Source organism: Scleropages formosus, chromosome 20 (assembly GCF_900964775.1).
Source record: "Scleropages formosus chromosome 20, fSclFor1.1, whole genome shotgun sequence".
Classification (NCBI taxonomy): Eukaryota; Metazoa; Chordata; class Actinopteri; order Osteoglossiformes; family Osteoglossidae; genus Scleropages; species Scleropages formosus.
The window spans coordinates 10381393-10452165 of NC_041825.1; the positions used below are offsets into that span (position 1 = coordinate 10381393).

At 39.9% G+C, this 70773-nt stretch overlaps 5 protein-coding genes and 1 long non-coding RNA gene across 10 annotated transcripts in view; 1 reads left to right on the top strand and 5 right to left on the bottom strand.

Moving 5' to 3' along the window:
• Positions 1-10563: 10563 nt before the first annotated feature.
• Positions 10564-17942, bottom strand: LOC108926161 (UPF0472 protein C16orf72 homolog). 2 transcript variants are annotated; one of them, XM_018738714.2, is made up of 4 exons: positions 17458-17939; positions 16480-16563; positions 13681-13956; positions 10564-11638 (listed from the first exon to the last, which is right to left on the bottom strand). In XM_018738714.2, the coding sequence occupies exons 1-4, from the start codon at positions 17651-17653 to the stop codon at positions 11394-11396; spliced, it is 801 nt and encodes a 266-aa protein (XP_018594230.1). In that variant the 5' UTR covers positions 17654-17939; the 3' UTR covers positions 10564-11393. The 2 variants fall into 2 exon arrangements, with proteins under 2 accessions (XP_018594230.1, XP_018594239.1); XM_018738723.2 differs by lacking the exon at positions 16480-16563 and having other exon boundaries at positions 17458-17942.
• A 2253-nt stretch (positions 17943-20195) lies between these two features.
• Positions 20196-24095, bottom strand: LOC108926694 (lipopolysaccharide-induced tumor necrosis factor-alpha factor homolog). 3 transcript variants are annotated; one of them, XM_018739585.2, is made up of 5 exons: positions 24026-24095; positions 21422-21565; positions 21082-21174; positions 20681-20837; positions 20196-20593 (listed from the first exon to the last, which is right to left on the bottom strand). In XM_018739585.2, the coding sequence occupies exons 2-5, from the start codon at positions 21480-21482 to the stop codon at positions 20503-20505; spliced, it is 402 nt and encodes a 133-aa protein (XP_018595101.1). In that variant the 5' UTR covers positions 21483-21565; positions 24026-24095; the 3' UTR covers positions 20196-20502. The 3 variants fall into 3 exon arrangements, with proteins under 3 accessions (XP_018595101.1, XP_018595085.1, XP_018595093.1); XM_018739569.2 differs by having other exon boundaries at positions 20196-20598; XM_018739577.2 differs by lacking the exon at positions 24026-24095 and adding an exon at positions 22050-22135 and having other exon boundaries at positions 20196-20598.
• Positions 24096-26722: 2627 nt separating this feature from the next.
• On the bottom strand, positions 26723-31979 carry LOC108926785 (protein disulfide-isomerase). The gene is made up of 11 exons (XM_018739726.2): positions 31755-31979; positions 30287-30493; positions 30062-30195; positions 29029-29166; positions 28559-28666; positions 28328-28453; positions 27827-28024; positions 27615-27735; positions 27277-27458; positions 26993-27082; positions 26723-26791 (listed from the first exon to the last, which is right to left on the bottom strand). The coding sequence occupies exons 1-11, from the start codon at positions 31954-31956 to the stop codon at positions 26723-26725; spliced, it is 1575 nt and encodes a 524-aa protein (XP_018595242.2). The 5' UTR covers positions 31957-31979.
• A 17343-nt stretch (positions 31980-49322) lies between these two features.
• On the bottom strand, positions 49323-51089 carry LOC108926790 (uncharacterized). The gene is made up of 3 exons (XR_003797178.1): positions 51062-51089; positions 50211-50245; positions 49323-49376 (listed from the first exon to the last, which is right to left on the bottom strand). It is a non-coding gene; the product is annotated as an uncharacterized LOC108926790 (long non-coding RNA).
• Positions 51090-58379: 7290 nt separating this feature from the next.
• Positions 58380-63688, bottom strand: pdia2 (protein disulfide isomerase family A, member 2). The gene is made up of 11 exons (XM_018739636.2): positions 63452-63688; positions 62506-62712; positions 61766-61899; positions 61382-61519; positions 61126-61242; positions 60895-61020; positions 60433-60627; positions 60007-60127; positions 59436-59617; positions 59172-59309; positions 58380-58549 (listed from the first exon to the last, which is right to left on the bottom strand). Exons 1-11 carry the CDS (start codon positions 63684-63686, stop codon positions 58484-58486), a joined length of 1659 nt encoding a protein of 552 aa, XP_018595152.2. The 5' UTR covers positions 63687-63688; the 3' UTR covers positions 58380-58483.
• A 3320-nt stretch (positions 63689-67008) lies between these two features.
• The window catches only part of LOC108926295 (H(+)/Cl(-) exchange transporter 7-like), a 13684-nt gene continuing 9919 nt past the window's right edge, over positions 67009-70773 (top strand). The window contains exons 1-4 of one of the 2 annotated variants that reach the window (XM_018738900.1): positions 67009-67274; positions 68952-69026; positions 70153-70215; positions 70539-70604. In XM_018738900.1, the coding sequence (XP_018594416.1) occupies positions 67158-67274; positions 68952-69026; positions 70153-70215; positions 70539-70604 (321 nt within the window). In that variant the 5' untranslated portion in view covers positions 67009-67157. The remainder of the gene's footprint in view (positions 67275-68951; positions 69027-70152; positions 70216-70538; positions 70605-70773) is intronic. The other variant, XM_018738907.1, reaches the window with a different exon arrangement.

Here is a 70773-nt window from a genome sequence, read left to right on the forward strand (position 1 = left end):
CAAGGACTTCAAAATACGCAAGCTAAATATAATCTTATTCCTACAGAGTCATAAGTGAAAGGGGTCATGACTGACTGATTCTAGTCAATTGGGCCAGATAGTAAATCCATACAATGGAATTGTTAAAAAATTAAACATACAGTATATTGTGAGATTAAATTTCAGTCTGTAATGTCTGTAGTCTCTATAATATTTTAGTAGTAGATGTTTAGCTTGAGCGGGGACGTGGTGGTGCAGTGGGTTGGACCGGATCCTGCTCTCCAGTGGGTCTGGGGTTTGAGTCCTGCTTGGGGTGCCTTGCGGTGGACTGGTGTCCCGTCCTGGGTCTGTCCCCTCCCCCTCTGCCTTACGCCTTGTGTTGCCGGGTGGGCTCTGGTTCCCTGCGCCCCTGCATGGGACAAGCAGTTCAGAGAATGTGTGTGTGTGTGTGTGTGTGTGTGTGTGTGTGTGTTTAGCTTGAAATCTGAGTACATGGTGAACGTAAATTGATGGGAATGAAGCAAGTAGCTATAATTGATATAAATCCAACAGGTCACAGAAAGAATCACAGAATTCTTTACTCCGGTGGCTGTTACTTACTGGCCAAAAAACAAGCTAAAATAACACAGAGACAACCGTAAGACGATCAAAAGACATGCTCATTACCCTGGTATACTGAAAAAATTTTTGGGAATTCTTTATATAGCAGCATATTTTTCTGTAAAACAGATTTCTGGTTGTTCCCTTTGTGATACAGTAGATGGATACAGCCAGTGTTTACAGCCATCAAAGATGCAGTTTCTTTCTATTCTTATTAATGTGTGAGAAACAATACGAAGAATCCACCACTGCATCTAAATATATCAAGGTCAATATGCAAAAGCTAGATTGGCATCTCAAAGAAACTAAGGAGACAGGGTTTAAAGGAAGAGAATCTTTTAATTAAAGCGCTGGAAATACTCAGTCACACCAATTTATTTTCTATATAAAGAAAAAGTTGATTTTTTTTAATAGAGATAGAGAACATTGATACATTTCTTAGACTCATTATTTTAACACATCCTTATCTAACATAATTGGCTTGTATGTTTCTGAGCTGGGCTATATTTACAGAGCTATATTCAGCATCAGTTATAGAGGCCTTTTTCTGCCTCACTGTAGTTTATGGAAATGAGACAGCCTTGATCCTAATCCTGTTAAAGAGACTGCACTGTAGGGAGTGGGCTTCTGCCTTACAGAACCACTGAGGCCGTGCGGAAAAGAGGCCGTTTTTGACGATTTTGTTTTTCTAGCCTAGGCACAAATGAAGAAAAGCCCAGTCCTCGTGACTTTCTCCTTTACAGAATCATTTGGGCAGTTAAGAACATACAGCGCTTTAGAGGACACCAGTTCACTAGCCCAGGTACAAGACTTTAGAGAGCCAAGTGTTTCTTATAGCCATTCTTACCTGACTTTGTTGTTTTGGAGTCATCCATATTTTTTTGCTGCAATTTTAAACATCCTGTGTGGTGGAGTAATTGAGGTGAAGTATCCTGCCCCCCCAGGACTAGAATAAGAAATGTTCTCAAGAATTAAACTATCTATATCCATATTTAGGCAAGCAGTAAAGTGTCGGGATTTTAACGAGTGAAATTTTCATGCAGCACTTCACAGCTGTAAGATGATGGATCGAGAGAGTCAAGGGGAGAGCGCAAACCGTAACATTTCAGTCTATTTTACTTATTCCAGGCTGAGTTAAATATATTGTTAATAAATCGTTGTACTGCATAAAGCATGTTTTCACAAGGATAAGCATTTATTTCTCAAAACGGGATTTTGAAATATTTTCGAGAAATTATTTTGCTGTACGGAGGGGTTGCGGTGGCGCAGTGGGTTTGACTGGGTCCTGCTCTCTGGTGGGTCTGGGGTTTGAGTCCCATTTGGGGTGCCTTGTGATGGACTGGCATCCCATCCTGGGTGTGTCCCCTCCCCCTTCTGGCCTTGCGTCCTGTGTTGCCAGGTTAGGCTCTGGCTCCCCGCAATCCCACATGGGACAAGCAGTTTCAGACAGTGTGTGTATTTTTGCTGTGTGGGGTGCAGTGGGTTTGGCCAGGGCCTGCTGGGTGGCAGGTCTGGGGTTCGAGTCCTGCTTGGGGTGCCTTGCGGTGGACTGGTGTCCCAGCTGGGGTGTGGCCCTGTGTTGCTGGATTAGGTATTGGTTTTTCCGAGACCCCGCTCAGGACATGCAGTTGCACATATTGTGTGTATTTTTTTTCTGTCTCCTGCTCCGTAGTTCAGATCCTTTATAAGATGCGCCTTTGAATCCTCAATCCTTGTAGATGTTAAGTAAGGAAGTAAGTAAGGAGTAAATTGGTGAACCTCATTAAATGCTCTCAAAAACAATTGCCTTCAGTTTTTTTGTTTCTGGAGATGACAGAGTTGTCCTTGATAACCCATGGTGATCCGGCCCTGGTGTCTAGAGCATGTATAGGCCTCTGGCCAGGGCTGGAGCAGCAAAGCATGAAATGGGGGGTGGCAGTCAGCGCTCCAGCAAGTCATCTGTTTTTATCAGCGACATCTGGGCCTCTGCTTGATGGCTCCCATGTCCATTCTTGAGAATGGCACATACATTCATTGCCAGCTACTTTCTCAGGCTGAACAATCCATTGCTGTTTGTTGACATCACTTTGACATTTATTTGTGTTGCTGCACTAATTGGTGTCCCTTTATCACTTCCTAGTAATAATTTATACATATATATAACTGCACTTAAGAATCACGCATCTGCATGTAAATCTCTCTTTCTGCTAATGTAATGAAAACATTGTATTTTCTATGAGATGTAAGTCGCTTTGGAAAAAAGCATCTGCTAAATGAGTAAATGTAAATGTAAATGTCTTTGGACTGTGAGAGGAAACTAGAGCAGCCTGAGGTGAACAAGAAGAGAACACGCAAATTACATTTAGACTGATCCGAAGATGATACCGTCTAGATATAGTCGGGCTCACTTCCACTCACAGCTTGGATTCTGGAACCACTCTTCTCGACCAGGGTGGACTCTCCACTATTCTGGTGTTTCTGTGCTAGTCACGGTTTGTCCATAATGAACACCATGTTCATGCATAAGGGTGTCCATCAGTGCACTTGGCACCAGGACACCCTAGGTCAGAGGTCGATGATCAACTTTGTAGTCGTTTCTTCTGACCTTCGGCCATATGTCTTGGACGCTCGGGTGAAGAGAGGGGCTGAGCTGTCAACTGATCACCACCTGGTGGTGAGTTCGATTCGATGGCGGGGAAAAAGCTGGACAGACCTGGCAGGCCCAAACGCATAGTGAGGGTCTGTTGGGAACATTCGGCGGAGGCCCCTGTCAGAGAGGTCTTCAACTCCCACCTCCGACAGAGCTTCAACCAGGTCCCGAGGGAGGTGGGGGACATTGAGTCTGAATGGACTATGTTCCACGCCTCCATTATCGGGGCGGCGGTTCGGAGCTGCGGCCATAAGGTCTCCGGCGCCTGTCGCGGCGGCAATCTCCGAACACGGTGGTGGACACCGGAGGTAAGGGATGCCGTCAAGCTGAAGAAGGAGTTCTATCGGGCCTGGCTGGCTCATGGGACTCCTGAAGCAGCTGACGGGTACCGACGGGCCAAACGGAGCGCGGCTCTGGCAGTCGCCGTGGCAAAAGCTCGGGCTTGGGAGGAGTTCGGTGAGGCCATGGAGGAAGACTTTCGGTCGGCCTCAAAGAGATTCTGGCAAACCGTCCGGCGACTCAGAGGGGGGAAGCGGTGTTCCACGAACACTGTTTACAGTGGAAGTGGTGCGCTGCTGACCTCAGCTGAGGATGTCCTCGGGCGGTGGAAGGAGTACTTTGAGGATCTCCTCAATCCCTCCGACACGCCTTCCGTAGAGGAAGCTGATGCTGGGGACTTGGAGGGGGACTCGTCCATTACCTTGGCTGAAGTTGCTGAGGTAGTCAAAAAACTCCTCGGTGGCAAGGCTCCGGGGGGTGGATGAGATCCGCCCCGAGTTTCTCAAGTCTCTGGATGTTGTGGGGCTGTCTTGGCTGACATGCCTCTGCAGCATCGCGTGGAGTTCGGGAACGGTGCCTCTGGACTGGCAGACCGGGGTGGTGGTCCCTCTTTTTAAGAAGGGGGACCGGAGATTGTGTTCCAACTACAGGGGGATCACACTCCTTAGCCTCCCTGGGAAAGTCTATAGTCGAACCTCGGATTCAGGAGGAGCAATGCGGTTTTCGCCCTGGCCGTGGAACACTGGACCAGCTCTATACCCTCACTAGGGTGCTGGAGGGTTCGTGGGAGTTTGCCCAACCAGTCCATATGTGTTTTGTGGACCTGGAGAAGGCATTCGACCGTGTCCCTCGTGGCATCCTGTGGGGGGTACTTCGGGATTATGGGGTTTGGGGCTCATTGCTATGGGCTGTTCGTTCCCTGTATGACCGGAGCAGGAGCTTGGTTCGCATTGCCGGCAGTAAGTCAGACCTGTTCCCGGTGCATGTTGGACTCCGCCAGGGCTGCCCTTTGTCACCGATTCTGTTCATTATTTTTATGGGCAGAATTTCTAGGCGCAGTCAGGGAACGGAGGGTGTCTGTTTTGGTGGCCGCGAGATCTCGTCTCTGCTTTTTGCGGACGATGTGGTCCTGTTGGCTTCATCAAGTCAAGACTTGCAGCGTGCACTGGGGAGGTTTGCAGCCGAGTGCGAAGCGGCGGGGATGAGAATCAGCACCTCCAAATCCGAGGCCATGGTTCTCAGTCGGAAAAAGGTGGATTGCCCCCTCCGGGTTAGGGGGGAGTTGCTCCCTCAAGTGGAGGAGTTTAAGTATCTCGGGGTCTTGTTCACGAGTGAGGGAAAAATGGAGCGGCAGGTTGACGGACGGATCGGTGCGGCGTCCGCAGTAATGCGGTCATTGTACCGGTCTGTTGTGGTAAAGAAGGAGCTGAGTCGTAAGGCGAAGCTCTCAATTTACCGGTCGATTTACGTTCCTACCCTCACCTATGGTCATGAACTCTGGATCATGACCGAAAGAATGAGATCGCGGATACAAGCGACAGAAATGAGTTTCCTCCGCAGAGTGGCTGGGCGCACCCTTATGGATAGGGTGAGGAGCTCAGTCACCCGGGAGGAGCTCGGAGTACAGCCGCTGCTCCTCCGCATCGAGAGGAGTCAATTGAGGTGGCTCGGGCATCTGTTCCGGATGCCTCCTGGACGCCTCCCTGGGGAGGTGTTCCGGGCTTGTCCCACTGGGAGGAGGCCTCGGGGCAGACCCAGGACACGTTGGAGAGACTACGTCTCCTGGCTGGCCTGGGAACGCCTTGGGGTTTCCCCAGAGGAACTGGAGGAGGTGTGCGGGGAGAGGGAAGTCTGGAGGACTCTGCTCGGACTGCTGCCCCTGCGACCCGGCCCCAGATAGCGGAGGAAGATGGATGGATGGATGGATGGATGGATGGATGGATGGATGATCCGAAAATGAATCTACGCCCCAATAGCCCAGGTGCTGTGAGCAGGCATCACTACCTGGTGCACCACTCTGCTTCCTCAAAAGAAAGTGATTCAATCAGTAATCCAGAACATCTTGTCCAGTTCAGGTTTTAGTGACAGGAAGCCAAAGCAGAGTACCTCGCAGAGATGAACACGCGAGAAGGGCAGACAGTGGATGAAGCACCAGTCCATTACAGTATTTCCTTATTCTTACTTTTTACTTCCGTAAGATGGAAGCACAGTGGAGCAGTTGGTAATGCTAATGCGTCAGGGTTTTGGGCTATGGTTTTGATTGTCAGTTCAAATTTGGCTTAGTCTGTGGGTTTTCACATCCATTTCCTCCCACTGTCCGAAGGCATGGGTTTCGGGTGATCTGGGCAGTCTTGCCCTCAGTCTGTTTATGTGTGTGTGTTTGCCCTGCAATGGACTAGTGTCCCATTCACGGTGGGAGGTACTCTGCCTTAGGCCCTCTACTTTGGGAATAGGCTCCAGACCACCACAACCCTCCAGTAATAGCTGAAAAGATGGATTGATCAGTTGCCATTATGCACTTATGCGCAATGTATTTGTATTCCCAAGGAACACAGCTGTCCTCCAACATAAAAAATTGGTTAATCTCAGAACTCATTGTGTGAGAAACCAGTGCATCAGTACTCCAGTCAGGCTCAAGGTCGTAAGTGACAACCAAGAAGCAGTCTATAGAGAAAAAAAGAAAACAAAAAACGAAAAACTAAAGTTACCTCATATTCACAGAGCAGAGAATGTTTGAAAATAATAAAACAAATAATTTTGGAAGTGAAACAAAAAAGTGACTCATTTTACACTGATAATAGCCCACTCTCAAAGCATCAACTTAAAAAACTGAGTTCTATATGCCCTGCCTACCTGTTACTATGGAAACAGCAATGGAAATGTCACAGGAATGACTGCAATACTTTGAACTTCTGGATGCTAAGATGAATGTATCTATTAGTTATGGCCTCAAAGTGAAACCATTCAGCAATACTGTGGTCTAATGAGACTGTTGCCTTACTGGAGCATCTGTTGTCTACATCAGTATTGCTGGCATGCAGTACCGAGTACCATATTTAGCTTGCTTCACTGTGTTCTGCCATTGTGCTCCTCTCTTAAAATAGAAAATCTGCTTTAAAAGTAAAGTGGTGACATGAAAAGCAGCATGAGTGATTGGCAAAAACTGCAAAGATGGTTAAATAAATAAATAAATAAATAAATAAATAAATAAAGAAAATGTGGATAGGCTTGTATGGGTATGTAAAATTGTAATAGAATGCAATGGTAAAGAGTACAGGGTAGGCAGAATGCAACATTTCTTAACAAGAACAATATTTCTTACATTTAAAAAATAAAGTTACGTTTTTTTGAGATACATTCATCAATATTTCATTTTATTACCTATATAGAGCCTGTACAGACGCCCCCCCCCCCCCCAGCCACCCACCCACCCACACCAGATGCTGTGATTGTGCACATGGAGTTCTACTGACATCTGGTGGTAAGAATTGGAAGTGCAGGCAGGAACGACATTAAATCACTTGCTTTATGTGATCGCAGCTTCAGTTGCATTTAGCTGTTCGTGAGCGCTACTGAAGGTGTTGCCATGGTGATGTCAAAACGAAGAGAATCCGAAAAATATACAGCGGGAGGTTGATCATGTGTAGATCTGCAATTCCGACGCATGAAAACACGCAGAGATGGATGCTACAAAAACGCAATGTGCTCATTGCTCACAGAAGTCGCTTAATTCCTTTCATGAAGCGCCGCATAATTCAAAGTGCTGCACCAAGAGGGCTGAATTACCCTTATTTCTTCATGTAAAAAATAAAAACTTCACAGGCAAAGAACGTCACTCTAAAATTAATGAAAATATTAAACTAAAAGGCATATTTTACTTTTTGCGCGTGGAAATGAAACACCGACATATTATCTAGTATTTGTGGCTTATCTATGTTATGTTTTAATTTATTCATCATTAAAAACCACTTGTCCATTGTTTTCATTTTAAAATTTGAAATATAGTTTTGATCCCCCAGTTGAAACCTTTTCTCAGATTGGGAAACTCAGTACTAAAAATAATTTTAAAAAGTGGCATCCTTTTAAAGTGTCTTAGTATCTTTTACCCTGTTTATATGATTTTGTGCTTCATGAAAGCTGTGGTTTTATCCCGTTCTTGAACAGCTTTTGTTTTAAATTGCTGTGGTTCGCCTTAGAATATTCTGCTTTCATCTTTTTGAATTAAAAACATTAGTACTAAAAAGTTAATTTTCTGCAGCAGCTGTTCAGCATAGTAATGTGTTTTATCTAGTTTTAAAATGTTCCCTTTTACTTAAACAGAGTTTTTGAACTCGAGGGATGCTATTACAGCAGCCATCCGAAGCGACAACAGCATTTGAGAACTAAACAACAGTGCTGAAAAGAACTGAAAAAAGAAAGTTTCTTGCTCATTTTTAAAGACATAATGTTCAATAGTTAAGGGGGTGCGGTGGCGCAGTGGGTTGGGCCGCAGTCCTGCTGTCCGGTGGGTCTGGGGTTCGAGTCCCGCTTGGGGTGCCTTGCGACGGACTGGTGTCCCGTCCCGGGTGTGTCCCCTCCCCCTCCGGCCTTACGCCCTGTGTTGCCGGGTAGGCTCCGGTTCCCCGTGACCCCGTATGGGACAAGCGGTTCTGAAAATGTGTGTGTGTTCAATAGTTTAACTTTGTTTTTGCTGAGGTCAATAAAAGCCCGAAAGACATGGGCACAGTCACACGTTAATACTAATTAAATTAAATCAAAACAACTTTTAAAGCATGAATGCTCTCACCAAAAGTATTAACTGATTGATGATTTCTATTTCCTGCACTTTTTATGATTGTTTCCCTCACTAAACTGTTGGGTGTCAGTGTGTAAAATAACCTGAGAGCTTCACAGCAACTGTTTTGGGACTGAAGTCCTGCCACTGGCTGAAATAATGAGAGCAAAGGCAATTGGTGTCCCTTTCTCAGCTCTTTTCCACCAAGCGAGAAAAAACTGCCATTTAACAAGAAAAATGCCATTGTACTGAATCATAAGCCTGTTGTATGAAAAAAAAAAAAAAAAGGAATATATTGCCATAAGCCATTGTTGCAGTTTTCATTGTACAGGACCTGTTATAATGAGGGCTGAGTGTTCTGTGCAAACAGTGACGTTGTATTATTGTTAAAGGTGCCATGTTTGTCCGGCTACAACAGTGACGACATTCAGTCTTTTTAAAGAACCACCCAGTTGAACCTTACAGGTAAAAATAAATAGAAAAGAAAATATTAAGCTCACAATAATACTGTTATGATGTGAAGCATTGCAGGTGAGCACTTCATCTGCAGAAAGGAATCAACATTTTTATGGTTTCATAAAGTTGATGTTTACCTCGACAGCATCCAAAACTTTATGGTCACGAATGATCCTGTAATAAAATATTTCAGAACTTTCTTCAAGTTGTCCCAAATTCATTGTCTTCACTGAGAAAGGAGTATGCTGTTAGTTGCATTGCATAGTTACCTTGTTATAACTTATAACGACAAATTAAACAGATATTTACATTTATTTTTAATATTTTAACCTTTAAATTGGATTAATACAATGACTTGATCAACAGGTCAAGAGTGTTTAGCTATCTTTTACTATATTATGGACCCCTCAAAGCACAGGATTATTACAATTTAAGACAATTTGAAACACTTAAAAATCAAGAAGGTTTTATTCATGACTGTCAACTATTTTCCTTAGCAGAGAAATACTACTTTTTTAAACTTTGCTGTACTACGTAATGCAATGTTCCACTGCCTATACTAAAAATTTTCCAGTTACAGCTCAAATACAAACAGGGCAGTACATGGAATGGGATTTTCAAGGATTAATTGAAAAGTCATGGCAGTCATTGCTTCTATGGAAATTTAGAGGGTGATACATTTGATTTATTCAGGAAATACCAAGATTGACTCCATTTAGACCACTCCTGGGATGGGGTACATACCAAGTATTTACTGTACTGTTCACAAGGTTTTGAAAAATGATTGTATAATGCTCAAAAATGCTGAAGAGAATTAAAGCCTGATGTATGAAAACAGGAGTATATATTTTTGGAAGCCACTGCAGTTTTTTCACTGTGCAAGTAATATAATATATAAGGGATGAGAGCACTTGACCCATTTATTGAATGTAATTCATTTTTATAAAGTGTTCCTCTCAACAAAGCTAGTTGCTAGTTCTGAGATGAGTTGTACATCAATTTGTTGAAAGTGTTTGCTATATTGATAAATGTAAATATAAACAACTAAGCAGAGTGCCCAAAGACACAGTGATAAGACAGTAACACAAACTTTGGAAATGTTTTCTTGGCAATCAGCACATAAGAAAACCAAAAGGCAACTGATATAAAGAAGAAAAAAAAGCTAAAAACAGGAGAACAAGAAGCCTCTGGAAGTCCAGGTACCAATCGTTACCCTGTTCTCTTGGGCATTTTGATGTATTACAATTGGTCTGTGTAGGACTGGTTATAAGACCATCAAGTCATTTTAGGTGATACCTAGACGTTTAAACGAAGCAATTTCAGCAAAGCAACTCAAAGTAATATTAGGGGTTACATGGCAGAGCCATGAACAGGACTGAAACAGACAACCTTCACGTTACAACCCCAGAGCCTCTACCTTACACGCTTGCCCAGCTGCTCTCTTAAAATGTATAATCATTACAATATTTAAATAACATTTATTTTAAAAAAATTCCAAAATCATGTATACCCACATTTTAAAATCATAATTAGTTGATACATTTTTAGACATTGTTACAAACATTACAGGCTGAACATGTATTATTTCTTCATGTTTATTCCTTGTCACTAGAGCTGCAGTAAGCTCAAATCTTCATCAGTTATCGGTAAAGGCTTTTTTGTTTGCACTTAAATTCTTACATATAACAATTTAAGATTCTGTTTACACATACAAGTAGCTGTATACTACATAATTTTACTGTAGTCAAAACAGCACAGCTAAAGTTAATTTAACTTTTTTAAAATTCCTAAATTAGGAACCACAACAGGTAACTGGCAAGATCAGTAAGAACACCCAGAAGGACACTTGAAGGCAACATAGTTAAACTTTGTTTAATTCAAGAATCATTACTGTACATTAAACTATTCAATGGTTTGCACTTTTTTTTTTTTTTTTTACAATATGTACCACATATTATACGAGCACCTAAATGTATATATACACATTAGATTATCAGACTACTGACAATGATACTTCTGAGACTTCTCATAAAGGAAAACATCTGATATTACTTTGGAACATTAAAACAGCTGAATCCAACAGATTACTGCTTGCAGAGTGCTAAGTGCATAACCATGATAGCACCTTTTAAACTATGTCACACAGAACATCAGAAGTAGCAACTGCTTTAAAGAAAGAAATTTAAACCCAATACTGTTACATTACTGGCATTTTACAGGACCCAGCACTGTAAAAGGAAAACAAAAAGAATGGAAGGCTGCATGTCTAATAAAAATGCTAACAAATCGGAAAATTAAGCCCAACTGGTACATGTGCCTAGGCATATATAGATCAGCAAAAGATACAGCAATAAGATTAGAATCAAAGGAACACCAAATATTAAATGCTTTTTAATGGGGTACTAGTAAGGTCACTTCGTCCTTATAACGTGAAAATGGAAATGTTAAACCTATAATATTTTTGCAAAGTGCTAACGGACATCCTCTGAGCTGAAACAAACTTATTTTTAGCAGGAGGCAATTGCTATGTTGCTTTGACTTATGGCAATAAGTACTGAACTTATCTGAATAAATGCAACTTTTTGATGGCCCTCTTTCCTATCACGGAAGAAAAAGATGTGTTGAGGAGTAAGTGGCTTTTTATTCTGAGCAGCACAATGTATTAGAGAATTCAGTTCAGATCATTCGATTGCGTTTGTGTGTAGGGGAGTCTGTGATGGCATCGCCACACTGGGATGAGGTCCGCTTCCTCGTGCCACCATTATCTAAGTGAAGTGCCATTTCTTCTGATATGAAAGTGTTCAAGTCCACGTCGTGAAGTCCGTTTCTCCTGCGGCAGGTGTTGGAGCTGCTGCTAACATGAGTCGGTGAGCCCGGGGTACTGGAACGAACACTTATGCTTGCCATTGCTCCACTCAGACCTAGAAGATCAAAGAAAAAGCATTGAAAGTCACACCCGAAATCCAGGAAACATCTCAATTGGTCAGAGACCTTTTATGCTCACCTCCTTGCATTTTAAGAAAATACTCATGTGCAAGCAATTATCTTAACTTTACTATCTTTATCAACACCTCCCAAGTTTTAGTTCCTTTTCTATTAATTCATCACCCATTCTCTTGTCCAATACAGAATCATAGTGGTCTGAACCCTATCCCAATGTGTGAAGGTGAACATAAGGGGGGGGGAATACAAACGCCACAGAACCTTGAGATGGATCCAAACATACAGCAGTACTATGGCAAAATTTAACTAGCCTCACTGTACACTATAAAACTTCAGCAACCCTTTGGGCTTCCAGCACAAATTTCCCAAAGTACACAGGATCTTTCTGAATTGTAAATAAATGTAATATAACCATAAGCAGGAACATAGGGCCCAACACAAACATTGATGTCATTTCAAACATTTAATATTACTGGTGCACTTAACTCCAATCCTGTAGTATGAGAAGAGCAATGAAACATCTTGCCAGTGAGTCACCACTAGCCTATCAACTAACAGCAGTTGACAATACATGGAAGGAATATTAACCGGACCAAGGAAACAGAAAAAGAAAGATGACTTTTCAGCAGAATAGCCAAACCACGTTGCCAACATATTCACAATACTCATGTCCAAATTAGATAGCCGACCCACTATGATTTTCTGTGCGGAATGGTGTGAACAAGTAGCTGAACCAGTTTGTGACTTTTCAGCACCAATACCTATAAATCCCTGGTACAGCTTGCAAGCTACCACAGGACTTCATTTCCCAGGTAACCTTTTAACAACACAAAAAAAAAAAAAAAAAAAAAAAAAGCACATTATACCTGAACACATCATGTAATATTCAATCACAGCAATACCACCTAATATGTAGAGTTAAGGCAGAGACAAAGTCCACTTTCCATTGTCAAATGTTTAATCTTTGACATTCAAGCTCTACCAAGGTTGAGGTCAGTTATTAAACTTTTTCAAATCTGTTCAATCATAACTAAGATTTATCTTTCCTAGCTAGTAATTTTCTCAGAAAAAAAAAAAAAAAAAACATTGTGGTTAAAAATATTTCACTGGGGTTAAAAAAAAAAAAACCCTTAATTTTTGCATCAAAAAGTAATTTTCTGCAAACAGTCATTTTTAGGACTCCACAAAGTTAGTGCGTACAGTCTTGTGGCTATGTTCTCCCCTGCTCTACAGAGAGCTTCACATTTATAAAGCCTGCCCTGAAAGCCCAAAATTGAGGCCATATTACCATCAATTTCAGTGAAAAGTTTCATAAATATTGGAAACTGATACTTTAGCCAATGTGTCAGAATAAAAAGGCATAAAAATCAGACCCAATAAGTTATTACTAATTGCATAGGTCAATTTATACATAGGTTAAGAAAACAAGGGGCAGAAGGATACTCTTTCTGCATACCCTTCAACAGAATACTGTTAAACTAAGGAAGACAATTTATCAAATGACTGGCACCAAAATGTTAAGTTAAAACCTCACCATGAAACCTTAAATTCTGATTTTAAAATTATCCCATGTTCATAATCTGTCACAGTTCCATTTAAGCATTCAGTTTCAGTAAACTGAAGTCCCTATTGCCACTGCGACCGTAGAAGGACAAGTGGGGAAGAAAATGGATAGATGGATGTATGGAATTAAACTGAAGTGTGCAGATACAGCATGGGGGAACTAATGAATCTGGGGCAAAGTAGTACATTTTTATACCCAATACAAAGACTCGGGAAGCATTATGAAATGCAACAAAATCCTAGTAATTTTGCTATGGTTGAACAAGACTGTATGCAAAATATTCAAGGAATTTTAGCTGAAAGTATTTAGCTGAAAAGTTGCAAAGTAAAAACAACAACCGTTACTCAGTTTTGCAGTACCTGTATACCACAGATGTGTAAATGGCTTAATTTCCATCTTTAGTTATTTGCAGAACAGGCCCATTGTTTGCTGTATTGAGATCTGAATTTAATTTACCATGCAAGGCTATGGCTTCTCGGAACGGCTGCAGATCAGTCTCTACAGATGAGCTACTTTCTGTGGAAGATGCCCGGTTGGGGGAGACTACACTCAGTTTTGGTGGTGCTCTTGAAGTCCTTGGTGGGGGAGTTTTGCCACACAGGAAGCTGATCAAGTCCTCTCTCCGAATTGTCCTCCTTCGCTTTTTAACCCAAGCCAAAACATCCTTGTTGCGTCGTTGATATCCAATCTGAATTCCTAGGTCGTAGTTTCTTTGATGTGCCTCCACACTCTCTGTTAAAGAAAGGAAACTGTAGTCAAAGGCATTTTAAAAATTATTTTAAAACACTAGCAACAAATGAAGGCTGTATGAAGTACACTGATCAAAAATTACTGAAGGAGCAACAAGCAATCATTTTGACATTCCTTTAGAGACATTTAGGGGCACTACAATGGAGTATACAATGTTTTCAGAAAGAAGAAATTTTGCTGTGAATTCAGATTTCAAGTGCAAATTTCTTTTACTATACTCAGTGCTCCATGGAAGCACAGAGGGTAGAACTGGTGCTTCACAGCTCTTGGGCTGTGAGGCTGGATGAGAGTTTGTATCCAACTCAGTCTGCACAGAGTTTCCATGGGTTTCCTTCCATAGTCTACAAAGATGCGTTTCAGATGAATTGGTGAGTAAACTACTCATAGCTTTTTTGTTTACGAGTAAATGAGTGCATGCAGCTGACATGCAATGGACTAGTGTACCATCCAGAATGTACCGTGTCTCACAATTTGTAGTTACGGTATAGGCTCTGGAAAACCGAGGCCCAAAACTAAACAAGCAATTGATAAAGACTGGACTATTTTACCCCTCAACTGTATTTAGAAGAGATGAGGGGTTCAAAACAAAACCCAAAAGGTTTTCATACAAAAAATATTTACCATTCTTAAGTAGAACACCAGTTCTACAAACTACCTTCAAAAAACAAATCTCCACAGCAGCACATTTAAGCAGCTTTACTCACCTTCCAACCTTTGATTTTTGCAGTAGTACTTGTTTCACTTTCAAAAGCTTACTTAAATACCTTTAACTTTTTAAAAACAAAATTCATTTCAGAGATTTTCAAACAGTAGGCCCAGCAAAGTATGTCTCACACTGCCTCCACTTTACAGAAAGATGTACCTGTTACAGAAACTATGACCAAAGAGCATAGTGCCTAGAAATGTTTTCAGCACCATTTATTTCATATTTGACACCTCACATTCAGTTTACAAAGCAAGTAAAATTAGATCAATAGGTCAAAAAAAACTCATGACCATTTATCATACACATGAACAGGAAAATACAAAAAAAAATATATATATATATATATATATATAGTTGGAGCTACTATAATAAGACAGAAAAACAAATCTATTCTAGAACCTTCAAGACCAGGGTGAGACCCATCTGTCAGAATGAACTTATATATAGGAAGTCTAGTGATCAATGGCACTGTGGCCACTCGGTTAAACAACTATTATCATTAATTCAAGATGCTTCTGTACTATGCGTCACTTGTCCACAGCATAGACATCCGAGGTCTCCGTATTCAGCATTTCACTCAACGATATCCATTTCTCTTACACCCAAACAACTTAAAAATAAAACTAGCTTGCCATGCTTTCTGCTCATCTTACACCTCCTGCACTGGGATATCTAACTATGAACTATCCAATCATCAACTCCACCCATACTTCTGATTTCCAAAGGTATCTAGAGAAATAGTCTAACATCTGTCCACATCTAAGATACACCACTTTCCCCCATACCATGCCTCACAGGAAACTGATCTCTGTACCAGTCACCAATAGCCACTTGCAAGCTGGAACTAACATTTTGCTCACATATTTCCACAGATTTAAGCAGAGCTGTATATTTACTTAGAGCCATTTTCTAAGAATCAGTCAACTGTATGCCATACAAGCAGACAAGGATTGATTTTTATGATTAACTTTTACTTAACTAGCACCTTTGTCCAAGGCAACATCGCGTTACACAATCAAAATGTACCATGACTTACGCCACGTATACAGCAGTGTATTCTTACCATACCAGTACAGAATCATACACAACCTTAACCAAAAAGGTACTATAGATTGAATGGGACTCAAGCCTGGACTACTGAGATTACAAGGGCCCAGAACACTGCACCAGCAACTGGCTCTAAATTCCTACCACCTTGCTAGTTGCCCTCCAATATAATTTCTCCAAAATAACTTGCAACAGGGCACAATTCATAAACTTGGCCAGGGGCATCTGGTAGTGTAGTGGCTACAGCTGCTGCCTTTGGACCCAAAGGTCGCAGGTTCGATCCCCATCGCTGGCTATGGTACCCCTGAGCAACATACATACCCTAAAATTGCTCCCGTAACATTATCAAGCTCTAGAAATGGGTAAATAATTGTAAGCTTGTAATAAGCATTACCTTAACATTGTAAGTCACTTTGGAGAAAATGTATTGTAATTCATATTTTATCAGTTCATCTGGTTACCATGGTCAAAGCTACCACAGCAGAAGTACAAACCCAGGTCCTACCACATACACGGCATCAGCACTAACCACTATGCCGACCACATTTACACATGGGGGTGGGTGACGACCAAGGTAGTCGGAATTTAGAACCACCTGCTGCCTAACCTTCACCATACTGTCCCATCTTCTAGAGCACCTCCTACATTCAGGGAAGATCAAAGTGATTTGGGACTTATTTGTGGATATGAAATCAACGCTGAAAGAAAAACAAAACGGTGGGGGGGGGTGGAGGCGTGAAGAGGAGGGATACCTCTGTACAGGTTGGTGACAGCGGTGGCGGCATTCTGGAAGGGGACCCACAGAGAGAGGCCCTGCTGCTGCTGACACACCCGGTCTGCAGGACAAGCAGGGACAGAGAAGGGGAGGGGGGCATAGCGTCCTGTCAGACTGTCCACTTCCAGGTGTCCTTTCTTTCTCTCATCTTTGCGCTTGTGTGTGCATCCTCCCCAACCCGTGGGCACTTTGAACGGTGCCCATTTCTTGTCAGCTCTTTTCTAGTAGAGGGAGGAAGAAACTCCTCAACACGACGGCCGGCGGCTCGGACACACACAGCCACATACGCCATTTTGTACCAGGCGGTCACGGTCACTTCACGCCAAATTACTTGTTAAATGCCAACATTTTCCCCCCGTATTTAAGTCGTCAAATATGTGTGCGTTTTTCCCCTCCTTAGACGCGACTGAGAGGCCAAGTACAATGCTGCACGACAACACAGCTTGCTTAGCTAGACCCCCCCTTCGCCATTTTGTTTGCACTTAATGCATTTAATAAAAAAAAAAAAAAAGAAAAAAATTAAGCAGATTCGGCCCGGGAAGGTTCGCGAGGAAAGACACGCTTGGCACCGGACTCGCGAGCAAAAAACCGCGGGGATTTACTTGGCCCTGCTCGACAAGCAGACAAACTGTGTTATTTTTAACTAAGAACTCCTCCCAGGAGTTCGCCATTTTCTTTTCCCCCCTTCGCACAGCTGTAAGCTCGCTGTACTACTTGACATCTGACAGGAAAGTTTCCCAGCTATCACTTCGAGCGCCTCATCATTGCTTAACGCGCCCAGCTGTGTGCCGTTTAATTCTACACGGCGGCACACACTCGATGAGCCCAGCAGCTATGATGAACACGCTGTGCGCCGAATTAGTTGCCAGTGTGTAAAAGTGCTCGCTAGTGCTAGCTAGCCCCATTTGATTTGGCAATCACTTATCCCCAGGGTGTATCTTAGCAACACTCGAACCTTTGTAGAGCTGTGCAACTGCCGTGGCCGAGTTCTGGAAGAGGTGCCACAGATTCTGGTGACTCTGATCGGCCTCTTCCTCACCGGGCTCCTCCTGCTCTGCCTCAGCCAAACACTGTCGCTCCCACTTCGAGAACCAGTGTTCGGGGCCATGTTCCTGGATCTCCGCTTCCCCTTCCTCCTTCTTATCCTCCATTACACTGCTTACAACTTTTGTTATGCGTCTACGTGAATAATTTGTTCAAAGTGCTTTTCCTGTGCGGGAGAAGAAAAAGGAAAAGAAAAAAAAAAAAAAAAGTAGCGTAGAAGAAACCGTCACGTACTCGTGTTGCTTCGAACTCCTCAGCATACAACCGCTTCCGGCTGATCTCTTTAAAAAACTGAGGTTAATACGCAACGGACTTCAGTGTATATTAAAACGACTACCCTGCTGGTAAATAAAACTCCGCCTTTTAAGTAAAATAACGGTAACAATTGGCTACAAACGTCCTGTTTCGCATTTTGTCAACCAATCGGAACTCGAAATTCCCCTGGACGGAAGAAATATATTCCATAACGTCACCAAATAACCAATCGACGTAGGGGAGCACGTCGGAGAAGCTACAGAAGTGAGCACTGCGCAGTCTCCACTCTAGAGATCACAGCTGTTAGGACGTGACGTAGCGAGGATGGACACGCCCCGAAGGCGAACTGAAAACAAGTCTGTCACGTGTAGCGAGCCACGTCCAGCTAGCGCTCAAGTTCCACTTGAAACAAGGACCGCGTTGTTTGTAACGAAGCCGAAGATATGTGCTTTTTCAAGTTTCATTAATCGTGCCTGAGACTTATTAGGAAGAGGCATGGTCTGAAGGAAGACATCCACTTACATTTACATGTAGTCATTTAGCAGACGCTCTTCCAAAGCGACGTACATCTCTGAGAAAATACACTTTGTGCATTAGGAGAAAGAGACGTAGTTGCAGACACCTCATTCTTAAATACAATTTGTTTCTTTCCACCATGGCATGGCAAAGCGACACCCAAATCCTGCTCCCAAAAAATCGGATTCCATTCCATCGTCAAACAAAACCACAGCTAAGATACGTCAGTTTAATTTCCCGTTTGGATCTTAAAAATGGGGGCTATTAAATCATTTCCAGATAAATATGTAGATCGACAACTTTATCAATCCCGATGGAAAAAGACACAAGGGCCCGCTGCAGTACACCTACAACAACGTAGTGAGAGGACAAAAGTAGTGACAGAGAGAGACGCTTGAATCACCCTGGAGTGAAAAATAATCTATTATATAGATCACAGCACTTTTTCTTACTTTTCACATTTTTTTATACAGACGCTACTCCTGTATTTGTACGTAAATGTCTGTGCATTTCAAAAAAAATGTAGGAAGTTGATCAGGATTCGTCTATTCTGAGTTTTATTATGTAGCTACTCGTGTGATGAACAACATTGGTGCGACAGTATTCTGCTGGGCCACTAGAGGTCGCGCAAGTTGCGTTGTTCAAGTCCGCACCTGAGATATAGTGGTGGAAGCTCTGTATGAATGATTGCCCCAAAGACAAGTAGGCTACAGCAGATCAGTGGTTGGGGTTCAAATCCTGCTTGGGGTGCCCTGCGATGGACGGATGTCCTGTCCTGGGTGCATCCCCTCTCTCTCCCCCACCCTGTGTTGCTGGGCTCCACTTCACTGGGACCCTGCTTGGGAAAAGTGGTCTCAGAGTGCCTGTATGAGTTCAGTGAGGACAAGTTGGCTAGAATTATTTATAGCTGATGTGGGAGATCAATAAAGACATAGAAAATGCTGACTTTTTCCACACACATTCTCTACGGTGACTTACTTCTGGTGGCGTAAATAATGATAAAGTATGTGTTATCTGAGGTTACATTTAACTACATTCATTTAGCTGACACTTTCAACAAGGCAACTAAATTATTTACCTATTCATACAGCTGGGCAATTTTCTTGGAACAATTTAGAGAAAGTACCTTGTTCAAAGGTAGTGTAGTTAGAAGTAGGATTCAAACCTGCAACCTTTGGCTCGAAAGACAACAACTCTAACCCCTCTGCTACCATCTGCCCCCATTTCCCATTAGAGTGGGATGAACGCTAGATTATGCTTAGTTCTTTTTGTTACCACCTAGAAATCCTACTTAATGGCCTGTAGAGCTTCTGCACCTCACTGTCTAGGGTTTAACATAAACCCGTAAAAACAAGCTTCCCGCTTACATAAAGGCATTGATTTTTGCACATTGTTAACCTTAAGTAGAAACAAAAACAGATGACATAGGTTTCAAGGACATAAGTTTATTCTCTGGTTCTTTAGTGTTGCAAACCCCATGACCTTTATAAAAATTCAGTTGTACTTAACTTATGGTTGAAAGTTTAGGATTTACTTTCTACCATAGCATTGTTGCTCAGTGCTAGCAAGCAGTTTAAGGTGAGCAACTGATACCCTTCAGCAGATTTTCAGTTGACTTAATGTTTGTCAATAAACTGTCCTGACACATTCTTAAGTCAGGAAAGTCCATAATAACTAGTTTAAATGTAGGCCAGCTAGTAGAGTTAAGTTTGTGTAGTTTAAGAGCACTGGGAAGATGCCAACCTTTAAATATGAGACAGACAGTTTGTACAACTATAGCATTAAAACTCCCCCCCCCCCCAAAATACATTTAATTACCAGTTCAGTTATTGACACTGAGATATACTATACTACACCAAGCAAGAGTGTGACTGGAGCTTGATAAGTACTCAATGTAGTTTAATTCCAAGCAAATCACAAAGTTAAATCTTTAATAATGTGTATACATCTAAAAACATTGTGGCAGTTTTATAAATTCATACAACACAAATACCTCTTCTAATTTCAGTTTATGGGAAACAGCCTTTCTTTTAGGGAAAGACTGATTAGCATCAGAAATGGGTTTGTACTAAATTTTAAGTCAATAAGCAACAGATAAAATTACTTCAGCAGCAGGTTAGAGGCAAGACATTTCAGAAGTTCTGATTATCATACAGTCAATCTGGATTAGAAACAGGATTTCTTTTCAACATGGAGAATCTGATAGCATCTTGGGCAGGAGTGATAGACATCTTTGAAGTGCTTGACAAAGAAGGGAATCAAGCAACAGCCAACCACTAGCCTTGGGAGGAAAAACACCAAGTTAGAAAAATATTACCCTGTCGAATTAAAATTAAGTTCTACTTGAGGGGGGGCATTCTTACCCGCATAAAATGAAAACAAGGCACATCAGCCATGCAAAGACACCGATTTTGTAGGTGACATTGGTCAAGACTTGTTGCTTGCAAGAAGGGCAAGTTGCCATTCCTTGAGAGCGCCCCAAATTGGTCTCATAACTGACAAACTTCTTGTTTGTTGCATCTAAATAAATATGAAAGTCTGAGTTGCAAAAATTCCACAATATTTCCATGATGCATAGAAAAATAAACATTTCTCATACACCAGTACATGTTATTTTACAGATGTTTACACAACTAAATTTCTAGGACAGGTTTCACATTAATTCAAATCTTTAAAAGTTATTTGAGCAAGTTATAGCCACTGCTAATATAAGGCAGTCCTGCTACCCCCATCAGTTTTATTACATTTTAAACTGGATGCTCACCACCTAAAGATACTGTTTGGTAAGAGTCATCTCTGGAGATTCGAGATGAACTGAAAGGTGGGTGCAAATGGTAAACCTTCACCTCCTCATCCACTGTAAAGAAGCCACATCATTTTGGAGGTCATCAGATAACATGCAACAAACCATCAAATTCTTCAGTTCTCAACCCCCCCACCCAACCATTCAAATGTGTTAATAAAATTATAGCTACACAAATACTGAAAGCCATGTTATAGAGCTGGAATAAGCAAAGAACATTTTCTAGTTATACAAAAGTAATACTGTTCAACAGTATTACATGTTTCAGCAAAATCAGGCAATGTGTAAGATATGATCTTACCTGGTATAGTATAGGGTGAAGAGGAGGTATCAATTTCTTCAGTTTTCTGAGCTTTAGTCATTTTCTGAAGACAAGCACTTAATCAAGCACTCTATTTTCCCCACTCTTCCTCAGTGAGATTTTTCCAGAACTAGCTTAACTAAACTTATAAGCAGAACCATGAAATAGAGTTTGACGACAAAAAAAAGCATAGAGAAAAGCAAATAAATGAACAAGAAAAACCCATTTCAACTTGAAGCAAATGACAAAATATATACCACAGTACCATGTCAAAGCACAAATACAACTTTATACATAGATTACTTTAGTCTGAAATTAACCTCAAGATCACAAGTTTGTATACCCCAAATTTAGAGAAGGGGGACCCCAGCATATCATATTTCATAAACCAACCAACTCACTCTGCTCTACACCACACAGTTGTTGAAAGTGTAGCACTTACAGCACATATACCTGTGCTTTTTACCAATTAGGTCTTTCTTACCCATAAACTTCAGGGTTACAGTACTTTACTTGCATTTACTCAAACAGCATACAAGTTCAAACAATACCATATGTATGACTTACAAAACCATTCTTATTTATTTAAAAGAACAGCAGTGATTTCAACACTCAAAAAGAGACTTACATACATCTTCTTTTAGGTATTGAAGTCATATTCATTAAATCCTTTCATTGACTCACACCAGCTGTACTCAGTTGCACTACCTTTCTACCAGCACATGAGGCTGATATGTAAGACTTCATTAAATTATACCCAACCACTGATGACCTACAGCCTGAAAAAGGCTAATAAATTAGTCACAGGTGCTTCTTACCTCCACAGCTCTCTCTAACTAACTTTGACAAGGGCCACTGGGAGAGGCTAGAGACACTTAATCTCCAGTCTGTATAAACCCTGTTTGAGAGTATTTCTATACTGTGTTTTGTGATGTTACCATCACAAAGATATGTGACTTATGGTACTCCTGAATATTATAAATTAAAGATACAATCATGACTACAAACTGGCACTGTTGTTAGAGCAAAAAGCCATAGAGAGATGTCTCTAACTATATTTTTGATAAACTGTGTATGGATTTTGCTTTGCACTATGAATATGTACTGTTTTGATCTTATATTTTTATAGAAGTACAGAGAAACAGGCATATATCATTAATTTATTAATAATTTTAGCCAAATATATACACCGATTATCCAAATTTGCTGATAAAAAAAACCTATATTTTCAGTTTTTTCTAAAAGAATTTAAGCAGTATATAAAGACTAAGGAGTGTAATAATAAGGCCATTAAGACTGTACGCTATTGTAATATTTTTAAGGTGTTGATGTCATGTTTCTGGTTACTGGATTGTTTTGTAATTTCTTGTGTATTTATTTTTATTTCTTTTAATTCTGTTCCCCCCAAGGCTAGGTTTCATTGTTCTGGATAAATGTTCTTGCATTGTCAGTGTTTTGAATTGTTGTTAATAATAATAATAATAATAATAATAACACAAAACTCTGGACTCCCATGACTTCCGACGTCGACGCACAGTACAAATGACGGAAGTTGTCAAGTCATATTCACGGAAGTTACCACCGGAAGGGGCGTGTGGCTGCAGCACCACCCGCACCCCCTCCGGTTCCGGGGAGAGTAATGGTCTCCGCGCGCTGTGCGCGAGGGCTTGTTAATACTTGTGAATGGCTCAAGTTTCGGAGATACTTCTTGGCCATTAGAGAAACTACAAGCTTAAAGGAAAAAAGCAACCAAAACATACCCACCCATATCATGTAACAGACCTAGTAAAATGGTATTATACAGAATTGCTACCTATCCAAATACGTAAATTCGCGTTTTATATACAATACATACATCACAACTCGTGTTAAATCATAAAATGCGCTTGTGTTTCACAGTAAAGTGCGGGTCTCCCATGATTATTGCAGCTGCCGGTACCGTGTGTTTGGAGAGTCGCGACTGAAAGAAACAACAGTTCTGTTGTACACACGAGGTGAAAAACGTTATGCCTGTTTTTTTTTGTGATTGAAATAACGCGGGCACAGCGAGTGAGCTTAAGGCAACATAAATGTATGTTTTCTTTAACAAAATGGTTGCCTGATTCAAGCCAGGTACATATTTTTCAAAGATGGAAACTTTTTTTTTTTTTTAATATCGCAGAATTCAAGATATAATCCAGTACAAAAACTAAAAGTTTATTAAATACCATTTTGAAAAATCCAGCCTAGAAGAACGTATTCAAATGCAAACAAGTCAAGAGAAAATAAGAAGCTGTAAATTACTGTAGATTTAAATCCCACTATCTGATAAAACTATAGCTGAATTATCAACGGAACAATTCACTCAGTTTTCAAAAGGGAAAAAAAACAGTCCAGTACTATGACTCAGAAAACATGACACAAACATGAAGAGAACTACGTAAAGTATAAAATGAATTGTGAACATGTGTATTTGCATTTTGTGTTATTATTTGGAAGGTAAATGAATATGAAAATGTTTACAGAAAATATAGTAATAGCAATAAAGGATGTTAATATTTATAAGAAACTTCTCTGTTGATTGTTTTGTACAGAATCCTAATGAGATGAAAGAATAGTTCTTACCAGTGTTGCTCAAAGACACATGGCCTGACATCAGCACAGGGAAAAGTGGACTTTCTATCCATTCTTCAAATCCCTCCCCTCTTATCTTCTATTTTTAACACACACATTCCCTTTCATCTAAAGGACACACACACACACACACACACACACACACACACACACACACACACACACACACACACACACACACACACACACACACACACACACACACACACACACACATTGTCTGAACCACTTGTCCCATTCAGGGTCACAGGGAGCTGGAGCCTAACCCAGCAACACAGGGTGCAAGGCTGGAGGGGACACACCCAGGACAGGATGCCAGTCCATCACAAGGTACCCCAAGCAGGACTCAAACCCCAGACCTACTAGAGAGCAGGACCTGGTCCAACCCATTGTGCCACTGCACCACCATGCCCCCTTCTTCAGCCAAATCAATGTGCATCAAATCATTCTTGTCGGATTATCAGACAACATAATTAAGCGTTCTATCTTTTTGCTGAAGCCATATTAAAGAACCAGTTGCCCTTGAATAAGTAATTGTTTTTTCTCAAAACGTTAAAAAAAAAACAATCATCTAGTGTGAAATGCAGAGCTGTGACGTTATGCATTTTGTCAGAGTGGGGAAAGAACATGACAGTATCTAATGGAGCACAGATGAACAAAAGGTTGTCAGGCAAATGTTATCTACAGATGATCCTGAACAACATGCATACGCAGAAGTTGCATACTGATATTTAACTAGTAGATGTTTTATTAATCCCAAATTCCTGATGTAAACAATGGTATTTTAAATTCACTACCTGTTCCCATTGTGTTTCATTAGCGCTGAAACTGCAGCTTTTTTGACAACTGAAGTTTCCTTAAAAGTAATTAAAGCCTCCTAAAGAACTGTAGGTAATGATACAGTGTATTGCATATGTTTCATGAAGTAGGAATGCAGGTGTGATTAATATCAGACTGTTCTTACACCATTGCTTATTTCTCAGACAATGAAAAGGGCTGGATGGAATGTACCTTCTTTCAATGCCAGCAAGGTCTCTGCAGTAAAACTTTTTCATGACAGTTCTTTGTGTGGAAAATGCTTTTGGATAAGACTCAATAAATATCTCACACACACTATCTGAAACCGCTTGTCCCAAATGGGGTTGCGGCAAGCCTGAGTCTAACCCAGCAACAAAGGGCGCAAGTCCAGAGGGGGAGGGGGAGAGGACACACCCAGGACGGGACACCAGTCCGTCGCAAGGCACCCCCAAGGAGGACTCGAACCCCAGACCCACCAGAGAGCAGGCCCCGGCTAAACCCACTGCGCCACCACACCCCCTCATTCAATAAATATCAGTAACATGAAATATTATGTTGTTTTTTCAGCATGAAACCAAAAATATATCTACTGCCTAATTGAAATTGTTTCTTTAATTAGATACTACCATACACAGACATTTTCCTAGCATTCAGTTAATTTAAAAAAAGACTTTCAATGTTGTGAGAATTTGCAGAAAGGTATGTAAACTTTGCTTTCTAAAAGCCTACTTGATCATGCTTCTACATACTCTATAAAACGGGAAACCAGTGTCCTCTTAGTGACATTTTAACATATGTGTTTATTTTAAAGTAAAAATAAACTTTATAGCCACTTGTTCAAAAGAAGCTTTAGGATGAGTGCATTCTGCTGTTTCATTGTTTTCACTTCCCTTACGTTTCTGTGAACTATAAAGCATTTATATTAAAAATTGGCAATACTTTTCCATATTACTCAGGTCTTGAACTCAAGAAAATTTTCATCTTGATCAATAGACAGAATCTGAGATGGAAAGATGTGACCACAATTTCACTTTTACAATTAATAAGGAAGCTAAAATTATTTCTCACATTCATTAAAAAATGTAATGCAGCATAGGAAATGTTAGGTCACAAAAACTGATCATCCCTAACATCTTAGTTGAATGATACATATAAGAGTGACAAAAGCATTACATTTTTAAAAATAGTTTTGAATGCTTTTCTGACATGCCATCGGAGCTTTAGTATGTCACTTTTGGCTATACAAATATGGAAAATTAAATGACTGACAATAGAGTGCAGCAGGGACAGAACAGTTAAATATTAAAGACAGTACAGCTTTTTAGAAAGTATTAGTTTGGTGTCAGCATTTATGAATATTTTTCAGTGATGTAGTAGTAATGCCTCTTGTATATCCCATCAAAATGTTACCATTAAAGTTAAAGCAAGTGTTGTCTTTTAATTAAGTTATTGCTGGACTTCCTATTTATGAAAGAATATTATGTAAATTGGTAACATCTTTAATACAGCCAGTTATACTTAGTGTTTAGTTCTAGTGTCTATTATGATATTTCCAGGCTACAGTCAAAATTGTAATTACTTCACTATTAAGAGTTATAACTACTAAAAGAGATGAGTATTATGAATATATCACAGTACAAGCTGAAGAAGGTGGAGCAGCGTCAAGAGAAGGAGATTACGTCAAAAACCCGGTGGTGGTGTTGCAACAAGAGGGCACAATCTATTACAGATACACATCTCCTCAGTGGGATGTGTAGTAGAGTATGTGGTGATACCTGGAGCACTACATATTTAAAAATCCAGACATTTTTTTTTGCATTCCAGTTTTATTGGTGTCAAAAAACAAAAAAAAAAAAAAAACAAAAAAAACTTCATATGGAAACAAGTCAATTAAAGTTCGTCCTTTTTCTTTTCATTTAATTTTTGCTGCTCGATATATTTTGCTCTCTCAATTTCTTCCTGTAAGAATTTTTTTTAAAAAAATCATCCATTAGTATATATAGCATCACATAAAATTACATATTGATATGCAAGTTACATCACTAGCTCTCTGTATGTACACATGCCTAAGGGTTTGGAGAACCTCCCACATCTACTTTCGAGCTTTTACATATTCATGAATTAAACATAAGTATTCAAAAAATAAGTAAATTAACCTACCTTTGCCTTTAAGTCTTTGGCTAACTGTATTTGTTCTTCTACAAATTCAGTAAATGCTTCTAGGGTTCTCTCTCCATCGTAAGAAACCACCTGCAAACATCATATACAGAAAAATTTACCATATATTAGTCCTGTGAAGATAACTGTCATATTTATAACTGTTGTTTACATGGAGAGGTATACCATTAATGGTGGTACGGTTACAGAATATCTACAAAACCTTAATGACATTTTAGAATTAGAAACTCTTCCATTTTTTTATGTCCTGCTTGGGCCCAACTAACCTTCTCAGAGAACACTGCAGGGAAGAATTTGAAGGAGGGGTTGCGCTCCTGAAGGAGAACGTTGATGTCGTTGGCAGTGCTGTCTATCCTGGCAATGACCACACTCTCATGCTTCTCATACACCTTCCCAAGTTTCTCCCATAGAGAAAAAAAGGCTTGGCATTCTTTGCACCATGGGGCATCTTTACATGAAAAATATGTACAATGTACTAAATTAATGCAATGGCATGTTATCCAATTAATCACTTTAATTTAGCATTTACAATATGACTGATCAAAAACCAACATGCCTTAAAGGAGACAAAATATTAATAAATAGTAATATTTTTAATACATACAAAACATGACAAAAACGTTCTTGTTGTCGTTGAAGGCAACTTTTTCAAAGTTCATGCCAACAAGTTCCTTAACAGGCAATTTGTCCCAGTTTTTAGGAATTGGCTCACTCTTCAGTTTGGGCTGAAGAAAATAAAGAAAAAAAAAAAATCACAGCATAATCCCTGGAACAAACCAAACTACAAAATCCCTACTTTATAGTACCATACTATACCTTTGCTTTTCCATCCAAGTATGTCAAGCAGTGGTCTTTAACCTTGTCCACTGTGACCTCCTCTGATTGCATTTGGTACTGAACGTTGTCAGTGAGGTTCACTATTCTAACCAAGGGGGTTTCCGAGTAACGCACTCGGAAATACTCCAGCATCCGTCCATTTCTGTGCTCATCCGTATTAATTAACACAAATAATACCTGGTGGAATGTGAAATAAAAATTCACAATGCACTGTATAAGAACATTTGTGTATACTGAAGAGTAAGAAGCTTCACAGAGTTACTTTTTATAGTGGTTCACATCTGCAAAAGAGCTAAAAAGCATCTTTCTGAGATCCTCCCCTCCCCCACCACAAACACAGTCTATAAATAATAAAATTAGAAAACTGTCTACACAATGACTCAAAATGAATTTAATTTGTGCCTTTCCAGACTAACACAGACCTTGAAATGATGCAAAATTAGCCTTTATTATTTAAAATGTAGCATTCAGATCAAATACCTTGCCCCTGAATTCAGCTGCAGCCATTTCAAATTCTCCATAGATTTTGTCAAAATTTTCTTCACTCTTGTTTGCGAACAGTATAGCATGACTTGGGACCATAGAATTTAATATTCTTGCAGATGTCTTGTATCATCACCATCGTACAGGAGAAAAAAAAGCATAATTTTTACATACTGAAAACGACCCCGAGATTGCATTGACCTGTTCTAGAGTACAAGGGATACGTACCGTCCCATTATATTCCATAACAAGATCCATCTCATTAACTTTGATAAATTGCATCAGATCTTCCTTTTTGGTTTCAGTGGAGATTTCATACTCTTCGGATTTTTTGGTCTGAAACCAAAGGTAATAAAAAGTAAATCTGATGCAGCTATATGTTTTTGCAATGGAATACTGCATGTGTAAGTCCCACCTAAACAAGTGCAACACAGTAAAATGTGATTTTTCTACTGACTTGGAAATATTTGTAACCAAAAAATGTGTCACTCTTGTTTACAGCTACTTCTTTCCTATGCCATGCTATTGTTGTACCTGTAACAGGTAAACTTAAACAAGATGACTTTTTTAATTAACAGCTTTGACTAAATTGCATCTCCAAGCAATTCTTGGGGATAGACCAAAAAAAAAAAATTACTGAGACACAGTTAAGTGTATCTTTGACCACATCCTGCTTTAAAGGAAATATATGAACTTACCTTTTTAAATAATACCACAGTTTCTGTTGTAATTTCGTACTTATTAAACACATGTCTGCTTTTTGTCACTCCAAACGGCAAATTGGGGATGTCAGTAGCAGCTGCATAAAATACCTCTGCTTTCTCATTGTCAAGTTCCTGCCCAAAAGAGTCAGTTGTTAGTCCAACTGCATGATGAAGAACCAGCAGCAAAGTCTGCAGCTGAAATTTTAATAGTTAATAAAAAATCTTTCACTGTGTTTCACAAAATGAGTGTCATCCTTGATTATGCCACTAAATACTCTCTTTCATTTTCCAAAATAATAATTTTTCTTTTTTTAAATCTTAAATTCAAGGATAAAGTTTATGTTGACACATTGAGTTCTACCTCAAAATAAGTGTAGGGTTGGAAATATGAGAAAAACACATATGAACATGGGGAGAAAATGTAAACTCTGCAAAGACTCAAACCTAGATCCAAACCTACATCCCAGAATCATTGCGATGCCAACACTACCTCAAGCTGTACCGTGCTTCTTCGTTTCTTCTTTCATCATTAATATATGTCCAGCAGCAGTTTCCCATGAGATGAGAACATTCCAGACTAGTTTAAGAAATTTCCAAATAGTAAGCTTATTTCTAGAGATGCACTGGAAGCCCTCTGATGGGCAAAAACATGAAAACATGTACAATCATCTTTTTCTCCTTGCTGATATTTACAGTTCTCTCAGTGACAGGTTTTCTTTTCACACTGTGTGTTTTTCATTAACATTAGTTGGTGTTATCTTTCGGGATTTGTCTATCCTGTGTCTTATGCACCTACTTGAACGATGAACCTCAGTGTAGCAAGTGGTAGGGAACAACAAACTAGGTTTGCTTGAGACTTTCATGTCTGCAGCTATGCCTCCTTCTCTCAATGTAATGCATAAATTCTACTTTTGCTGAGATGTACGTCGCTTTGGACAAAAGCGTCAGCTAAATGAGTAAGCGTAAATGTAAATGTAATGCGGCCTTTATAGCTTCCATGTAGTTGTATTTTTCTCCAGAAACCTACCTTAAAAAAGCCCAAGACCACCAGGTCCTCAGCCATGAGAAAAGTTTCTGCCTGGCTGACATCTTTGATCGGTTCAGCACTGCGGCCAGTCTTCCTTTTTAGCCAGGTGATAATGTGATCTGCAGTTCTCAGATCTGAAGAGGTGACAATTATTCCGGCCTTAATATTCATTTGACAACAGAGTAACCAAAATTACATGGTGCTTTGCATTTTCCAGACACATACCAGGGCAGATAATTGGATTCCATTTGTCTCCTGCCATATAAAATCTCAGGGATGGAGTTCCAGTCATATTGAGATCTTTGATTAGGTCTTTTTCCTTCGATACATCAACCACTCCCAGTCGTATTTTGGAGGACTCTGCCTTAAGTTGTGCCGCAGCTTTGACGAATTCCAATGAAAGACTGTGAGATTCTCCAGAAAGAGGCACATCTGGGGATTTTACATAGAGATCGCCATAAAGATCACGAAAAAGAACACCATGAATTTTATTTTGTGCAACAATAATGGATCCCTTGTGATCAGGTGTAGGAAGATTTTTTTTAATTTGTCTTTAGCTGACACCTTTCCAAGGCAACATAGAACTCCAGAAACACCACACACCTGAGACATGCTCAGATTTAATAAGATCAACCTCACATTTAAAATAAAAGAAACTGCTGCACTCAGAATTTGGACATCTGTCACTATATACAGTACTAGTGTTGAGAAAACATTCAGTTTAGGGGTTCATCTATCAGCTTGCAAAACTCCATTTTTTCGAACCAGAACAGTTCAGCTTTTGGCCATTCTGAAATGTCCAGCAACAGAACCTCACCTGAGACAGTAAACTTCGAGGCCCTTAACCATTACACAGAATGGCGTCTTATTAATGTTACTGCTGTTTATGATTTGTGCTGATTCTGTTTCCTCTTTACGGAATTACTGATTAATGCTGTTTACATTCAATCTTCAAAGTGTAAGATTCAATTTCCTGCAGTTTAACAAGCCAACCCTATGTCTTTTATGTGTTCTTTCTGAGTGCTATACATATCTCCAATGGCTGGTTTATCTTGGAAGTGTTAGAAGTGTTTTCCGTTATCAGTAGTGGAGTACACACACATTGACACATTAATGACATTTTCCATTCTATAGTCCTACTTTTTACTTGAGTACAATAATTATAATAACGTAATAATTTTTCCATTATATAAGTAATAATTACTACATACTTACATATTATACATATATAATTGTGTCAAAATGTATATATATATATATATAAAAATTGTATTATATTGTATATATATAGTATATATATACGTATATATATGAGGTGAGTGCTGAAGCATAGCAGGTTTGGCTGGTGCCCTCTATTTGGCAGGTCCAGGGGTTCGAGTCCTGCTTGGGGTGGTTTGCGATCAACTGGTGTCCCGTCCTGGGTGTGTCCCCTCCCACTTCGGCCTTGTGCTCTGTGTTTCCCGGATAGGCTTCGGCTCGCCACGAACCCATATATATAATGTATATATATATATAGATATGTATACATTAACCAGGTATATGTTTTATGAAGACTCATTTCATCGCTCTTTATAATGAACTGTGTTGCTAAATCTAAAAAGGATTAAAGAGTCCCTGGCAATGTGTCTATCATAAAAAGTACACTGAAAGCCAATTAAAACATGATCATTTTTATGGTATTTTCTGTACTTACGGAAATTTACCAGTACTTTCTTGTATTGTTTGAGCGCCTGGTCAAAGTTGGACTTCTTCAGAATGAGAACTCCTTTCTCCTCCTGTATCAGGATTCTGGAGGCTTTCTTTGGTTTCACATCTGTCCCATTTTTAGCCTGATCCTCCGCAAAAGCGTAGTAGATACAAGCGGCAACAAGCAGTAGAATCCACGTTGTCTTCATGGCAGATCAGTTTCAGCGGGAACGTACACTTCCAAGTGTTGGGTGGTGGACAATGCAATGACATAAAATAAGGTGTGCTTCGGTGATCGCGCGGGCCACCACGTGGTGAATGCTGAGGCTGTAACTGATAGCAGTATGTACTTTGGTAATGGACTTTATCAGAGCCGATTTCCCTTCATTCACACCTGGCAAGGTGACCCCGCCAGTGACTGCAAGGTGCATTGTACTCCGGTGCTTATTGAATCGTGTTTGAATTGGATCAACAGACACTGGAGCGTTGTTCATTTCAGAAGATGGAATGGAAATGGAAGTGGAAATATTGTTATGCTAAGACTGGCGCCATGAGGGCAGTAAAACTTGATTTCACTATCTTTCTATAGCTCTCGAAGAATGTGGAAATGCTGCAGATAGACAGGTGACATGTATGCATCAGGGGAGGGGTGTAAAGTCAATAAAACACTTCAGCAAATCAGATTAGGGTGCATGTCAATCAAACACTGGAATTTTTAGTGAATCATTTTCCGTATCAGCCAATATTCAGCCAACACTGAATTTAAACATGAAATACAAACAACTGCCTATGAGCTTTCTGGTGCTGAAAGCAGTATGTTTGTCTTTTGTAATCAAAACCTCAGTTTTTTTTTTTTTTTTTTTTTTTTTTCAATAAAAAGATAAACATTTTGTTGCAGCTCAGCAATTATTGTGCCGGAGAAGTTTAGAAGGATGACGTGGCTAAACAGGGCATGTCCTGGTTTCAGCTGCGACTTCATGTTTGTATATCTGAAATCTAAAAGTTACAAAGTCACAGAGGTGTATGTATTAAATGCATGAATGTTTTTATTTTTATTGTTCCTTAGTCTGTGGTGTAGCCAAAAATTTTAAATTGTATTTAAATGAGTGACGGAACTCAAAAGGCATATTAGATGGATACATTTTTGATAAACCCCAATAAACTTTCCATTGACACAGAGAATCTTAATGACAATTTTACACAAATTGCAAGAAAAAATTGCAATGACACAGTCTATCTACACACACACACACACACACACACACACACACACACACATTGTCTGAAACTGCTGGCCCCAAGCAGGGGTCGTGGCAAACCAGAGCCTAACCCAGCAACACAGGGCACAGGAGGATACACTCTGGATGGGACGCCAGTCCGCCTCAAGGCACCCCAAGCAGGACTCGAACCCCAGACCCACCAGAGAGCAGGACCCGGTCAAACCCACTTCACTGCTCCCGCCCCCGCAGTCTATCTAGATAACATAAATTTTCTACAACACAGTAAGTACTTTTCTTAGTTACATTTAGCTCTGCTGTTATATCTTTGGTTTACATCCTTTTGTGAACATGGAGTTGAGCATTGCACAATGGACAGCTGTGATAGACATCTTGGAAGCTATCCACAAAAAATGGAATAAGGCAGCATCCACAAATCAGCCTGGAAAAGAAAACAGATATACAGAATGCATTAAGTGATATTACAATGCATCTAAGAAAAATACGTACCTACTGTGAAAACCAGCTGATATGAACAAAGATAAGAGATACATGAAAACAATAACCTACCCAAACACGACAAACACAAGGCTCATCGCCAAAGAAAAAGCTCCAGGCTTATATGTTACACAAGTTGTAATCCTCTGATGGCAATTGGAACAGGTTGTTTGACAGGCATACTCTCCCAAGTTACTATTGACAACTTGAGCTGTGAAGGAATCAGTATACAAGTATGGCTTTGAACAATATCAAGAGAAAAAAAATCATATGCAAATTAAAAAACAGAAACACGGTTTTGCTCAAAACATATGCATATGTATTTTTTTTCTTTTAATGTTAGAAGCTCTAAACTTACTTTGGAATTGTGGCACAGCTTGAGGTTGTGCCTGAATCTGAAGTTGGGGCTGGGGTTGTGCTTGCACTGGTGCCTGAAGTTGGTATTGAAGTTGAGGTGGAGGTTGTGGATGAGGTTCAGGTTGTAGATGAGGTTGGTATTGTGGTTGGGGTTGTAGATGAGGATGGTATTGTGGCAGGGGTTGTGGATGAGGATGGTATTGTGGCAGGGGTTGTGGATGAGGATGGTATTGTGGTGGGGGTTGTGGATGAGGTTGGCATGGTATTTGGGGGTCGGGTTGTGGTTGAAAATGAGGCTGTGGAGAAGAAGGTTTTATCATAGGTTCTCCTGGAGGTGGTGGGTCAACAGAATTTCCTTTCATATTTTCCAAGTTCTGCACTGCAGCCATAGTTGAGTCTTTGGTTGCGGCTAGGAGTTGAGGGAAGACAAGGTGGAAAATATTTTAAAAGTTGCACTAAAAAACATTTACTAATCACAATACCTGGATGTAAAGTTCCTTTGTACTATAGTTTCTAGCCGTTTGCAGTTTGAGAGTTCAAAACCTTATTAATCCATGATTTAACCAATTGAGACTTTTTCTTTTTCCAGTTTAATTAGCAAAGTTATCCAATTGCAGTGCCTTATATTCTCACACATATGAAGGTGGTGTTACATATCCCTGTGTTCTTAATTCTTATATTAGATGTAATGCTTATTTTAGTGCCAAATTTGTACAATATTGAACTTTCACTTCAATTTTCTATTTTTACTTTCTTCTCCTTTTCCATAAAAAGTGACGCATCTATCAAAAAACAACAAACTTTAGAAAAATCTTCTGAAATCTTTTATATCTAATATCTTTTCTTATTACTGTCATGAAGGATATTTGCAGAGACTGTGAGAGTCTATCAATACAGACATAGACGATGTGCAAATTGAAGTTTATTTAAAGCAAATACGGTGCAATCACAGTGTGGAATTGTGCATAATGACAATTGAGTATGCACCATATATAGTCTAAGGCTTTATACGTCCAAACTGGAATTCAGTAATCCAGGTGGAGTTTGATTTTAAGACTGGTTATCAGGATTCTATTATTTCAAAATAAGACTAATGAACGTGACTTTAAATTCTATGATTTTAAATGACATATGTACATTACTAATAAATAGTAAGAAAAAGTAATAAAATGACACAAGTACAGCGAGAAGGCCATAAAACTCTAAATGTATTACAAGAGCGAAAGTAAGCGTTTGGAAATTTTATCACTGACACTGAGCAATGCCCTGTCTAGAGCTGGCCTGGCTACAGATATTTCTCTAGCTGAAGACACTCCCACTTGCACAAATTCTTCCTCATAGTTTTGTCAAAACTAAATTCTACATGCAGGTTTTTAGTCTTTTTTAAATATAGGACATAAAAAATATTCAGGCAGCAAAGTATAACACTCTAGAAATAAAAAGTTATATTTTAGGAATAATCTTTTTTACTGTATTTAACTACTCTGTATTTATGCACTAATGTTACTTTGAATGCTACTTTAATGCTTGTTCATTTTCAATATGGGGGATTAATAGATGCCTTAACATAACTTTTATCACATATTGATACATTTTGGATTTGTTATAATGTAATTTAACAGGGGTGCGGTGGCGCAGTGGGTTGGACCTCAGTCCTGCTGTCCGGTGGGTCTGGGGTTCAAGTCCCGCTTGGGGTGCCTTGCGACGGACTGGCGTCCCGTCCTGGGTGTGTCCCCTCCCCCTCTGGCCTTACGCCCTGTGTTACCGGGTAGGCTCCGGTTCCCCGTGACCCCGTATGGGACAAGCGGTTCTGACAGTGTGTGTGTATAATGTAATTTATTTATTCCCACTTGATGGACATCATTAAACCAACATAAATGCCTGATGCTTTATGACAGACAATAATTTTCTGGTTATAAGTGCAAATGCAGAAAGTTAACGAAACTAACAAAATGTGTTTGAAATTCAAAAGTTAATAAATACTATATATTATGAAATTTGTATGTAAAAGGTTTTTATATTTAAATCCTACAAAATTATACTATACATACATTGCAGATTTTAAGCAAAGATAGAATTCATAGTACATTAAAAATAAGAATTAATTCTTACCTTCAAAGCTGATGGTGAATGGATGCTGAAAGAAATAAGTGAACAAGCTGAGGGCAGGGTTTTATGCTCTAACAGTACTTTTGGGATTCACTTCCTGTACCATTCCAGCAAGACAACACACCAGGCAGTAGCATGGTAAAGATCTCATTCCTCCTTGTATTTCTTACTTTTGTTTAAAAGAGGCGTGTCATTTTGTTATCAAAAAAATTTAGCTTTTTGGTAAACATGTTTTGTTATGCAATAATAGGGGGCAGCAGACAGTAAAAGTGACAAGGTAAAATGCAGTATTAATGCTTATTTTAGCAGCAAAATTAAATATTGTAATGGAACAGAATGGTTATTCTGAAAGGTTAGAAAGGAAACTTTGCTTCTACTCTACCAATGTTAAGATGTTCACATCATTGTCCTTCTTCTGTCCTAGAAGATACAGGACAGGTTTTCTAAAAGGATTAACATTATCTGGACTGGAACAATACCAGAAAGCTGCATTTAATTTTTTTTCTTTTAGGAGATGCTTTTCTCGAAAGGGAAAAATAAGTCAGGGTACAGAAAAACTGAAAGTAAAAATGATTGTGTGACATACATAATACCTACCACCTGTACCGGGACGAACCCAGAGCCTAACCCAGCAACACAGGGCGCAAGGGTGAAGGAGGAGAGGACGCACCTAGGATGGGACCCCAATTCGCCACAAGGCACCCCAAGCAGGACTCGAGCCCCAGACCCACCACACAGCAGGCCCCAGCCAAACCTGCTGCGCCACTGCACCCCCCCCCATTGAAAACTAACTATATACATAAAATTTGTAAAATATTTTCAGACAAAAAATGAAACGCCTAAATAAAAGGAAAAATAGACAAGGGTTACAAATTATACTAAAAAGTTATGCTTCCAAGCAATGTAGTATTTTAGAGTTCATAAGTTTAAATGGTCATTTGTCAAAGTGCTGAAGTTGCTCATTATTTTAGTGTGAGTTCTCAGGGCACATTGCACAGGAGCTTCTATAACAAAAAATGCTCAACTTGGTGTTTCACGAGAATCAGTGACTAATGTAATAAAGAACCTGATGTTGAAAACCTCAGAAGTTAACAACTGTCAGATTGTGACAATTTTTATTGTGACAATCTTTTGCACTCAAAATAGTGTTATTAAAACAGTCTATTGAACAGTGGGAAGAGTTCAATGGTCATATGAATCACTGAATTATCTATCTTTCATCACATCCTGAAACCGAGTACATATGAGGCACAGCAAAAAAGAAGTTCATAGAACTGAATGCTTGTTGTTAGGATTGTGGTGGCTCTGTATGGTCTATAGTGCATTTTCTTAGCATGGGTTCTCCACTAAACTTACTACATATACCTGTGTCAGGTGGATTCAGTTATTCAGCAAACTTACAAAAAATATAGATGTTGATTCCTACAAAGTAACTAGCAGAACATGATTCGAAAATGGGACTGAATTTCTTGTAACACTGACCCCTTTACATTTCAACCAAATATTCTACGGATGTAAAAGCTACTTGCTTAATAAATGAAAGCACAACTATGACAAAAGCATGTAAATTATGCTATGCAGCTTATCATCAGCCTGGTTTGATACATATCTCCTTATAGCGTTAAGGTACCATTTTTGTGTTATGCCTTGCCAAAAGTCTTTGTAATTCTGACCTTAACATTCTAAGTCGCTTTGGAGAAAAGCATCAGGTAAATGAATAAATGTAAATGTAAAAAGCTGTTAAAGCCAGCCGGCTTTGTCATGGTCCAACAAGGAGCCAACGGATGGGACTCAAGTGCGAGTACTTCTTTATTGAGGACCAGGCAATAGCATAGTTGGGGACAGGCGAGGGTTAGGTTTAGAGTTAGTGTTCGTTCTCTGAGGGAGCGTTCGGGAGCCAGAGTCGAGAAGACGGAAGCAAGGAGTCGAGGAACCAGGGGAGTTGTGTCCAAGGGCAAGGGAGGAGGGAGCGAGGAGGACAAGGGAGATCACGGAGATATCGCATGGAGTTGCGGTTTGCTGAAACAAGGTTCTGTTGGCTGAGGGTGTCCGGGTGGTGTCTTTATTCCCAGCCTCCGTGATTTGGTGCAGGTGTGGTGGTTGGACATACGGTTGGTGCTGTGATAGGCTTTGAGTTTCCATTTGCAATCAGCCCAGGATCTTAAAATGAATAAAATGCGCTAAAGCAGAAAACACTTGTTCTACCATAACAGCCTAAGAGTTTGCTGTAAAACCTGTTTCTCCTGCTCCTAAGTGATAACATTTTTGATGTTCTGTGCAAAAAGGAGTATATACTCGTAGTACTTACTGAAAAGGAAACACTCACTTACAAGAATAGGTGTGAGACACAACTGCAAGTCTTGAAGATTTAAGAGAAAAAGTTCTGCTCCAAGATGTATTGCAATGCAAGAGATAAGAGTGAAATGCATACAAAACATGACAAAAATGTCCTTCCAGGCAACCTTTTCAAAGTTCATGCCAAAGTTCATTTAAATCGATACAGGAAACATGTTCTCCCCTGATTAGGAGGATGCTCTATGAAAATAAATGGAATAAAAATAAATTCAAGTCTAGAGCAGCACGGTGGCACAGCAGGTAGTATGCTGACACCTCTCAGCACCTAAGATGTTCTGGCATATTTGTAACTTTGGTTTAGGGTGTGTGGAGTCTGCGTGTTCTCTCCATGTCTCTATGGGTTTCCTGTTTTGCTCTGGTTTCCTCCCACAGTTCAAAGATATACAGTTCAGGTGTATTGGCGATGTTAAATTGGCACATAATATGTGAATGGGTGAGTGTGAGTGTGCCATCCTGCAGTGGACTGACATTTCATTAAAACTGAACCCCCATCCAGCCTTCCACTGAGTGATTGCAGGATAGGCTCCAGACCTCCATGACTATATCCAGGACAGGTGGTTAGTGAAAATGATAAATTGAAATCGTCACTTTTTTTGTAAACTATTAGTAACAACTCCTCATTGTCAGCTGACGTTTTCTGTGTATTTCACTGGCCGTTGACAGCTGTCAGTCAGTCTATTTTTTGTGAGAGTCATGGTCTTTTACCAACAACTGCATAAGGCAATTGCACATGATTTGTAACAACACTAGATATGAGTAATGTGTTAATGCCATAAAGGGTTAATATTTACTTTGAAGAAGACCAAAGTGTACTGACCCATCAGCGATTAGCTTTGACATCCCTTCCACCTTCATTTTCAAGCAAATTCATTTACAGGCCACAGAAGTGAACCCTTACAAAAACATGACTTAAAATTCTTAATTATTAAACATGTTTAATTATTACTTTTTTTTAAATAAGAGAAAATAATTTTATGAATCGAACAGGACTTCATTGATTTTGAATGGTTATTTCATGTCTGGGGGCACAGTGGTGCAGTGGGTTTGACTGGGTCCTGCTCTCCGGTAGGTCTGGGGTTTGAGTCCTGCTTGGGATGCCTTGCGACGGACTGGTGTCCCGTCCTGGGTGTGTCCCCTCTCCCTTCAGCCTTGTGCCCTGTGTTGCTGGGTTGGGCTCTGGCTCCCTGCAACCCCATATGGGCCAAGCGGTTTCAGGTGTGTGTGTGTGTGTGTGTGTGTGATTTTATTAATTTTAAAGTATAAATTCTGAGTTTAACATGCTACTAGTAAGTTAAAGGTAAACTGTAAAAATATACAATGGAAAAACTGTTCATTTTATATTCAAAGTATTATTGGTCTGCACTATGGCTGAGCATGTTTGTGTGTTTGGCTACCCTGGATTGACTTTGATGGACTGGCATCCTGTCCAAGATGTTAGTGATTCCACCCTGAAATCTAGATTTTAAAAGTCTGAATTTTAAAAACCAACGTGAAAAATAAATTGGTTGCTTTTCGCCTCTTCATGGATCCAAAAAACAAAACCATTTGCACAACCTAGAGTTAACTCCATGTAACTGCAGTTGAGAAGAGATGAAATCATTGATTTGCATCCAAAAAATGTGCACAGCTGCTACTTTGAAAGTTCCTCAGTTGGTTTCATAACTATGGTTCAGGTCATAGAGTAACAATAGCAGTCAAGATGTCAATAAAAAATCCCAGGAAACTGCACTGTTGTGTCATCAGTAGGGAACAAAATTTACATTTATTCATTTAGCTGATGCTTTTCTCCAGAGTAACTGGGTATTTTTTAGTAGAGGAATTTAAGATAAGGGGCGTGGTGGCGCAGTGGGTTGGACCACAGTCCTGCTCTCCGGTGGGTCTGGGGTTCGAGTCCCGCTTGGGGTGCCTTGTGACGGAGTGGCGTCCCGTCCTGGGTGTGTCCCCTCCCCCTCCGGCCTTACGCCCTGTGTTACCGGGTAGGCTCCGTGACCCCGTATGGGACAAGCGGTTCTGAAAATGTGTGTGTGTGAATTTAAGATAAGTATCCTGGTTCAGTGGTGATATAGCAGGAATAGGGATTTTAATCTGCCATTTGTGAGTCTTGAGAGAGCAGTTCTAACTACTGCATTACATACTACCTCATACTTTTACTCTCATAAAAAATAACCAACATGCAACTGCCATGCTGCTGAAAACTCCCTTTCATTTCCTGAAATGCTGCATATGAAGTAAATTAAGAATAACGGATGACAATGTTATAGTATTCTTGAAACCTGGAGTAAGGACATGCACTTTAAAAAATCTATTTTTCTTGTTTTGTCAGAAAGCTGTTTACAATAGTTCCCACTGAGATGAGAAGGTCAAGATTTTTGGGATAATTAAAAAAAAAAAATCACAAATAAATAAAGAAGTTTCAAGGCCCCCTGTATGTGAAAAATATGTACAATGGTCTGTTATTACCTGGAGCTTGTTTCCAGCACTTTTTTGATGGATTTCATTTTGTGTGGTTTTGTTGTTACATTAGCAAATATAACTTTTTACATTTTGTAGCGCAGCTCTCAGACTCCAAGCGATGTAAGCATACGAACCTCAAAAGAGGGCAAAGCTGGCTTCCCATAGCTGCCTGGATCAAATTTAAGACCCTGGTTATGGCCTACAAATGCATTAATAGAATTGCTCCCAGCTAGCTACAGGACTTGATCATTTGCTACACACCAGCCAGACTGAGAAGGAAGAGGGTCAGCTGATACCCTAGGATGCACTGGAAAGGGAAGGTTCCTGTGGAGGAGTGAGAGAAGGCATTGTGGGTGCCCAAGGCAGGGACCAGGCCCACTAGTGTTGTTTTTGCACACAGCAGGACCAGAGGTATCTTGAAATGTCCTGCTGCAGCCTCTCGACCTGGCCCCCCAGTTTGTTCCAAAAGGCCTTCCATACCCGAAAGGTGAACTGGGGTCCACTGTCCGACACGATGTCCTCTGTCCTCCAAACAGTCAAAATACCTGCTGCAACAGGACCTCCGCTGTCTCCCAGGTGGTGGGGTCCAAGTCGTGAAGGCAGGACGGGGCGTCAGCCTTAGTGTTCTTGGAACCAGGGCAATAGGAAACTGAAACAGAAACTGCTGGAAAAAAAAGGCCGACCATGCCTGTCAGGGATTGAGTCGGTGAGCTTGTCAGAGGTATTCAAGGTTTCGATGATCGGTCAGCACTAAGAAGGGATGGATGGCACCCTCCAGCCAGTGTCGCTACTCTTCCAGCGTGAGATTGACTGCCAGAAGCTTCCGGCTGTCGATGTCATAATTCCGCTCCACCGGGGTCAGATTCCAGAGGAAGCATGCACTGGGATACATCTTCGGGGTTTTCCTTGCCGCTGAAAAAGCACCGTCCCTCCCCCTACCAGTGAAGCATCCACCTTGACGGTAAAAGGCAGAGAGGGGTCAGGGTGTTTGAGCACTGGGGGTGAGGTGAACCTGGCCTGATCAGCCTCCTCAGTCCAGCGCAACCGAGTGTTCTTGCTTGAAATCAGTGCGGTGAGGGGAACTGCGCTGGTGCTGTACCCACAGATTAACCTATGACAGAAATTTGCAGATCCCAGAAAGCGTTGAAGGGCCTTTACAGTAGTCGGTCAGGGCCAGTCCAGCATCGCTTGAACCTTGCCATGGTCCATGGCCACCCCCTCCTTGTTGAGGATGTACCCTAGGAAATATACCTGAGACTGGTGAAACAAACACTTCTCCCACTTTGCAAACAGGCAGTTCTGCAACAACTGGCGGAGCATGGTTCTGACCTGCTGGACATGCTGCTCCTTGGTCCTGGAAAATATTAGGATATCATCCAGGTACACCAGTAATTATTCGGCAACCCTCAGCACATGATTCACAAATGCCAAAAAAATGGAGGCCGCGTTGGACATGCCAAAAGACATTACCAGGTACTCATATTGCCCTTGTGTGGTGCTGAAGGCCATCTTCCACTCATCTCCTTCACTGATATGAAAAACATTAGAAGCGCTCTGAAGGGTGAACTTCGTAAAAATTAGTCGCCCCATGCACCCGTTCTAAGGCGGAGGTGATTAACTGTAGAGAATGTGGGTACCACACCATGATGGTATTCAGACCCCAGTAGTCGATACAAGGCTTCAAACTGCTGTCTTTCTTCCTATAAAGAAGAAGCCAGCAGATGCAGAGGATGTTGAGAGTCAGATGATGCCCATTGCCAGGGCCTCAGAGATGTACTCCTTCATTACCTTCTGCTCTGGAAGGGACAGGGGTAGATGCGGCCACGAGGAGGACTGGTCCCAGGCAGAAGATCAATGGCACAGTTCCAAGGACAGTGTGGTGGTAGCTCAGTGGTGTGAGTCTTGCTGAAGATATTCCGTAAGTCTTGATACTCCAAAGGGATCTCTGCCTGGGGGGGCCACCTCAACTTCTTCCAAAGAGGCGGCACGACAGGGCAGGTGCAGACAGGAATGAGTGCAGTCCGTGCTCCAGGCGACTAGCTCCCCCATGCTCCACCGGAACACTGGGTCATGTCAGGCGAAACAGGGGAAGCCCAAAATCACCAGAGTGTCAGGAGCCCTAGTGAGGAAGAACTCGATATCCTCCTGGTAGCAGACCCCCACAGACATGCAGAGAACGCAGGTGCAAGAATCCACCACTCCCAACCTCAGAGACTGCCCGTCCAACGTGCTACCCTGTAACGTCATGTCACATTGTTTGCCCGGGATGCGGTTAACTCGTGCGAACCCTGTATCCATAAAACACCTCGCGGCCCCGGAATCCACCAAAGCCCTGGTCCGTAACACTCGCCCAGACCTGATCAGGCTAATGAACATTGTGAGCTGCCCTGAACGGGGAGAGGGGCTAACTTCTGTGTCCTGTCAGGTTCCTCAGGAAGGGCAAACAGGGCATGAGAACCAGAAATGCTCTGGCTCCCTGCAGTATAGACACCAGCTGTCCTGGAGATGGCATCTTTGTTCATCTTGGGTCAGGTGCCCTTGCCCGATTTGCATAGGCTCCGGGTCTCCATCCAGGAAAAGTGGTGGAATAACTGCCGCCTACCACCTGGGAGCCCTCTCGTGGGCCAGGTTGTCTACGCCATGGCAATTTCGATGAAATGGTCCAAGGTCCACTCCTCTCCCTGGTAGACGAGCTCAGACTGGAGGCAAAGCTGGAGACCAGCCATTTTATAGGGAGAGCAGCTGGAACTCCAGGGCATAGTCCACCACCGAGCTGTTGCCCTGTCAGATCCATAGTAGTCAGTCTCTGGCAGCTTTGACGGAGAGCAGGTGATCAAAGATCGCCCCAAACTTTTTCCAGACTGCCGCATACTTCATTCGGGTGAGTGTAGACCAGGCGGCGGTGGCCCATCACTGCGCCGGACCGATGAGGAGGGATAATACAAAAGCAATCTTGGGTTTGTCTGCCAGAGAGCTAGCGAACACCAGCTCAAATTGCATTAAACATCCTTGGCAGTTATCAGGCAAACTATCAAACCTTTTCGGAGTGGCCAGGCAGAGTTCCAGTCTGGGGGCTTCCAGTGGAGTCATGCTGGGGACCTTGCAAGGAAAAGCTTTCAGCAGGGTCTTCAGTTGCTTGTATGATCCTGCTCTCCTGAAGTGCTGCGAGTAGCCCACAGAGCGTGTTCTCAATCCGTTTCAGAGACTGCTCCAGAGCTCCTATCCAGGTGCCTTGCGTCACAAACGCGTCACAGGCACCTGAGCACCTCTGCATCCGTAGTGTTGGCGGAACCTTCTGTCATGATCGGGTCCGGAACAGAGGACAGACACAAGTGACGGCTCTTGTTTTTCTTTATTTCTTGGAACAGGCGCAAGAATGGCTGGGGGACTGTCCGAGATCAGGCAATTGGCAAACGTCATTTAAGGGAATAGGCAACAGGTGAAATCCAAAACCAGACCAAAAAACAATACCAGAAAAAACCCAGAACAGAAAAAGCAAGGGGAGAGCGCTGTGGTGACACATCTGCAAGGTTCCATGACAAGGTGCTGCTGGGGTGCTCCTTAAGTGCGGTGTTCCCTGAGTTAGTGGCAGGTATCGCTGATCATCCGCTGAGTGGCGGCGTGACAGTCTCTTTCTCTTAAGGTAATGCACAAATTGTATTTTCTATGAGATGTACATCAATTTGGAGAAAAGCATTTGTTAAATGAATAAATGTAATGTAAATGTAAATGTACACTAAGAAGCCATGTGTTATAGGGTATGAAGATTTATTATTTTTTGTATTTAGTGGTTGCCTTTATCTAAAGTAACTAAAGTAAAGCAATTTAACACACACAGTCACATGTGAAGAGGGCAAGTTAGAGTCACCAGTCCACTGTTAACATGTCTTTAGACTGTGGGAGGAAACCAGAGAACCTGGAGAAAACCCATGCAAACACAGCGAACACACAGACTGAACCAGCTCCAAACTCCAGCTTTTGGCATTTGGAAACCATTCCGTTCCTTCTATTTTCATAGTTTTCTCTTGTGCAGTGTGCAGGTCCTTCATCACATTTATCTACATTAGCATGTATTCAATTAGCAGACGATGTACTCAGCAACACACAGCTCACATTCCACATTTTAACATGGTCAATAAAGCCAATGGTATGGCTGCAGGTTGAAGAGCTCCTTTTGGTATTCTCTGCCTTCTTCACTTATCCATTGCACTACCGCAATGATGTCTTGTCCTTTTCTGGCATAAAGAAGTTCTTTTCCCATTTATTGATTGACTTTGAGTATGACTTTGGAATGAAGTCTCCATTCTTTAGCATTTTTATGTATATACAGGTATTTTCCTCTTTGTTGACCATTGTGTTGTCTTTTGTCAAGATTTGTTGACATAAACTGGAAATTACCTTGATGGAATCTTGTTCTGTTGCGAACACAATTTTTGCAGCAGCCCTGTCGGTTAGAGTACCTTTTCCTCTTGGGAGTGACTTCAGTGCTGCACTTATTCAATTCTCCATTACCAAGGGTGTTAGTTCATAACCAATGTCTTTTAAAGTGTCGTCTGTACAGATGTTCAAGAAGTTCTTTCCACTTCTGCTTGATGTCCAAGAAAACTCACCTGAAAATATAAAATACTGTACATAGCATTAAACATGACAGTATTATATTGAATTAACTTGAATTAAATATTAACAGTTTACAGTCTAAGTTAAAGCTAAATATCATCAGATAACAGTATCAGTCTATGTTACATATCATCAGCTTTAGGATAATACTAAGCATCAACAGCAGATGGTAGTATACTATGCTGAGTATCAACAGCTTATTGTGTAGTATTATGTATTCTTTTGTTAAAACTTTGCTATATCAAAAGCAACAGAAGTGTACAATGCACTGTATTTTCCTTGCACTTGCTTTTTTGGCATGACCAAAATATTATTAAAATTATTTTGAGGATTGTATTGAATCTTATCATGGCTTCACAATGGTGAAATATTTTGAGGTGTATTCAAAAAAAGATTCTTTTTAATATAATTATATTCTGCATATATTCTGTCTTGATATCATTCATTATATGCATGTAAAGAAGTTACATATGTTAGCATTTAAAAAAATGTTTTTCTAAAAGTTTTAACGATTACCTGTTTTCACTGTTTTAAGTTTTTGGAATCCTTGTATGTTTGAGAATTTTGACTAAAAGGTATTTTTGCGTTGATGGTCAAAACTGGATTTAAAATTTTAAAAGAAGAATATTTCAGCCCTGATGATTAAAGCTGCGTTGTTGTGCTACATCATTATTATTTTGCACATATGATTCTATTTAATCAGTGAAGCTGAAATTATGTTGTGATGGAAAAAAAAGGCTAACTGTAAGACAAGACAATACCCATATTGTTCAGAAACAAGAAAAACCAGTCTGTTGAGCTATACTTGCTGTTTTAGCTCTGTAAATAAAGAAGTAAAAAAGTATTTATGAGCACAGCCATCTGTTGTCCCTTACTGTAAGTCTTTTCTGATTCTAAAAAAAAAAAAAATCTGTTTTATGAATACAGCCACCTTTGGTAACAAAAATGTGTGGTATGTTTTATAAGAGAGCACCACTGACTTGCTTCACTTCTTGGAATTCCTAACTATTTTAGTACAGGTCTTTATCCTAAAGGGTCATTTAATTTTTCCTGCTTTGACAGTGAATGCACACACAATCTGTTCAGTTTATTAATAAACTACAGTTTCTTTGTGTGTTATGTTTAAGTTGGTTTCTATTACAATTGAATTAAACATTAAATAAAACATTATAGGCAATTAATGCAGGCATACAGGTCATTCCAAAGGATTCAGGAACTTTGTCATCCCACTGTATAAACACTCCCCTCTTGAGTAGTAACAGCTCAGTGACCTACAACTTAAGCTTTCAAGAAATCATAGTTTTTCAAATCTAAAAACAAAACAAACCAAGTTTACATTCTAGAATATATTTATTGTTATTGATTAAAAAAAAAAAAAAAATTGTACCGGTAATATTTTTTACAGAAAATGTCAATTCTGGTACCCTCAAATGGTTGTAATTTATGTTTGTGTTATAGTCATGTTCAGCAAAACCTAGTTAAATAAGCTAAGCAGAATAAAAAGCATACCAGATTTTTGCACATGGAAAATCCCAAAGAGTATACATTAATAATGAGGTTCTTGAGACACTGTTGAACCTGTTGCAAGAAAAAAAGTATTGCAATAATAAACAGATATTTTTGGATAACATGGCAGTATTGCATATTTATATAACATATTCAGTGGTTTTCTACCTAGTATGTGCAGCTTTGCTCTACAACTTTGGTTACATCCTTTTGTGAACATGGAGGTGAGCGTGGCACAATGGACAGCTGTGATGAGCATCTTCGAAGGAATCCACAAAGAATGGAATAAGACAGCATCCACAAAATAGGCTAAAAAGAAAATAGTTGATCAGAACAGATAAAGGGATATTTTAATGGCTCTGAAAAGCTTAATAATTGTAACCATACATTTTTCTCTTTGACACTGACATAAGCAAAGCTGAAATAAAAGTATTAAAACTTACCCCAATATCACAAAAACAAAGCACATCAACCATGAAAAGGCTCCAGGCTTATATATTACACGAGTTGTGATCTTCTGCTGGCAATTGGTACATGTTGTTTGGCAAGGATGCCCTCCCAGGTTACCACAGAACAAGACACCTTGTGCTGTGAATGAATCTGTATTTCAGGCTTTGTTCAACATGAAACAAGTGAACATAATGCATTTTATTTGCTAATTCCATAACATGTCAGAAAACATTAACTTCAAAAATATGTCATGACTTACTTTGGGCTTGGGTAGTCACAATATAGGTTGGCACAACTTGAAGTTGGGGCTGCAATTCAAGCTGGGGTTGTAGTTGAGGATGGGACTGCGGCTGAGGCTGAGGCTGGGACTGCGGCTGAGGATGGGACTGCGGCTGAGGCTGAGGCTGGGACTGCGGCTGAGGGTAGGGTTGCGGCTGAGGCTGAGGATGGGACTGCGGCTGAGGGTAGGGCTGCGGCTGAGGCTGAGTCGCAGGTGGCCCGCTTGCAACTGAAGATGGAGGGAAGACAAGGTTTGTGTTTTTTCAAAAAGTGTAAGTTTATATATCCAATATTTACCATAAGTTTAAATGTAAAATTCAATAGGGTTTTCAATTTTAAAAGTTCAGCAGTGCAGCATTTCAGAACTGGTATCTTTTTAACTGTGATTTTGCCAAGTTTTACAGTTGTATAATCATTGGCTGTACCATTGTTAGCTGTTTATGGCCAGTTTGTTGATTATAGCTGTTACAGTCTTCCTGTCAAGTTGCATTACTCAACACTCCCATCCTAACAAGGGTGAGATTTGGTATTTAAAGTGTTTCCACCTCCAAATAACCCATTTTGTATTATCTTCTAAATTCTAAATATATACAGTACAGCTCATTTTGATTAATGCAGATTATATATATATTTTTTACATTATTTCCCAGTTTTCACTTTGGGGACAATGTGACACATAATAGCTTGAAATCAATACTACTCGTAACCCTCGACTTACTAAATCAGCTTTGTGGTAAATTGCAAATCCCCTTCTGTTGTATTATAAACCATAAGAATACATACACACACACACACACACACACACACACACACACATTTTCAGAGCCGCTTGTCCCAGATGGGGTCGCGGGGAACCGGAGCCTACCCGGCAACACAGGGCGTAAGGCCGGAGGGGGAGGGGACACACCCAGGATGGGACGCCAGTCCACCGCAAGGTACCCCAAGCGGGACTCGAACCCCAGACCCACTGGAGAGCAGGACTGTGGTCCAACCCACTGCGCTACTGCGCCCCCTCCACCATAAGAATATATAGGCCTAAACAATTGACATGCATGAAGGCTACCTTGTAAATGGGATTTAATATTTTTCCACAATTTTCCCACATTTTTCTTGTGAAAAAATTATTCATGTAGAAAAAAAAAGAGAAAAATATAAGTACGGTGCAGTATTACATTCTCCTGCTGAGCTATTCTGTTGTCTGTTTCATTTCTAAATTTAACACTAAAAGCATCTGCTAAATGGATAAATGTAAATGTAAATTTGTATTTATTCGCTTTTCTTCTCTACACCATCTGAATACTCACATTGGCTCCTAACTTAACGAAGCATTTTGCAAATGAAACAGAATCACTAGTGGACACATTGACTGAGATAATTAAAAGCGGATGTTGACGTTCAGACAGATCGTGGTTAGACGTTGCGACCAAAATTTGGGATTCAAAATTATCATCATTAATCAACTGATCGATCAATCGACAAGAAGTAGAGGACCACGTGCAGTTACAAATTATTAGCTAATTTTTTGCAGTTTGCTTTGCTACAAAATACATTGAGAATATCTGATCAGCAGAACAGTTTCTTTAATATTCTGTCACACAGGATACTTCAGTCAAGCATTGTATTTTTGGAGGAGGGAGTAGAATAGTTTTTTCAGAGCACAATGAGCAAAATATGAAACTATAAAATACTGCACCTGTCTCCAAATAAGATGGTGGTAAGTTTGCTGACGGGATGTTAGACATTGCTGGTGCAGGAATTTCTGTCTCTCCCTTAAGTTGTTGTCAGGACTGATGAGTGGAATTTATGCAGGCAGGCCAAAGAACAATGAATTTATTTATTAGATTAGGATGCATTACACCATGTATTTTTCTGCATTGAAATTATGCATAAGTACTGCTTAATTTAAATCTCTGATAAATAATGGAAAATACACACACACACACACATTATCAGAACCGCTTGTCCCATACGGGGTCACGGGGAACCGGAGCCTACCCGGTAACACAGGGCGTAAGGCCAGAAAGGGAGGGGACACACCCAGGACGGGACGCCAGTCCATCACAAGGCACCCCAAGCGGGACTCGAACCCCAGACCCACCGGAGAGCAGGACTGTGGTCCAACCCACTGCGCCACCGCACTCCCCTAATGGAAAATATATAATCAAAAATCTATTTATTTAATGGAAATTTCATTTTTCACGCATCTTAATAAACCCAGGAGTAAGATGCAGTGAAACCACCATTCTGACTATAACCAGAATGTCAGACAAAACGTCACAGCTTTAGTTTTAGGCCAAGGACAACAAGGGGATGCTCAGTAACAGATCACAAGCAATTAGCAGGTAAATCAGTGTTACAGTACAAATAGAACCAGTTCAAGGGCACAAAGTTGAAAATCCCCCATTTAATTACTTTTTAAGACATCACCAAGAATAAAATTCTAGTCACACCTCTCTGCACCGTGTATCTCTATACTTAAATTTAACTAAATAAGTCCCACAGGGCAAGCCTGGTGTACTCTTGAGGAGTGTAACTGATGCAAAATCCTTTTTTTCCAAGCTGTGTTTTTATGGATAAAGCTGATTTCCCATAAGTCATATGTGCTGAAGATGGAGCTGTACCTTTAGCTGCAGCAGTAGGGAAGAAAATGGAGCACCTGGAGGAAACAAGCATGGGTAGAACATTCACTTAGACTGAGCGTGCATCGAACCCATATGTAATAGTACGATCCAGGGACTATCAGGCACTAGTGCTAGCTACTATTGTGGTGTAATGGAAAACACCTAACATTCCTTCCAAGCCCCAGCTCATTCCAATTACATCAGTGTTCGCCTCTACTCCCCATCTACTGACCTGAAGAGCAATAAAAAATTTTTTAAAAAGAAACCTGATTACAACCAATAACTCTCTTATGTAATTTATGTGACATCTTGTACACTACCCAATCTTCTTCCCTAGGAGGCATGTCACTGTCACTGTCTTCCACCCATGAAGCTATACTATGCAACTAAAATTTGTGCAGGAGGAATAAGTCACTGTTCTTTACTAGGTGGCATCAGAATGATGCTGACTATCTCTTTAGACATCTTACAGCAAGAGATAATGTATTATCTTACAAACTGTTCATTGATTGTTCAACTTTGTTAAGTTTAAGGAAGTATCAGAAAACACCGAATATATTTCACCAAATACACTACACAATAAGAATATGACAACGCAAATTCCATCATCAGAAAAAGGCAAGAAAATCCCATCATCAACTCCATCCATGTACCCCCATCCATTCAACTCGAGTGAAAGTTATGCCCTTGAGCAAATGAATGAAGAATAGTAAAAAGAATAGCAAAGGAGTAATAAAAATCTTTGTCTTCACCCCTAGTTACTAATGACCTTAGAGAAAAGAGGTTGGGGAAGCTGGTGATGTAGTGGTTAGATCAGCTGCCTTTGGACTCCAAAACCCAAAGCTACTTACCCTAAATTGCTCCAACAAAATTACCCAGCTGTATAAACAGGTAAAAATTTGTAAGTAGCTTAACATTTTAAGCTGCATTGGAGAAAGGCATCAGCTACTGTAAATAAATAAATATAAATGAGTAAGCGCTACAATTATCAACACTAATAACTAGGTCTAAGAGTGATACAAGAGGAAGGCTTTTCTTTATGTTCTATGTTTCTGGTGTAACTCTTTGCACTTTTGGTCACTCTGTGTAAAACACATGGAAAAACAAAATAATCATGGATGCTTTGTAAAATGCATTTCTTGTTTTCTGTTTCTTATCCATCTAAGTCAACTGACCATCTAACAAATGTATTTAAATTTTAAAAGTTGTAAAATAAAACTTTCTAAACATGCAGTTTTTGAATCTGTAAAAACATGAATATGGATATAGGTTTTAAAAAAATAATGTAACATTTATTGCAATATTTATAGCAATACTTTAGCAGTAACAAAAAAGAAAGAAGAACACGTTCTTACCTTTTACGTTGATGGAGGCTGGGTGAAACAAATGGAACTGTTCAGGATGGACTTATTCGTTCCATTGATATTTCTGGAATTCAGTTAATGAACCAATCCAGCCAAACAACATTGTGAAGTAAAAGCCTCATCCCTCACTTTAGTTGTCTGGTCTTGTGTGTTTAAAGAGGTATGCTACCAGTTTGACAGAAACATATTGTCTGTGGTTATGTTCTGTTGAACCCTAACATTGGACAGTAGAAGCACAATTAGTGGCATGGATGATTTCAGAATTAATTCTAATCTGTGAACAAATGATAATACTCTGAGAAAACTTTATGCCTAAACCATATCCTGACAGATCTGTCATAACAATAATTCCAGAGTTAAGGAAACGGTTCTGGCAAAATCTTTGCCATGTCCCATTTCTAAATACACTATATAAGGTTTCAGAATTACTACATTAAAGGTAAGACAGAAAAAAAAAATCTTTTAATGCAAAGAGTGGTGGTAAGACATGCTAAAAATAATATTAATACAACACTATTGGTCTATTAATAAATAATTTTATTATTATTATTAAAATATTATTTGTATATTAATACATTACCGATAATACACTAATCAGCCACTACATTAAAACCACTGACAGGTGACGTGAATAACATTGATAATCTCATTACAGTGGCACCTGTCAAGGGGTAGGATATATTAGACAGTAAGTGAACAGTCAGTTCTTGAATTTGATGTGTTGGAAGCAGAAAAAATGGGCAAGTGTAAGGTTGTATCATGCGTGAACACACGAAACAGAGTCATCGGATCCAGTTGCAGGTGTTTATTGCAATGTTGAAATCCAAGGGGCAGGCAGAGTCAAAGGTAAGACAGGCAGAGATCATTGAGCCACAGACGTATTAACAAGGGCAAACCAGAGATGAAGTCCATTAAACAGCACCGAAGGTCAGGGAGCCAGATGGCCAGAGGTATCAATCCGAGGGGTACAAGGGAGGAACAAGGAGACAGGAAATGGGGCAACCGGCGAACAGGTGATCGAAAAGCACGGTTAGTATTTGCTAGGATCGCGGTGGCTCAAGTGAGGTTCCGCGATCTGATGCGCCCGAGCAGCCCTCTCATGCCTCATCTCCCTGATGCAATGCAGATGCACTCGTCCCATCCGATGTCGTGGGTGTGACAGGATCAGAGTGACTTTGACAAGGGCCAAATTGACATGGCTAGACGACTGGGTCAGAGCACCTCCAACATGACATTTCTTGTGGGGTGTTCCTGGTATGCAGTGGTTAGTACCTATCAAAAGTGGTTGAAGGAATGACAATTGGTGAACCAGCAACAGGGTCATGGGCGCCTAAGGCTCATTGATGCATGTGGGGAGCGAAGGCTAGCCCGTCTGGTCTAATCCCACAGAAGAGCTACTGTAGCACAAATTGCTGAAAACCTTAATGCTGGCCATGACAGAAAGGTGTCAGAACACATAGTGCATCGCAGCTTGCTGCGTGTGGAGCTGCGTAGCCGCAGAATGGTCAGAGTGTCCATGTTAACCCCGTCCACTGTCAAAAGTGCTTACAATGGGCATGTGAGCATCAGAAATGGACCATGGAGCAATGGTAGAAGGTGGTCTGATCTGATGAATCACATTTTCTTTAAATCATGTAGATGGCCGGGTACGTGTGCATCGCTTACCTGGGGAAGAGATGGCAGCAGGATGCACTATGGGAAGAAGGCAGTGTGATGCTCTGGGCAAAGTTCTGCTGGGAAACTTTCGCCCCTGGCATTCATGTGGATGTTACTACCACCTACCTAAAGGTTGTTGCAGACCACGTACACTCCTTCATGGCAACGGTATTCCCTGATGGCAGTGGCCCTGCCACACTGCAAAAATTGTTCAGGAATGGTTTGAGGAAGTGGGGCTGCGGTGGCGCAGTGGGTTGGACCACAGTCCTGCTCTCCGGTGGGTCTGGGGTTCAAGTCCCGCTTGGGGTGCCTTGTGGCGGACTGGCGTCCCGTCCTGGGTGTGTCCCCTTCCCCCTCCAGCCTTATGCCCTGTGTTACCGGGTTGGCTCCGGTTCCCCGTGACCCTGTAAGGGACAAGCGGTTCTGAAAATGTGTGTGTGTGTGTGTGTGGTTTGAGGAACATGACAGAGAGTTCAAGTTGTTGGCCTGGCCTCCAAATTCCTCAGATTTCAATCCAACTGAGCATCTGTGGGATGTGCTATAAAAACAAGTCCGATCCATGGAGGCCCCACCTTGCGACTTAAAGGATCTGCTGTTTACATCTTGGTGTCAGATACTTCAGGACACCTTCAGAGGTCTTGTGGAGTGCATGCCTTGATGGGTCAGAGCTGTTTTGAAGGCACAGGGGGGGGACCTACACAATATTAGACAGGTGGTTTTAATTTTATGCCTATAACGTTTGTTAATAATTTTGTTTAATGATGATTAAATACATGTGGATGAATGCTTTAAATTAGAAATGACACAATTTGATTGTCATATTATCTTCCAGAACTGTATTTAATTTTGTCATTGGTTGCATGCCCAGGAGGGCTAGATAACCCTCCTAGTTGTCACTGGGTGGCCAGAGGTTTTTTATTGTTTTTTTGGTTTGATGTTTTCTTTAGTATTTTTATTAGTTTCTGTTTTGGTTAATAAGGTATGGGAAAAATAAAAGCCTAAAGAAAAGCCATTGCCTCAACATACCTGATCATTGGTCACAATATGACGGTATGTGGGTCGGATGACAGTTTAAAACATACCTCTACATATGAAAATAAAGCTTGTCAACTTCCTTGTGCATCAGTTCAAACATCTTTAGACAAAGGTGTTCGGGAATACTACACATCTGTTACGTCAAAACCCGTTTTTCCTGCTCATAAAAAAGCATCTGTCATGAGACATATCATACAGAGACTGGTAAAAGTCATCCATCACATGTCCAACTGTACAGTTCATGCCTAATAATGATACACAATACAAGAAAAGAATTGTCTTGAGTGCAAAAAGTACATAATACTTTTGGTTTGTTCTGTCTTAGGCCTCTGATTTATTTATTCGTTATTTGTAAATATCCTGAATTCTGGGAGGTGTAGGAAGAGAAAGACAACAAAGATCACAAGACAACATACAAGAGCACAAAGTTCATTCTCTCTCGAAAGGTGGCAAGGGTAGCTCTGGTGATGACAGAGGTATAGTTATTTTAAAACAAAGGAGCTGTGCAGGTAAAATCATGGTTTATTGTTTAAACCATTGTTTTTAACCTGTTTTTACAGTATGACCTGTGTAGCTAATGTATTAAGTGAGGTATGACAAAGAAAACAATTCTTCACATGCAACATGAAAATATTATGGCTTCTCCTCATACAGGCCATGTGTGAATTCAAGGGCATTTCAATGTTAATATTAAGCAATATTACCAAAAAAGTAAACTATTTCAGTGATATTATACGCAACAATGCCATAACGGAGAAATGTTAAACACTAAGGAAAAAAATTAAAAACAAAATACACTGTACTTGGAAGTCAGAAGAACTTGTAAAGGTGGAGAATAATTAATGGGTTGTGACAACTGCTTGAAAATAACAAAGTAAATGCGAAACTTTTTAAATCAAAGGTAGATAGTGCTCACTGTTAGTTCCCACAGCGAGTGCACCACCCCTTCATGACAGGGCAGAGGTAGGGCACGTGTCCTCTCACATGATACACAGGATGACTGTGCCTGCACAGGGAGCTTCCTGTACAATTCATGGTAATTGTGTTCCTTCAGCCTGAAGAACTTGGTGTTGTTTATGATGTGTTCTGCTGGGTCTGAAATATACAGTGCGGACAATCTCAGGACTCATCTTCCAGCTTCAGTCATTACTCATGCCCAGAAGCCTGGTTAAAACCCCCCAAATGGCAAAATCAGAGTATTCTAGAAGTCTAAGATGCTTAAGAATAATGTCTCTACAGAAACTGTAGATGCTAAGTGGGTGTGTGAGTTTGTTTGATTTTTATTACATATTTTATTATTTTAATGCTAATGCAGGACAGCAAGGTGGCACAGCAGGTAGCTCTTAGGTGGTGCGGTATGTCCTCGGATTGAAACCAACTCAGTGTACCCAGAGTTTGGACGCCTTCTCAGCATTCGCATGGGTCTCGCCTGAGTGCTCCAGATTCCTTCCACAATCCCAAGATATGTGTTGACTCTAAATAATATTTCACATGTGAATGTGTGTGATGTCTTGCGATAGACTGCTGTCCCACCTGGGGTGTACCCTTCCTCATACCTTATGCTTCCACGATAGGCACCAGACCACAGCGACCCTGCACTGGAGAGGAGTTTATTGGTAATGAATAAATGAATAATAACATCAGTTTTTTTACACTACATTTGCATTCATTCATTTAGCAGATGCTTTTCTCCAAAGCGACGTACATCTCAGCAAAAATACAAATTCGTGCATTCATCACTCGAGTACAGGCATAAAACGCAGGATAGATGAATCCTGATAACCTTCCTACATTTTTTTATTTTTAATTTTTATTATAATGTACACAAACATTTACATACAATACAGGAGTAGCGGCTGTGTAAAGGCTTATCTGGGGATGATCATAAAGTTATGATGCATGAACATTTATACCATACACGAGCTGGAAAGATCTTGGCCGAAGTGAGTCCGGAAAAGTTGAGTTTTCAGACCCTTCTTGTATAGTGAATGTCATTCCTATATGTGTGTCCCATTTGCTGATTCACTCATCACAATATTAAATTTCATACCAAGTCTCATTTTGGTCTTATCTGTCCCAGAAATCAAAGGACAGTCTTTCTCCTACTAACTATCAGTCACATACAGAGGGTGAGAAAAAATGTTTTCTAACAGATCTCTGTCGCAGCTATGTTTCGCTTCAGCATTCCTTTTACCCACAAAAACTAAAACAAAAGCAGAAAATTACCCACACAGAAACTATTCATGCTCTTCTACACACTCTGTGCTGTGCACTGTCTGGAAAAAGGTACTTTGCTCAAACATTTCTAATTTATGCAGTCATTTGTTGTATGTCCTAATTTCTGTTTTCTTTAGAGTTTTTTCTTATTATTTCTCAAAAGTATTTTGTTTATATTTCCTTTCTCGAGGTGTGTGGTAAAAATGAAACGGGTTGCATGGATGAAGATTGCGGAAGTCTAGCCCCATCCACCACAGTGACTGGAAAATGCCTCTTCTGTGAATAATCAAGGCAACCAGTTCATCTACATTTTCTTCATATGTAACTTAATCAGACAGCTGCACAAAAAAAAAAGAAAAACAAACATTGCATTATACGTTTATACGTCAGACATGTATAAATAATCCTCTTTCTTGGGATACCTTGTATAGTATATCACCAGTGATTTTAGACTTCCCTTTATCTGTTCACAGTTTTCATGATTTTGCAATCAGCTACTTCAGTAATTTGCACACAGCAGAGCCAGCAATACCTAACCTGCGACAGAATGACAGCTTAACAGAATGTGAAAGCAACTGGTCTTTCACTTTCAGTAAGGCTGTCGTCAATGCCCTTTAAGCAATTGAAAAACAACAAAAAAATTCAAAGAATCTATAAAAGAAAAACAGGACACCACCCAGTTTAACTTCAATAACATCCTCCAATTGGCAGGTGATTATTGGGTCGTTAACAGACCCCAGTCATGTGAGTCTCAAATAGGCTCCACCCATAGATGTTCCAAGTTTAAAACCAAAACTCCCCATCGGTCTTTTAGAACTGATCAAGAAAACTCATGCATGTCCAGTTGCCTTTCTTTTAGCTTCGTTTTTTAGATATACCATGACCTGGATGATTGAGAATCTTCACAGACACATCTATAAAAGAGCCTTTCTTAGGTCTGTCTTCTTATAACAAGAGATGAACCAGACTGCCAAAACACTCAGCTCATCTTTACATCTGGATGGCATTACACACTTCCAGCAACAAATGACAACCCATGTGATTGCAAATATATTTTGTACTTGGAATCATTCACCCAGGTATTTGCTGGATACAAAGCTGCTGAGCTTTTATGATCTAATGAGGCAATGTTAATTTGGTGCTGTAGGACAGTCAAAAACCTTGGACTGCCATTGTAACTCCCTCTTGCCCTTTTGTGCACAGAAGAAAAATAAATGTGGCTAAATCACTCAAGGAAAAAATACGATAACAAACACTAGCAAATGCAAAAATGCAAACAAACAGCAAAAAATTGATTGTTAATACAGTAATTTTATATTTATATTTGCAGTTTGTAGCATAGTGATTAAAGCTACTGCTTTTGGATGCAGAGGTTGCAGGTTTGAATTTCACATCAAGCTATGATGCTCATCTTAAAATACTCCAGTAAAATTATTCCACTGTAAAGACTGGTAAATAGTTGTAAAGAGATTACCATTGGGATGGCTGGTAGCAGCATGGTTAGCGTTGCTGCCTTCTGCCCAAAGGTTGCAGGTTCAGATTTTACCTCTGGCTGTAGTATCCTTGAGCAATGTACTTACCGTAAATTGCTCCTGTAAAAATTACCCAGCTGTATGCATGGGTAAACAATTGTAGGTAGATTAACACTGGAGAAAAGAATCAGCTAAATGAACAAATATGAAGGCTATGTTTTTCATAATTGTTTCATTAACAAAAATTGTACATTAGTGGAGACCTTCTATAGAAAGAATACAGTTCCACCAGGATTCATATGACAACTGTGCTCATATTTAAATATATTTATGTTTTCATTTTAAAAACTCATGTCTATTTATTATGAAGGATAAATTCTATACATGTATTGTAGAATGAAATCAGTACGCAAGATTTCCTGCTTTTCCATAGAAAACTTTATTGAATAATGCATATCCCTTTATTTTTAATAGTACTTGTTACCTGCACTTGTAAATTGAAGATGAAAGGACAAGCTTTAAATAAAAATCATAATTCATCTTTGGCTGTCTCATTCCCATGTTTTGGGGTTTCAGTCGTTGATTCTTCAGAGTCCTAAAATTAAATCTGGATTAAGTTTGCATATTTTTTAAAGGTGCAAAATATTCAGTGGTATTTACTGCAGCCAGAGAAGTGTCTGAAGTTTGATATACATATTGACTCATATATTTGATAAACAGAAAGATAAAAAAGAACTGGAAAGAATTTGTTTGTAAAGTAATCAGAGCCATTGTAACTTTAAATAGAGTAAAAAAGTCACATGCACTGTCTGGAACCGCTTATCCCAGGGAGGGTTGCGGTGAACCAGAGCCTAGCCCAGCAACACAGGGTGCGGGGATGGGGGGGGAATACACCCAGGGTGAGATGCCAGTCCATTGCAAGGCACCCTAAGCAGGGCTTGAACCCTAGACCCACCAGAGGGCAGGACCCAGCCAAACCCACTGTGCCACCATGCCCCCCACATACTAAACTACATTTTTAAAAATTATCTCAGCATCTTCATAATTGGAATATAGCATAGAACTTTTATCAAATTCTTCTAAGGTTTTTAGTTTAATAATAGCAACTTTCTAAATAAATACAAATACAAAATACACTAAAGCACTAAATACTTCTGTATCTACATAAGTTAGTACATTAACTCTTTGTACTTTTTTACTGAAGAGAATCATTTTACCTCATCTTCATCTTCCTCCTCCTCTTCATCATCCTCTTCCTCATCATCTTCCTCATCTGGCTCTTGAGGGAGTTCCCCTCCATTTTCCAAGAATTTGGTCAGGGTTTCTAAGTCTCTCTTCCCAGTAAAATCAATAATCTGTAGTAAGGGTTTAAGAAACACTGTGAAAAAAATATTTATTACATGAATAATTACACGTAGGTTCTTTCCCAGCTACTGAGACAGCAATTAGGCCAAATTTGACAAGCAAGGAAATATGCTCACCTTTTTCTCTGATCCAGCTGGAAAGTACTTAATGGTGGGAAAACCAGACACAGTGACAGACTCCACTTCATTGGCTGTAGAGTCCATCTTAGCAATGACAATGTTGTCGTGGTCTTTGTATTTCTCACCTAGTTCTTCCCAGATTGGTGCAAGCTCTTTACAGTGTCCACACCAGGGGGCATCTTTTAAAAAACAATAAGACAGAAATGGTTTGCTGCAATCCTTGGTCAATTATTATATTAGATTCAGATTTGATTCAGATTCTGTAGATTCAGTTAATATTCTCTGGATCTTAAATAATACATGTAGTACATCTCTGATGTTGGCCGTGAAAATAGTACAATTAAAACAAACAATTTAAAAACCAAGTATAACACGGATAGCCAGACATTCTAAGTGTTTAGTGACTGTAGCCTAGAACAAGACTTTGCCCAAACTTATTGGCATTCAAGGCTATTCAAAGTTAGAAAAATGTCACTTATTCAGCATGCACTTCAACAAATTAACTGGTTAATCAATACACTTATATATGTTATGTTTTAAGCTTGTGTCCTTTTGGGTGCTGTCTTACAGAATTCAACAAACACGTTCTTGTTTTCATCAAAGGCCACTTCTTCAAAGTTCTTGCCCACTAGAATTTTAACAGGATTCTTATCCCAGTCCTCAGGAATCTCCTGGCTCATCATGTGGGGCTTTTAACAGGAAAATAATAAATTACATCCAAACAATAAAGATACATGAAGTTTTATCATGATTTCATTCTCATAATTACTACTGATAATGCAGTGCAGTCTGCAGTTTTTCTTTAAGGTTTAGCAAGAACCACAACCTTCTCTTCTTGATCTGTCAATTCATTTAAAACTCAAGATTTCATGAAAGCCACCAAAGACGGGAAGACCCACTCATAAGGCCACGTTCATTCCAAGGACTGACACTGTATATTTGGAACAGATCATAAAAATGAATGAACAGTAAAGATGTCTGAGGAGCGGCCTACCTTAATAATTCCATCCAGCACACCCTGGCAAAAGGTGCGGAGCTTGTCAGCTGTGATATCACTTCCTTCCACAGCGTACTTCTTTACTGTGTCTGTGTTAATAAGTCGAAGAGTGGGAGCATCATTTTCGGTCAACCCAAAGTACTTCAACACATGTGAGAAACCTGCAGTTACATCAATGAGGATAAACAGGATCTGGAAAAAGAGGACGAGAAAAGAAAACACTGAGACACTAAAAAAACAGTATAAAACATAATATAAAAGATAAAAATGTTCACCTCATGATATTTGTATAAGACAAATGTTCATCTCCAGAAAATTAATATTTATTTATTCCATATTTCTAAGGCATTTTGAGTTACATTAACCTACATGAAAGGAGCTACATAAACTCTGGATAACAACATGTTCATAAGATTCTGCAGTTTCTTCAAGTCATATTTATGACTTGTCTTTCCATACCTTTCCCTTGAAGTCTGCAGCCACCCCGCGGTATGTTTCTAAAATCTGAGTATGTGACTCCACAGTCAAATTGACAAATAGCAGTATGTGGTTATGTACGTCTGAGCTAAAGATCTTGTCTGCATTCTGAAAGAAATGTACAAGATAAAAAATATAGTTGCCACAATAAACAACAAAAAAATGACCATTTGAGTTCAATGTTGATTCTTGATAAATGATCAGAAAACCTACCTCTTCACTGAACTCAGTAACAAGTTCAATACTGTTCTGCCTAATGAATTTTGCAAGCTCTTCTTTCTCCAGCTCTTTGCCCTCTGAAATCTCGAAGTCTGCACGTCTTTCATCAAACTGGAAGTTGAGAAGTGTTAAAGGAAAATCAAAAATCACATTTTTTTGGTTTATAAGTTTTTAAATTAAATTATATTGACAATATGTTTGTGTATTAGTTGAATATATATTGCCTAATGGTCACGTCAGTTCTCTGTACCTTTTTAAACAGCACAACTCCTGGCTCTGACACCTGATATTTTTCGAAAACCTTAGGGCTTGTTGTGACTCCAAAAGTAGCTTCTAATACATCTGTGGCAGTTTCATAAAAAGTTTTGACAGTGTCAGTCTCAAGATCCTGTCATAAAAAATGGGGGAAAAAAACATTAAAAAAGCAAACATACAATTTTTTAATCATCTTTTTCTATTATGGGTGAAGAAAATGGGGCTATGAATGAAAAATGTACAGACAAGAAACTGAAAGACTTAATAAAACAAATATTTCTTCCTCTCCCATATGTATGGCAGTAGTAAATATGAACAACAATTATTCTTCTTTGTCTACAGCATACTTAGAAAGGCAACTCTGTTCCAAAATACTTACTGTGAAGAAGCCAATCACAACCACATTGTCTGAATCAATTAGATCCTGAGCACTTTCTTCAGTCTCTAGAATAGCAGCACTGGGCCCGGCTCTCCTCTTCAGCCACTGAACAATACCTTTAGGAGTTCTCTTACCTCCACGGAAAAAAGAGGGAAACAGTTGTCTGCTGTCCATCCACCCAATTTCAATAACCTCTTGCCCTGAGCAGGGTTGTGAACTGAGGTCTATCCCTGAAGCATTAGGCACAAAACCCTAAGCGGGGGTACAGCCTGGATAGGACACCAGTCAATCGCAGGATAACCAGACACACGCTCACTCACCCATCCATTCACACACTGAGGGCAATTTAGATTTGCCAGTCGGCCCAAATTTTATGCATTTGAACTGTGAGCAGAAACCAGAGCACCCAAAGAAAATCCACAGAGACATGGGAAGAACCTACAAATTCTACACAGACTGTGTGGGGATCAGACCTAGATTCTTTCATACCACCCGCCCAGGTGCTGTGAGGTGACAGAACGATTTGCTGCACCACTGTGCCCCCCTTGCTCTCCATTGTTAACTAAATGTATACCAAGAAATGAGCGGGCTAAGGTTTACAAAAATGTGAAAAAATGCATGTCCACGGTGTAACTCAGTTGTGCAACTAACTGCCATGTATTGAGGGGATTTTAGCAACACAACTAAGCAACACTAGCACTTGTAGACAAATCAACTAGGTAGGAATGCTCTTACTGTACCAGAGAACTCGACGGAGTTTTTCCGATCCCCATCTGTGAAGAACTTCAATATTGGAAAGCTAAGAATGCCAAATTCTTCAGCCAACTCCTTTTCTTCAATTGCATCCACTTTAGCCAGTCGGATCTCTGATGTCTCATTCTTCAGGATTTCGGCCGCTTTGGCATAATCTGGTTCCAGGGCACGGCAGTGACTGCACCAAGGAGCATCTTAAAGAAATGAAATTATGACAAAAGTGGTTGGCAACTTTTAGTAGAACATACTAGTCAGATGTCCTGTGATAGTGACTTAAAGTGTTATTCAATAAGCTGGAGCAAAGCCCTTTAACTAAAGTATTCATTAATTAGTAAAAAAAAAAATAAACATGAAATGGTAGGGATGTTGCGTTAAAAATTTATTCATGTCAGTTGCTTCAAATAAAAAAAATGTGTAATTTTGAATTAATGCTTTTAAAATGGGGTCTCATTAAAATTAACACAAATTACTCATTAGTATCAATTAATTGAGAGAACAGTGCAAGTCACACCAAATTAAGGGGTGAATTTTTTTCTGGAACAATTAAATGCAAATGGTGCTGCAGGAATGATCTGAAGCCGGATTACTGCAGCAGGGGCACTGTTTTAAATTCAGATGGTTTTGTTTGTAGGCGCTTATCATGAGAACATTTGCATCTGTTTTACTTCTGAAGGTCGCCTACATGACAGGGCAGATAAACTGTTGATTGTAGCTTTGCGCTGTTTAAACAGTTAAAACAATAATTTTATATAATTTTTACAAGGCGATAGTTACATGATTATACATTTTATGTTCACGCGTAACAAAAATCTTACACACAGCCTTATAAAACCCAAGAAATTGCAAGATACTTCACAAAAACACATGCATTTAACTGTAACCGTTTTATGTTATACATGTATTATTACTTTTGTTTGTGTATTTTATACTTACAAAATTCCACAAGCAGATATTTGTTCTCTTGAAGTGCTCTCTCAAAATTATTTATATGAAGAACCAATACACCCTTTTCCTCCACAATTTCATTGGTTTTTTCTTTCTCGTCATCTTCTGTATTGTTCAGGGAATCTTCTTCACTGTCTTCAGCCTTTTCCTCAGTGGGTTCTTCCTCACTTGTACAGGCTGATGCAGCCAAAGCCAGGACAAGGAGATACAGGTGGAACCTCATAGTGCTGGATCAAAGCTCAACTAACACTAGTCAGACACTGGTTCTGATAAAGCCAGGGCCACTTGTGACGAGTCACCCGCAAATTTGCGTGTGAAATTTCTACTGGTTTTTATGTCTGCTTTTTTTCTTCTTTTTTCCATATGTTACACGTCACTTAATTTTCCTCTGCTCTTTTCTTCAGCTGCTCAGACTAATTGCATTTAAAGTACTGTACATAACTTTTACATTTTACTACATTTACTGAACAAACACATTTTGTGAACAAAAGCAGTAACTAGACAAAACATTTTTAAACTTTATCTTAGTGCAGTTTACTTTCTTAAACATTTTTAGTGATAATCATTACATTTGTTTCATCTATTGCAAGTACTATATTATGGATAACAAATTCATATTATTAGTTTTATGAACATTCTGTGTCTGATCACATTTCAATACCGTAGCTGCAGAAGAGGAACTAATGTCAATACTTTTTTCTGTACACGTGTCCTAAGATTGCAAATTTTGTGGCACAGTATCAATGTTCCCTTATCTCACCAGAGGAAATCCACAACTGTCGTTCAGAAATTAGTACACGTCTACCAACTCAGCCACCTCTGAACTGTTTAACTCCTAGTACATATGCTGAAATGTGATGAACAGTTAACAAGGATTTAAACAGTAAACCACTCAAGACCCCAAATAGTTTATCTTGTTTATTGATTTATTTGTGGGGGGCGCAGTGGGTTGGACCGGGTCCTGCTCTCCAGTGGGTCTGGGGTTCGAGTCCCGCTTGGGGTGCCTTGTGACGGACTGGCATCCCGTCCTGGGTGTGTCCCCTCCCCCTCCGGCCTTGCGCCCTGTGTTGCCGGGTAGGCTCCGGTTCCCCGCGACCCTGTATGGGACAAGCGGTTCAGAAAATGTGTGTGTGTGTGATTTATTTGTTTCTGCTTGTCTTAATTGTCCACACATACCACTTGCATTATCATATTCTGTTAACAATAGTAGTAACAATTAACATTACATTACTTTTCAATGTATACCATTTATTTTGAATGTGGTAGTTAGAGTCACTGTTAGTACATATTATCCAGGTGTATATAGGGTTAAATCATTGTATGCATCTTAATATGTTACTTTATAGAAAACTTTCAAGTAAAGAAATAAATCTAAATATAAATCTAATTTTCCCCAATATCTGTGTGACATCTGAAATGAGTGCGACCGGACAAACTCTTTTATTAGAAAGGTAAATATATATTTGTGTTTCTGTATGTCTAAATGCTCTGAACCACACAAAAAAACTGTAGCATGTAGGAGCCTGGCTACACCCATTCCTTGCCCTCACTGATATGTTAGGATGAAATAAGTACCAGATGCTGAGCAATGAGTGAGAGAGATAGCGAGTATGGCTGCCGAAGTTTGCCTATGAAATAGCGGCACACAATAAATTAGGACTCAAAAAGAACTAAGTTAAAACACATCTGAAGTTGACCAGAAAGCACGAGAGTAACCCTTCTACAATCTATGCAAAGGTTTTTAGGTTAAAAGAAACTAAGACAGAGCTTTTAGATAAAAATTCAAAACATTTTCTGTGAAGCAAATCTAACACTGCCTATGTCTCAAGAATACAACTGTTAAAATAAAATATGGTGGTGGCAGTGTCATGCTGTGGGGTGACTTTTCAAGAGCAGGGATGAGGCATTATTTTAAAACAGAAGGAAGAACTGATGGTGCAAAATACAGTGAACTTGCTTCAATTTTCCAAAAAGACTTTTTTTCTTAAAAAAAGTTCACCTTTCAGCATGTCACCTTACAGTTCACCATCAATGGCCCTGCCAAGCTCCTGATCTCAATCCCTTTGACAACCTGTGGCACTATTTTCTTATCTATTAAAAAATATTTGTTGCAACATTCACTACATTTCCGCAAGCAGATGTTATTTGTCAGTAAAACATACCCAAACATAATAATTCAACTTCATTCCACAGAAACTGCCTGGTGTTCTTAAGTACAAATCAGTCAGAACTCAACATCAAATATGTGGAAAAAATGTTTGTCATCTTATTACATGGTGTAACTGGAAGTTAATGAGATTACAAACATTTAGGCAGTTAATGAAAATGTTGACATTTTTACTGCTTACTTGTATTACTACTATATACATGCATATGTTTATAGAACCCACCCAACAAACAAACTGGGTATTGTTGTGCCTTTGTTGACTGTATAGCCAATATAGAGAAAGTGGACAAACGTTGTCCATGTTTATGTGATGAATTCTCAAGCCCTAGATTGATGGTTGTGGAAAATTTCCAGACAATTTGAATAGCAATTAAATACAATTTTAATAATTTTAATCTGAGTTATGACGATGAGTATTTGGGTTTTTCAAAAGCATTTCTTTTCATGTACTGATTTTTTTCTTGCTAATGTTTTAACTTGTTTTGTATTGAACTTGAACGATGAACCTCGGTGCAGAAAGTGGTAGAACAAACTAGGTTTGCTTGAGACTTTCATGTCTGCAGCTGTCTCCTTCTCTCATTGACTCAATGTAATGCATAAATTGTACTTTTGCTGAGATGTACGTCGCTTTGGACAAAGCGTCTGCTAAATGAATAAATGTAAAATGTAAATGTATGTGATACAGTTTACAGAAAAATACCCATTATATACTATGCGCACATTTACCTGACGCTTTTCTCTAAAGCAAGCTTATAATGTAAGGTCACAATTACTGCATCCTTACAAGTATTTACCCATTTACAAAGCTGGGTAATTTTACAGGAGGAACTTATGGTAAGAACCTTACTTAAGGGTACTATAACAAGGTGGGAGTCGAACCTGTGATCTTTGGATCCAAAGGCAGTAGCGCTAACCACTATGCTACCAGCTGTCCCCAAGCGAGCACGAAGCGTTCGAGTTCCACGGCTAGACAGTCACAGCTGCTCTAACGAATGTCCATCAGAGAGAACAAGCCTAAAATTAAATGTATTATTATTTTAACTGCAAAATGTTTTCAAACTGTTCAACAGCTATTCACTTCCCCGGTACTAATGCTAAAATTTGGACTCATTCACGTAGCGAAAGTCGTGGCAAGAGACTTGTTCTTCTCAGGCGCGCGAAGCTGATGATTTCGAAAACCATTTCACTAACATCCTTAATCAATACAGTACGAATAACCTACTTTTAACATGAGTAAAGCATTGTTCATTTATTTGTGTATCACCGTAAGTCGGCTTGGACAAGGGTGTTAAATGAATTAATGGTAATAACAAGCATTATGTTAAGTTGACGACCGCTGCTGTCGCGCTAGTTTTGGCTGTGCTTCTTGTCCCCGCGAGCTCTCCGTACCGCACTCGGCCGCCTCGAGTCGCCTTGTCACGAGAGCAGCCGAACAGGGAAATATGTTCTGCAGCTGCACTAAACCGCACTGTACGACGACTGACTGCAGGCAGAAGCGTTCAAGCGAAGCCCGATTTCCCGGGGAGCATGGCGAACATCACGAAGAGGGTGTCGTGGTCCAGCCTGTGTGAGGACCGAGCGCCGGGGGAGGGCACTGCGCTCCTTGACGACACCCCCGGCGCGCGCAGGTGCCGCAGACAGGAGGTAACGGCGGAACTGCTGCTGCTGTGTGTTTATTATTATCCAGGTATCACACACAGTGCAGACCGAGCGGCACGGTGGCACAGCGAGTAGCGCTGTTGTCTCAGTGCCTCTTTGGTGCGAGAGGACATCGGTTCAATCCCCACTCGCTCCGTCTGTGTGTGGAGTTTGCATGGGTTTTCTCCGGGTGCTCTGGTTTCCTCCCACACTCCAAAGACAGGCTGTTCCGGTTCCCCTAGTGTGTGAGTCCCTAGACGTATGGATTCACTGTGTATCTAGCAGTGTAAGTCACCATGGTGAATAAGGTGTGTGGGCTGATAACACTACATAGAGTCAAGTGTAAAGATGCTTTGGAGAAAAGTGTCTCCTAAATAAATCAAATGTAAGTTTGCAGCAAAGAACAAAACTCGTGCTGGGCTGCACAGTTGTCTGACTTACTTAGGAGAGTCTGAATTGATTCACCCTCACATGATTAATTCAAACTTCCTTTTTCATTTTATTGTTCTAGGACATGCTGATTGCATTTTTCTTTTTTTTTTTTTTTGTGGTCAGCGAAGCCAGGTGGTGTACTGGTTAAGACCATCCCGTTGTATGCTTACTGTTTCCATTCCCATTCCTGCAGTATCCTTTGTCAAATTCCTTACCAGGTTAGGCCAGGTTACCCTGTTACAAATGGGGTAAATCGTTATGAATTTGGTTGTCTCACGCTGTAAGGCGTCTTGGACAAAGGTGTTAACTGGGTAAATATAATAATAATAATAATAATAATAATAATAATAATGCTACAGCAGTACAGTAGCTGAAAAAATACTTAATATGCAATATGCAGGAAAGAAGCTAGGCTGTGAATAGATGCTCAACTGAAATTTAAATTAAATGCCAAACAAAATTTAAAAAAAAAGATTAAGTATTCATTTTATAATATCACACACAATGTCTACAACCGCTTGTCCTAAGCGGGGTCGCAATGAGCCAAAGCCTAACCCGGCAACACGGGGCGCAAGGCTGGAGGGGGGAGGGAACACACCCTGGATTGGACGCCAGTCTGCCACAAGGCACCCCAAGCAGGATTTAAACCCCAGACGCACCACAGAGCAGGCCCCGGCCAAACCCGCTGTGCCACCGCACCCCCCTATTATAATATTAAGTATATAAAATACTCAAAATGTCAGAAGTAACATTAGAAGTCAGAATAATGCCTGCCTTGTATCTTGAAAACACAGGTAAAGATTCATGTGTACATTAAAGAAGTGTTTTTCAGATACCACTTAAGTTGTAGTTTAATATTCAGAACGTGAGAAAATTAAGTGGACAGCACTGGGCTGTGGGTTCAGATGTAGGTTCAAGTCCTTCGCAGTCTTTAGTAATTTCCCAGTGTTTATCTGGGTTTCCTCTGGGTGCTTGTGTGTGTGAGGGAATCAGTGTGGCCACCATGTACTGGACTGCCATCCAATTCATGGTGTAGGTTACCTGCCTCAGTCCCACTGTTTTTGACACAAGCTCTGGACCTTCACAACCCTGTATTACACAAGTGGTTATTCATGAATGGGTGGATGAATAAGATAATAATGTACAGAAAACCGAATAAATTATACAAAGAGTATCACACAGATGTATCATTTAAAAATAACACACTGAATAGATTTGTGTGAAATCGAAATGTTCTTTTTCCGCCTATAGTTTTCTGGGGGCAGTTTATTTAGAATTGGAAGACTGAGTACTATTGACCTGGATGAAGAGGTCACCAGCAAGGAGGTATATTTCAGTTTTTTTTTTTTTGCTCCTGCTACTTTCAAGTGTCCAAGAGCCCATGTTGTCTTCTCAGGATTTTTCTTCTACAAGTGAAGAGGACTGATACAGGGCAAACCTTTATTTATAATGTTACATTTACATTTATTCATTTACAAGATGCCTTTGAAGTGACGTACATCTGAGAAAATCATTAATATTACATTAATATAACCTCCTGACACCCTGCCTTTCATTCTTGTCAACTTTCTAGGACACACACTTAAAAATATATTACCCAGATTACATACTACAATCCTGACTCCTAATGTAGCTTATAGAAAGCATTCCATGATTTTATATATAAAATATATACATTTATGTATTCATTTTATTGAAATTTTTAGATGTAAATATGTATAGTTCTGTAAATATAGGAATATATATAAATTAGTGCTAGCAAGGTGATTAGGAATCATCGATATTCGGATAAACCTTTATTCGGCTACTCGTGAGATGAACATTGGTTCATATGGTGGAAAGTAACAAACTAACTGTACTTTATAATCACGCATCTGCATATAAGTCTTGTAGTGTGTGAGTGTCACAGAGAGAGTGTGTTCCACTGGTGTATGGATGAGTGATCCATTCTAAGTAGTTTATCTAACAGTGTAAGTCACCTTGGTGAATAAGGTGTGTGGGTTAGTAACACTACGTAGTGTTCGTTGTAAGTCGCTTTGGAGAAAACCGTCTGCTAAGCGAATAAATGTAAATGTAAGTCTTTCTTTCTGCTAATGTAATGTATACATTGTATTTTCTATGAGATGTACGTTGCTTTGGAGAAGAGCGTCTGCTAAATGAATAAATGTAAATGTATGTGAAACCTCCATGTTTGCTGGTGAGCCTTGGACAACTTCCAACTTTCTAGGACAATAATCGTAGAAATATGTATTTAAAACCTTTTTGCTGGGTCTCAGGAGGATTAACTTTTCTGGGGTAAATGATTTACTTCAGTGTTATTAACAAAGCTGCATTTTGTGCTGTGTTTGAATAAAATTCACAATATACTGTATGAACATATAATTAATCTAGTCATATAACCACATCGGCTGTGAAGTGTTTCACCGGTCTTACTAGATTTCATTTAATGCAGGAGACCTTAAAGCAACCTAATGAAATCCCTCACAACGAGAAGCTGCTTTCACTGAAATATGAGGTAAGATGAAAGTGACCTCAACTATATGCTTAAATTCAAAGGATTGATTCCGAGTTAAAGAAAGAATCAAGTCAGCTGTAAAGTTAGCCTAATATACATTGACACAGTTACATTTTGTCCATTAAGTTTTGGAAAATTCTACTCTTATTTTCTTTGTAGGTTGGAAGTATGTACATGAATTATGCACTCTGCCTGTAGCAACACTTTAAATGTACCACCTTCATCAAATAGAAAATGATTTGGCATGAGTTATATGGATGAAAAATGCTTTGAATATTGTAAATAATTATACATGATGATGATGATTATTATTATTCCCCCAGAGCCTTGACTATGACAACATTGAGAACCAGCTGTTTTTGGAAGAAGAGGGACAGATGAGCCCCATGGTGTGTCCATTCACTGAAGCTGTGATTTAGCAGTATGCCCCATGTTCGGAGAGTCAGAAGTCACCCATTGCTGTCCTTTGCAGTGATTGGTGATTTTTTTTTTTTTCATGTTACAAAGCCTTTTTCAGTCATATAAGGAAGTAAACGTAAACATTTCCTGATATATTTT

Bases quoted from the DNA above. Each gene is read 5' to 3' on its own strand.
- LOC108926161 (XM_018738714.2), bottom strand. From the start codon at position 17,653: ATGGAGGATAAGAAGGAGGAAGGGGAAGCGGAGATCCAGGAACATGGC. The intron at 16,564-17,457 runs GTTCGAGTGTTG...CTTGTCCTGCAG, and splicing joins AGTTGCACAGCTCTACAAAG to ACCGGGTGTGTCAGCAGCAG. The intron at 11,639-13,680 runs GTAAATTAAATT...TTGATCTTCTAG, and splicing joins AGAAGCCATAGCCTTGCATG to GTCTGAGTGGAGCAATGGCA.
- LOC108926694 (XM_018739569.2), bottom strand. From the start codon at position 21,482: ATGACTAAAGCTCAGAAAACTGAAGAAATTGATACCTCCTCTTCACCC. The intron at 21,175-21,421 runs GTAAGATCATAT...GCTTCTTTACAG, and splicing joins TTCACCCTATACTATACCAG to TGGATGAGGAGGTGAAGGTT. The intron at 20,838-21,081 runs GTGAGCATCCAG...ATATTTATTTAG, and splicing joins CCAAACAGTATCTTTAGGTG to ATGCAACAAACAAGAAGTTT.
- LOC108926785 (XM_018739726.2), bottom strand. From the start codon at position 31,956: ATGAAGACAACGTGGATTCTACTGCTTGTTGCCGCTTGTATCTACTAC. The intron at 27,459-27,614 runs GTATGTATTAAA...TTTCATGTAAAG, and splicing joins GAACGTTTTTGTCATGTTTT to ATGCCCCATGGTGCAAAGAA. The intron at 26,792-26,992 runs GTAGGTTAATTT...AAATTCTTACAG, and splicing joins CCAAAGACTTAAAGGCAAAG to GAAGAAATTGAGAGAGCAAA.
- pdia2 (XM_018739636.2), bottom strand. From the start codon at position 63,686: ATGAGGTTCCACCTGTATCTCCTTGTCCTGGCTTTGGCTGCATCAGCC. The intron at 61,900-62,505 runs GTACAGTAAGAG...TTTTCCGTGGAG, and splicing joins AAACTCCGTCGAGTTCTCTG to GTAAGAGAACTCCTAAAGGT. The intron at 60,128-60,432 runs GTAGGCCGCTCC...TCCTGTTAAAAG, and splicing joins TGCTGGATGGAATTATTAAG to CCCCACATGATGAGCCAGGA.